The 72,089-nt window shown below is 41.9% G+C and overlaps 2 protein-coding genes across 6 annotated transcripts in view; one reads left to right on the top strand and one right to left on the bottom strand.

Annotated features, from left to right (window-relative positions):
- Positions 1–26,402: 26,402 nt before the first annotated feature.
- On the top strand, positions 26,403–50,716 carry slc25a35 (solute carrier family 25 member 35). Of its 4 annotated transcripts, XM_051925434.1 has the most exons (6): positions 26,403–26,655; positions 36,830–37,036; positions 44,615–44,680; positions 46,885–47,037; positions 49,462–49,596; positions 49,978–50,716. In XM_051925434.1, exons 1-6 carry the CDS (start codon positions 26,527–26,529, stop codon positions 50,167–50,169), a joined length of 882 nt encoding a protein of 293 aa, XP_051781394.1. In that variant the 5' UTR covers positions 26,403–26,526; the 3' UTR covers positions 50,170–50,716. The 4 variants fall into 4 exon arrangements, with proteins under 4 accessions (XP_051781394.1, XP_028654190.1, XP_028654192.1 ...); XM_028798357.2 differs by lacking the exon at positions 36,830–37,036 and having other exon boundaries at positions 26,404–26,862; XM_028798359.2 differs by lacking the exon at positions 26,403–26,655 and having other exon boundaries at positions 36,577–37,036.
- Positions 50,717–68,037: 17,321 nt separating this feature from the next.
- rangrf (RAN guanine nucleotide release factor) overlaps positions 68,038–72,089 on the bottom strand; it is a 37,577-nt gene continuing 33,525 nt past the window's right edge. For both annotated transcript variants that reach the window (XM_051925436.1, XM_028798360.2), the window contains exons 5-6: positions 70,953–71,047; positions 68,038–68,402 (exon numbers count right to left, since the gene is read on the bottom strand). In XM_051925436.1, the coding sequence (XP_051781396.1) occupies positions 68,279–68,402; positions 70,953–71,047 (219 nt within the window). In that variant the 3' untranslated portion in view covers positions 68,038–68,278. The remainder of the gene's footprint in view (positions 68,403–70,952; positions 71,048–72,089) is intronic.

A 72,089-nucleotide genomic window follows, 5' to 3' on the forward strand; every position in this document is an offset into this window, starting at 1 on the left:
TACATCTTCCGTGGATAACATTAGACACCAAAGTAGATCTTGGTATGCCATTCGTATTAAAACGTTTACAGTTTCCTGTTAGAATAGCTTTTGCTGTGACAGTTAACAAATCAAACGGACAAATATTCAAAAAAGTCGGTTTATTTATTAGAGAGAAAGAAACGATATTCACTCACGGGCAGTTATACGTTGCATTGTCATGATGTTTTCAATGTTTTGTTTTGGATGTGCTCTGTCTCTGTCCGAGGACTGAGACTTTGTGAAGTGGGGTCCAGCCTCAAAGTGGGAGGCAAAATGGGGGGGTGGACTATGGGGGAGATTAAGAGAGCAAGCTATATCTAATCTATCCTTTTAATCCTTATAATTATAATTACCAATGTAACAAAAGGCTGCATGGCAAAAACGTGGGAAAATTGGAAATTAAGATTAAAGCTGTCTCACTTCCAGTTAAGACTATAAAATGACATCAAAGATTCAGAATCAATGTCTCCATGACGGGACAGTTAACTTTGTGAGCTGAAATGTTAAAGGCCTGAATCACAAATTAAAGAGAAAGAAAGTATTCTCTCACCTAACAGTATTTTTACAGGAGACCCACTTACTAAGCAAGGATCAGTTCTGGCTGCAAAAAGACAGGGCTGGCCAAATGTTCCATTCCAGCTTTACAAAGAAAACTAGAGCTGTGGGAATTCTTATACATAGAACAGTCTCATTTGTAGTATCAGATGTAGCATCTGATCCTGAAAGGAGATATGTGATTGTCATGGGCAATTTACAGTATTTAACTGTAAAGTGATTTTGATAAATGTTTATGTGGATGATAGGGAATTCATACAAAATGTATTTACATCCATTACCAATGTGAACACTCATAAAATGATAATGGCTGGGAACTTTAATTGTGTTTTAAATCCACTCTTAGGTCTCCTGTCACAGGGGGAAGACATCTAACACTGCAAAGACAATTACACAGTTTGTAAATGATCACAACTTATCAGACCCCTGGAGATTTCTAAACCAAAACTCAAGAACATCTTCCTTCTACTCACCATTGCATCATTGCTACTCAAGAATTGATTATTTCTTTATAGATAATAATTTCTTGCCTACGATTAAATCTTGCAAGTATGACTTTATTGTTATTTCCGACCCCCTTTGATCTTGGAGCTATGAACATGGAGAGAAAGCTAATAAGCTCTTAGCTCAACAAATCCACAAGCAAGACGTTTGCAATGCAATGCCAGCAATCACCAACACAAACGGAGACAAAATCATTGATCATAAAAATATAATGCACACATTTAGAGACTGCTATAAATCCTTATATTTTACTGAGTTTAAAGAAGACAACACACAATCTGACGTATTTGTGGAAGAATTACAGATACCACAAATAGATACTCTTAGTGCAGAGGAATTGGATAAACTGTTGGCGCTATCAGAATTACTAGATGCTATAAAGTCACTTCAGAGTGGGAAAGCTGCAGGCCCCGATGGCTACCCTGTTGAATTTTATAAGAAATTCTCCACTCAGCTAGCTCCCCTCTTATTAGCAACATTTACAGAAGCTAGAGACAATCAAATTCTACCTCAAACTTTTCGCCAAGCATTAATCACCATCTTTCCTTAACAAAATAAGGACTTATTACAATGTGCATCATACCGACCAATTTCACTTCTGAATAATGATGTTAAGATATTCTCCAAAGTCCTAGCTAGAAGGATGGAGAAAGTGCTGCCTTTGGTAATATCACAAGATCAAACTGGATTTATTAAAGGCAGACACTTAGCTTTCAATCTTTGACGCCTGTTTAATGTAATATATTCACCTGCAAAGTCAAACACCCCAGAGATGATATCATCGTTGGATGCAGAAAAAGCATTTGATATGATTGAATGGAACTACCTTTTCACTACAATGGAGAAATTTGGGTTTGGCCCGAACATTTGTGCATGTACTGTATACCAATCCAGAAGCTTCAGTTTGTATTAACAACATTAATTCAGACTACTTTAAACTAGAATGTGGTACCAGACAAGGATGCCCCTTGTCACCACTGCTATTTGAAATCGCCATTAAATCACTGGCGGTTCACTGTCAAAATGCTTATCAGATAAAGGGGATTATCAGAGAAGGACTTGAACAGAAAATTTCTCTATATGCAGATGATATGGTTTTGTATATATCAGAACCCACAAAATACTGTGCCTGCAGTCCTAACAGCACTTAACAGAATTTCAAAAGATCTCTGGTCTCAGAATTAATTTGAATAAAAGTGTACTCTTTCCAGTGAATTCTCAAGCATACAATTTTAGATTGGACACCTTCCCTTTAATCATTGCAGATCAGTTTAAATATCTAGGGGTAAACATCACAAATAGACATAAAGCTCTCTATCAACAAAATTTCGCTGTCTGTATGGAAATAATTAAGCAAGACTTGAATAGATGGTCAACCCTTCATCTCACTTTAGCTGGAAGAATTAACATTTTTAAGATGAATATCCTTCCTAAGCTTCTCTTTTTATTTCAAAACATTACAATATACATCAATTAATCATTTTTTTAGAAATTAGATTCAACCATAACCTCATTTATTTGGAATTCAAAATATCCATTTATCAAAAGAGCGACCCTACATAGACCTAAAGTGGAAGGTGGCGTGGCTCTACCTAACTTTCAATTTTATTACTGGGCAGGAAACATACAAGCTATAAAAAACTGGACACAAATAGATGAACATACAAAGGTCTGGTCCGCAATAGATATAAAATCCTGCAGCACTTCTTTGCATTCCTTGCTTTGTGCCCCAATAAATGCAAGGTATCGCCAATATACTAACACAATTGTGCTTCACTCACTCAGAATATGGAACCAACGTAGGAAGCATTTTAAGATAAAGAAGCTTTTACTTGTGGCACCTCTGCATGAGAACCACCTTTTTCAACCATCGCAAACATATGCAGTTTTTAATGTCTGGAAAGCATTTGGGATTAAATCACTTAGAGATCTGTACATAGACAACGTCTTTGCATCCTACGAACAATTACATTCCAAATTTAACTTTCCAGCAACACATTTCTTTCACTATCTTCAAATCAGAAACTTTGTTAAACAGAATCTCATTTCCTACCTCCCTCTATGCTGGAAAAAAATATTACTCAGTTTTGAGGACAGCATTTCTGCAATATATAAAATTATTTTACAGTCCCTCCCTTTCAAAGATCCCAGAGTACAATGGGAAAAGGATCTCTCACTCAACATCTCAGAAAAGGAGTGGAAGGTAGCAATGCGGAGAATTCACTCGAGCTCCATATGGGCAAATCAAAATTATATAGCACATCTGTCTTTTTAAAATTATCCAAAATGTTTCCAGGGCAAGATCCAACCTGCGAATGCTGCAATCAAGTTCCAGCCTCACTGGGTCACATGTTCTGGACCTGCGCCAAATTAACATCATTCTGGACAAAAATTTTTAAATGCCTTTCAGACAGCTTTGGTGTCACAATCCCTCCTAATCCACTAACAGCTGCGTTTGGTGAACTTCCAGAGGGGCTTAAAGTGGAGGAGGACAAACTGTAATCACCTTTACTTCACTATTGGCACATAGACTTATCTTGCTGAACTGGAAGAATCCTAACTCTCCTCTTTTAAGTCAGTGGGTAACTGATGTTTTATACTATTTGGAATTTGAAAAAATAAATCATATTCTCACTTAGGGTGGCACGGTGACGCAGTGGTAGCGCTGCTGCCTCGCAGTTGGGGGACATGGGTTTGCTTCCCAGGTCCTCCCTGCGTGGAGTTTGCATGTTCTCCCCGTGTCTGCGTGGGTTTCCTCCGGGCGCTCCGGTTTCCTCCCACAGTCCAAAGACATGCAAGTTAGGTGGATTGGTGATTCTAAATTGGCCCTAGTGTGTGCTTGGTGTGTGGGTGTGTTTGTGTGTGTCCTGCGGTGGGTTGGCACCCTGCCCGGGATTGGTTCCTGCCTTGTGCCCTGTGTTGGCTGGGATTGGCTCCAGCAGACCCCCGTGACCCTGTGTTTGGATTTAGCGGGTTAGAAAATGGATGGATGGATGGATATTCTCACTTAGAGGATCTGTACAAAACTTTTTCAAAACCTGGCAGGATCTAATCAATAACATTTTAGAATAAGCTTTTAAACCACTGAGGAAGTAGATTCTCTCCCCCTTTTTTTTCTTCTTCTCCATTTATCTTTATTCACTTATTAATTTACTTATTTTTACTAGCTTTACATTTTACTCTACTGGCTTAGCTCTCATTTCTCAGGGGTGGGGGTTGATTCATTTTCTATCTTATTTTTGTAAAAATTGATTTACTTGTATGGTATGTTGTGTGATTTCAATGAAATCAATAAAATAATTTTAAAAATTCAATGCGGTATTGATGAAAAGTTAATTTAAAATATTGTTTTTAATGAAGTTTTACAGCAAAAAAAAGTTTTAAAAGTATTTGCGTGTTAAATTCAAAGCCAAACAGAACGAAAATGTATAATGCAATGAATACCTCTAACGCAACATGAAACATAATTTTCTTTTAATATGTTACGTGTTACTATTTTTTACTATGGTTAATTACTCGCTGTAATGTAAAATAGTTCGGTCTATTAAGCATTATGCATTATGCATGTTCTATTATTTCCATGAAAATAATAATCTGTTTAAATTGTACATCCGCTTCCACATGCACAAACAGCAGATCCACAAAGTGGCTAGCACATAGCACCTGCCTGGGGGTTGGCGAGCGAAGCGAGGAGGGGGCAGAGTCCCGTAGTTCTTCTAAAATAACATCAAGTCGAGTTTTGAAAGTCCCTGAAATCCTACTGTCTACCACACTACTTGGTAGTTTATTCCAAGTGTCTGTGGTTCCCTCTGTAAAGAAAAACTTCCTAATGTTTGTGTGAAATTTACCCTCAACAAGTTTCCAACTGTGTCCCCGTATTTTTGATAAGCTCATTTTAAAATAACAGTCTCGATCCACTGGACTAGTCCTGTTCTTAATTTAAACACTTCAGTCATGTCTTCTCTTTATCTTCTTTTGCCTAAACTGTAGAGGCTCAGCTCTTTTAATCTTTCCTCATAACTCATCCCCTGTAGCTCTGGAATCAGCCTAGTCGCTCTTCTCTGGACCTTTTCTAGCGCTGCTATGTCCTTCTTTTAACATGGAGACCAAACCTGCACACAGGACTCCAGATGAGGCCTCACCAGTGTGTTATGAAACTTGAGCAAAACCTCCTTGGACTTGTACTCCACATATCAAGGCGCTATATAACCTGACATTCTGTTAGCCTTCTTAATGGCTTCTGAACACTGTCTGGAAGTCGATAGCTTAGAGTCCACTATGACTCCTAAATCCTTCTCATAAGGTGTACTCTCGATTTTCTGACTGCCCATTGTGTATTCAAACCTAACATTTTTATTTCCTCTGTGTAATTACTGACATTAAAATACATCTGCCACAAATCTGCCCAAGCCTCTATGTTGTCCAAGTCTCTCTGGGATGATTTAGTGAATTCCAAATTATCTGCTAATCCACCTATCTTGGTATCATCTGCAAACTTAACCAGCTTGTTACTTATATTCCTATCTAAATCATTTATATATATTAGAAATAGCAGTGTACTGACCCCTGCTGGACACCACTCTTAACATTGGCCAGTTCTGATGAGGTTCCTCAACCATCACCCTCTGCTTCCTGTGTCTGAGCCAATTCTTCACCCATCTAAAAACATCACCCTGCACTCCCACTTCTTTTAGTTTGATGCCCACCCTCTCACGTGGCACCTTATCAAATGCTTTCTGAAAGTCCAGATAAATAATATTATATGCTCCACTTTGATCGTATCTTTTTGCTTCCTTCTCATAGAAGTTCAGTATGTTAGTAAAACACGACTTCCCTCATCTGTACCCACGCTGACTGTTCATTAACGCTGTTTCGTAAATCAGTTGTCCATACAGAGGATTCTGTCTTATGTGACCATTCAGCGGACCTAAAATCCTTAGCCATGCACCTGGAGTCACCTTTCAAATCTGAGCTGTTTCAATTTTCACTCTTTAGGCTCGACAGGCCTGTTCAGGGATCCATCTTTGACTGCGCTTGTCTCTCTGCTATTGGCAATAAGCAACTTGATTGTTAAAAACTGTTGTGAAGATCCAATTGACTTGAAAGTCTGACAGCAGCATTTCAAAAAACAACCATATAAATGATGAGCGTGCAACCAGCAACGTATCTGCTGCTACCACAAAGCTCCGATGTTTAGGAATCTGTGGTGGAGTGGAGTCTTTTTTTTCAGATGAACAGGTACTGTAAAGATGGAAGCAACTGTCGTAAAGACGGTGCTAGGGGGTTGGATGCTGGATTTACAAGAAGCAGTAGTCGGATGGCAATAAAGAAAGACGTGTTAACTAAATCAGAGTGCTTTTGTATTGTTGGACTTCTATTACAAGTACAAAACTGGAGATTTTGTTTTTTTGTTAAGAAGACGACTAACAAATTTAAATGATTCACAACCCGGCGCTTGTGGCTCATTCTTGTAAATGAAGGGTCTCCTGCAGGCCTTTCGTTCTCAGCTGTCATTCATTCTGTTATTGTTTTCCTGTTTATTACCCAAAATTGTGATCTTGCATCAAGTAACTGCCTGGGTGGGCTCAGACTCCCCACAACCCTGAACTGGTTGAAGTTGTGTAGCTGTGTTTGTCCAGGGTTATAAAAATTCCGAAGTTTCAGCTTCATAGAGAGGTTCGGCATTGAGTGTGTCTCATATACAAATAAAGCCACAGCCCATCCATCCATCCATCCATCCATCCATCCATCCATTATCTCCCGCTTATCCGAGGTCGGGTCGCGGGGGCAGCAGCTTGAGCAGAGATGCCCAGACTTCCCTCTCCCCGGCCACTTCTTCTAGCTCTTCCGGGAGAATCCCAAGGCGTTCCCAGGCCAGCCGAGAGACATAGTCCCTCCAGCGTGTCCTGGGTCTTCCCCGGGGCCTCCTCCCGGTTAGACGTGCCCGGAACACCTCACCAGGGAGGCGTCCAGGAGGCATCCTGATCAGATGCCCGAGCCACCTCATCTGACTCCTCTCGATGCGGAGGAGCAGCGGCTCTACTCTGAGCCCCTCCTGGATGACTGAGCTTCTCACCCTATCTTTAAGGGAAAGCCCAGACACCCTGCGGAGGAAACTCATTTCAGCTGCTTGTATTCGCGATCTCGTTCTTTCGGTCACTACCAATAGCTCATGACCATAGGTGAGGGTAGGAACATAGATCGACTGGTAAATTGAGAGCTTCGCCTTGCGGCTCAGCTCCTTTTTCACCACGACAGACCGATGCAACGCCCGCATTACTGCGGACGCCGCACCGATCCGCCTGTCAATCTCACGCTCCATTCTTCCCTCACTCGTGAACAAGACCCCGAGATACTTGAACTCCTCCACTTGGGGCAGGATCTCGCTACCAACCCTGAGAGGGCACTCCACCCTTTTCCGGCTGAGGACCATGGTCTCGGATTTGGAGGTGCTGATTCTCATCCCAGCCGCTTCACACTCCCGTCATTTTAAAAGTTTTAGTGAATTTCAAAGCAGAAACAGTTCAACACAAAATAAGGAGAAAAACTGACATAAAGAAAAGAAAACATCTCGTCAGCGGTGGTTCTGTTCAAGACCTACTGTACATATCTTGGGTTTGTTTCTTTAAGTTTCTTTAAGTTATCAGAAATCTGTATGCCATTTTATATGTCTCTCTATTATGAAAAAAAATCTTGGAAGGAGACAAGGCAAGATTGTCAGAGACACTTTCACGTCCCACGAGACGAGTCTTCGTGCCAATCGATGTAACCATGCCCAGGGCCGGAAGCCCCACGAGGCAAGAGCTTAGGCAAAGAGATTTGGAAAAGTCCTGCGTGGTTATGTCAGACCCATTTCTTGTAGAGAGAAAGAAACGATATTCACTCGGGCAGTTATACGTTGCGTTGTCATGATGTAATTCCAAACATGGAATCAAAATTCAATGTGATATTGATGAAAAGGTAAAAGCGAAAAGAGATTGAATATATGAACATAGGTGATATGACAGAAGTGCGCTGTGCGAGATGCAGATCACGCGGCACGTCAGCAGCAACAAGCCAGCAGCTGATCGAGCAAAGAGGAGGTAAAAAAAAAAACGGTATGTGTTTCCCATTGTATCACCGTACAAGAGGGGGTTTTGGAGGAGCGACCGCGTCTCCTTGGGGTGCGTTCAGCCCCCCTTTTCACAACGCGAGCAGCACAGACGCGAAGTGGTTGGCACGTAGTGCAGGCAAGTTAGGTGAGCAAAGCGAGCAGGGGGCGAACCTCCTAGTTTTTATCAATAAGCAAACACTCCATCTAATGGTTCTTGTTTCTATTGAATTAACAAACTGACCGCCATTCTGTTTTTACCTTACAAAAACGGCTGAGCAGTCAGGACGTTCCGTTGCATGTTAGCTTTACGGCAAAAAGAAGCGTCCATTAACTCTGCAGTGACTCTCTTCCAACGCAATAAACACTTCAGTGAATGCACTTCTAGTGTTGGCTTGCTGAGATCAGCCCTTTCAAGCTGGTTTGGAGATGTTATATAATGTTAGCCTGCGGCAGCCAGACTTTCATTGGATATAAAAAGTCTCTGCCAAAATCGCAGATTTTGTGTGATAACAAAAATTAACCCAAGACAAATCCTGTCAGAACGTATTCCACCTTTTCTGCAAAAGTGCAATTTAAATAAAGAAGGTGAAAACAAATCAGAAAATGTTTAGTGAAAAAAGGAAAAAAATAATTATCCAAAAACCTGGCTGCATTAGTCTGCTCACCCCCTAAACCAAGACTTAGACGAAGCACCTTTTGATTTAATTACAGCACTCGGTCTTTTTGGATAAGAGTCTATCAGTTAGTCACATCTGGACTTGTGATTTTTGCCCACAAAATGTCCTGATCTGTCAGAGTACGAGGTCATCTCCTGTGCACTGCTCTCTTCAAGTCCCCCCCACAGAATTTCAATTGGATTAAGGTCTGGGCTCTGGCTGGGCCATTCCAGGACACTAATCCTCCTTTGATGAAGCCATTGCTTTGTTAATTTTGATGTATACTTTGGGTTGTTGTCATGCTGAAATTTAAAGTTCCTCTTCCTCTTCAACTTCTTAGCAGATGCTTGTAGGTTTTGTGCCAAAATAGACTGATAATTTGAGCTCTTCATGGTTCCATCCACCTTGACTAAAGCCCCAGTTTTAACTAAAGAAAAGCAGACCCAAGCATGATGCTGCCTCCACCACCGCTCACTGCGGCTATGGTGTTCTTTTGATGACGTGCTGTGTTATTTTTGCACCAGACATACCTTTTGGAATTGTGACCAGATAGTTCAACCTTGGTCTCCTCAGACCATAATACATTTTTCCCATGTAGTTGTGGAATACTGGGCTTACCTTTTGGAAAGTTTAGCCAGACTTGGATGTTTTTCTTTGTAAGAAGAGACTTTCGTCTTGCTGTACCCCACAATATAAAGAATCCGACTGATTGATGTCACATGTAGGGAACAACCAGCACTTGCCAGGAAGTTCTGCAGCTCCTTTAATGTTGCTGTAGGCCTCTTGGTGGCCTTCCTGACCAGTTTTCTCCGTTTGTTTTTTATTTCCCCCGTCTACTGTATATGTAAAGCAACCTTGGGTTTGTGAAAGGCACTCTATAAATGCAACTTACTACTATTATTATTACTTTGTCTTCTCGTCTGTCTTGGTGGGACGTCCTGATCTTGGTAGAGTCACCGTTGAGCCATATTTTCAACCCATGTTGATGACGAAATTCACCGTGCTCCATGGGAGGTTGAATGCTTTGGTATGTTTTTCGTACCCTTGTCCTGACTCATACCTTTCAATGATGAGATCCTGTTCATGTTTTGAAAGCTCTTTGCACACCATGACTTTTGGAGTGGCTTACAACCAAGAGGATAATCAGAATAATCCTACAGGAACAGCCAAACGTTATCTGGGCCCAATCAGAGCCGCTTTAATTGATGTCAGGTGTATACTAACTGCTATTTGAGATGAGACGCATTGTGATTGGTTGATTCTGAACACAGCCACACCCTTGATTATTAAAGGGTGGGTGGGCTCACTAATGCAACCAAGCTTTTGTATGATTTCTGTTTCCTTTTTTTCAATAAACTGTGTTGCCCTTTTTTCTACAGATTGCAGCTTTGAAAAGAATACGTTCTGACAGGATTTATCTTGGTTTCATTTTCTTATTACACAAAATCTGCGACTTTGGAAGGGGTGTGTAGACTTTTGATATTCACTGTAAGCCAGAAAATTATCAGAAGTATCCAGGGTGGCCCGGGGATATTTCTTTAATGGGTTAAGGTAAGAAAATAAATATTTGTGTGTTTTTTAAATGTTGATCCTTTTGTTATTGCTGGCTGTCCCATCCGTCATCTCCGCCACCCCTCTATCATTTGTCTGCTCTCTCGAGTCAAAAATGTGTTCTTGTTGTGTATGACTGGATTCCATAATTGTGGTTAACTCCTTGCTGGGTTGGCACCATGAATGCTACTCCTTTGTATTTCTGTCCTTTCATGAGCAGATGTTTAACTACAAATTAATAAACTGAACGGTTTGTGGAGTAATCAACACTGATTCAGCGTGGAAGCTGCACAAAGCTACCCGTTTTTGGCTTGTCCTCGCTATTGAGCTACTTGTCATGCTGAGACCTTTGAAAGTCCATAAGCTCTGTGTGTTAAGATGGGTTACCTGCCCTACACAGACCGCGTCTCGTGAACTTCCTCCTCAGCTGCTTTGGAGTCATGCAGGGGTTTTGTGGTCTTAGCCCTCCACTCACCAGTGAAATCAAACCTAAAGTAAATATGACATTTTGTAAAGCAGACTTAGCTATTTTGGAGTGATGTGAGATGTTTGCTTTGCTCCCCATCCCAGTACTATTTCCAGTAAATCCCTGGTGTGAAATGCAGTCTTCATTTTAAGCAACACTCCAAACTCATTACTGAAGCCATTTGCCGTTTTGAGTACCCCCCCCCCCCCCCAATCATTACAACTCCATTTCATGATAGAATTTTAAAAAGGCCTTAAATTTGTATCAACATTAATACACATTCAGATTTTATGAATTTGAAACGCCATGTAGTTTGGATTTTAACTTGTTTCGGCTTCGTCATATATGCAAAATGTTATTTATGAGTGGCTTGTTATGGAATAAAGCAAAGTTTTTGGGGGTGTCTCTCCACAGAAACGTTTGAAACGGCTTAACACCTGTATTTTACTGTGGACCAGTGTCCACTTATAGACAAAATTGTGTGAAAATTAGTTCAGCCACTTTTGTGTGATTGGCGAACAGATAAATTGTGGTCTTTGGGTTGAAATGAAGCCCTCAGTCATCAAAATGGACAAATAACATCAAACTAACTTGAAAAATTCAAAACAGAGGCAGATGGGGGGGATTGCAATTTTATTCATGAAGATATAATCCGGGCAGCACGGTGGCGCAGTGGGTAGCACTGCTGCCTCGGATTAAGGAGACCCTCCCTGTTTGGACTTTGCATGTTCTCCCCGTGTCTGCGTGGGTTTCCTCCCACAGTCCAAAGACATGCAGGTTAGGTGGATTGGCGATTCTAAATTGTCCCTAGTGTGTGTGGTGTGTGGGTGTGTTTGTGTGTGTCCTGCGGTGGGTTGGCACCCTGCCCGGGATTGGTTCCTGCCTTGTGCCCTGTGTTGGCTGGGATTGGCTCCAGCAGACCCCCGTGACCCTGTGTTCGGATTCAGCGGGTTGGAAAATGGATGGATGGATGGATGTTCTCCCCGTGTCTGCGTGGGTTTGCTCCCACAGTCCAAAGACATGCAGGTTAGGTGCATTGCCGATCCTAAAATTGTCCCTAGTGTGTGCTTGGTGTGTGGGTGTGCCCTGTGGTGGGCTGGCGCCCTACCCGGGGTTTGTTTCCTGCCTTGCGCCCTGTGTTGGCTGGGATTGGATCCAGCAGACCCCCTGACCCTGTAGTTAGGATATAGCGGGTTGGATAATGGATGGATGGATATAATCCACCATAATAAAAGGATAAGTAGCTGTGTGTCAGTATGGTTGCTATGTCTCTGTCATTCCAACAGATGGCACATCACAAACCTTTGTAGTAATAAAATACATTTCATTTGTCATTCCAACAGATGGTGCATCACAAACATTAACACTACTTTTACCAATCCCATATCAAAATGGCCTATAACAGATACAAAAGCATTGAATGTGTCATTTCAACAGATAGCACATCACAAACATTAACACTGCTTTTACAAATCCCATGCCAAATGGCATATAAAAGACACATGTGCATTGCATTTACCATTCCAACAGATGGCACATCACAAAAATTTATTATTACAAATGTCTGTGATACATCATCTGTTGAAATGGCAAATGCAACACATTTTTTTCCTACATTGCAAAATATATTCCAATAGGTGGTGCCGTGCAAATGTTAACGCTGAGGTCTGTGTTGACTATTCAGATTTCACCCTGTCTTAGCAGGTAGCACAGCTAGCTTTGTCTAAAATGACAAAAAAATGTAAGGATGGCAAAAAATACATTTTCAGAATAAAAGACTGTTCTAAAATAAGTGCTCAGTTCTCGTTCCTTTTCATGTCTTCATGCACATGCGTGTTTGAGGGCCTCGTGCAGACGTACTGCAATTGGGTTGCAGTTTGGCTCGAAGTGCTCATTAGGATTTTATTCATTCTCATTTTTTTTTTTTAAATGCTGCTCTTGTTTATATTTTTGATTGAATTTTATTTAAAATATTGAAATCTGATCTCTGATAAGCTCAATAAACAAAGCATACTGGGCCAAAAATAACAGGCAGCCTTAAGCAGGCCACTGCGAACAGACCTGTTGAATCTGCCCACGTGAATTTCCATTATGGTGACTGCTTATGTTTGGAGATGTAACAGCTGTGTTGTGCTTATTATCTTCAGTGAAGGACGTTCTGCAAGAATTAGTTGGCCTGACTGATGTAAAGGCCACATCTTCTCTTTCTTTAACGGTTTGGAAGGTGGTGCCCCAGGAGTGCAAGTGTTGGGCCCATAGTCAGGTAATCGCAGTGCTCCAGTCCTAAAGCTTCAGCTGCCTCCGTCTGTTTATTTTATTATCGGTTTAGTTGTGGTCATTTTCTGCCATCATCTAAAAACCTCGTCTCATATGCAGTGGGACATTTCATCTCTAGAGGTCCATGCGCTAGTCTTTCATATTGAGCTGCAGCTTTTTGTTCAAAGACAGTCCCAGACTGAGGGTTCCTCTCGTGTACTGAGGAATAACAAACTCTGAGAATGGCCGTCAAGGAGGACCCAAAGGCCTAGTCTGTGTAATGGCCAACTGGAGTTTGTTGGCTCTCTCACCGCCTTGTCACTTGGACTGTCGGTATGGACAGATTGTCCAAAGCCTCTGGCAAAGTGTTTCAACACGTACACCACAAGCCCGTAAGAGAGACAGATACAAATCCAGCATGGCAAGTGCTCTGACATGTTGTAGGGTTCAGAAGCCCAGTGGCCAGCTGGACATTTACTTTGGCTATCACTTCCAACAATCAAAAACAGTGGATGACATCGAGGAGCAAATTGTGAAAAAGAAGACGTTCTAGTGTGAACAAATACAGTAAATAAGCCAGGAAACTGTGTGAGTTAAGACGGGATATTTACACCAGCTCATTTTCTAAGCCTGTTTAATCCCGAGCAGGGCTACAGAGGACTGGAGTCCATCCCTGCAAGGGTGACAGTCGATCACAGGGTGAACATGCAGACACACACATCGGGGGGCCAGTCCACCTAACCTGCAGGAGGAAACCCCCCACAGACACAGGGAGTACGTGAACCCTGGCCAGCTTACTACGCGACAGCAGCGCCGCCACTGCACCAACACGCCGAGCACACCCCATCATTTATAAACACATACATGTTATACAGTGCCCGCCATAATGTCTGGGACAAAGACACGTTTGTCCTTGGTTTAACCCTCTGCTCCCCAGTTTAAAACTACAAAAAACACAATTCAGACGTAATTAAAGTGCACATTGCAGACTTCAAGGATATTTGCTTTCATTTTGGTCACACCATGTTGAAATGCCAGGACTTTTTCTACACGGTATGCCCATTTCAGGGCACCATAATATTGGGGACAGTTGGCGTCAGAGGTGTTTGTCGTTCCTCTGGTGGGTTTCATTAGTGCAGCCATAAGATACCTTGACTTGCTTCTACCCTTTGGAGTCTGTAGTTGCCATTACTCAACATGAGGACAAGGGCTGTGCCAAAGAATGTCAAACAAGCCATTGTGAGGCTTAAAAATAAGAATAAGACCATTTGAGACATCGTAAAAACCTTAGAATTATCTAAAACAACTATCTGAAATATCATTAAGATTAAAGAACGCACTGGGGAGCTCAGTAATCACAAGGGGACTGGAAGGCCAAGGAAGACCACCACTGGTGATGACAGAGGAATCCTCACTATGGTAAAGAAAAAGCCCCAAACGCCAGTCCGACAGATCGGAAGCAGCCTTCAGGAGGCCGATGTGTTTGTGTCAGAGACGACTATCCGCAGAAGACTTCATGAACAGAAATCCAGAGGCCACACTGCCAGAGGTGGCAAAAGTACACGAGTTCTTTACTCGAGTAAAAGTACAGATACTTGCATAAAAAAAGACTCTGGTAAAAGTAGAAGTACTCATTCCACTTTTTACTTAAGTAAAAATAAAAAAGTACAGGCTTGGAAATATACTCAAAATATAAAAGTAAATAGTAGCCTCTTCAATAACGACTGTACAAGCAGTTTCTGTTCAATGCTGACTGAAAACTCACAGTGTATTAATACAGCTTGAAAAATATCAAATCACTGTAACTTCAAATAACAACAACAACAACATTTATTTATATAGCACATTTTCATACAAAAAGTAGCTCAAAGTGCTTTACATAATGAAGAAAAGAAAAATAACAGACAAAATTAAAATAAGACAACATTAGTTAACATAGAAAAGGAGTAAGGTCCGATGGCCAGGGTGGACAGAAAAAACAAAAAAAAACTCCAGAAGGCTGGAGAAAAAAAAATAAAATCTGTAGGGGTTCCAGGCCACGAGACCGCCCAGTCCCCTCTGGGCATTCTACCTAACATAAATGAAATAGTCCTCTTTGTAGGTAGGGTTCTCACGGAGTCACTTGATGCTGATGGTCATACAGACTTCTGGCTTTTAATCCATCCATCATTGTTGGAACATCATGGTGCTTTGGGTAGATGGTGGTGGCGCACGCCACCACCAACAGGACACCGGAAAAGGAAACAGAAGAGAGAGTAGGGGTTAGTACAGATTTTGAATGAATAGTTATTATAATGAATTGGATATACAGAGTGTCAGGATTAAATTACAGTGAAGTTATGAGAAGGCCATGTTAAAGTAATGTGTTTCCAGCAGTTTTTTGAAGTCCTCCACTGTATTAGCCTGGCGAATTCCTACTGGCAGGCTATTCCAGATTTTAGGTGCATAACAGCAGAAGGCCGCCTCACCACTTCTTTTAAGTTTTGCTCTTGGAATTCTAAGGAGACACTCAGTTGAGGATCTGAGGTTACGATTTGGAATATAAGGTGTCAGACATTCCGATATATAAGATGGAGCGAGATTATTTAAAGCTTTATAAACCATAAGCAGAATTTTAAAGTCAATTCTGAATGACACAGGTAACCAGTGTAGTGACATCAGAACTGGAGAAATGTGTTCGGATTTTCTTTTCCTGGTAAGGATTCTAGCAGCTGCATTCTGCACTAGTTGCAAACGATTGATGTCTTTTTTGGGTAGTCCTGAGAGGAGTGCGTTACAGTAATCTAGCCGACTGAAAACAAACGCATGAACTAATTTCTCTGCATCTTTCGATGATATAAGAGGTCTAACTTTTGCTATGTTTCTTAGGTGAAAAAATGCTGTCCTAGTGATCTGATTAATATGCGATTTAAAATTCAGATTACAATCAACGGTTACCCCTAAGCTTTTTACCTCCGATTTGACTTTTAATCCTAATGCATCCAATTTATTTCTAATAGCCTCATTGTATCCATTATTGCCAATCACTAAGATTTCGGTTTTTTCTTTATTTAATTTGAGAAAGTTACTATTCATCCATTCTGAGATACAAGTTAGACATTGTGTTAGCGAATCAAGAGATTTGGGGTCATCAGGTGCTATTGATAAATACAGCTGTGTGTCATCAGCATAGCTGTGGTAGCTCACGTTGTGCCCTGAGATAATCTTACCTAAATTACCAACAAAGCAAAAACAGTATACTGAGAGTGAACATTCAGATTGCTCCAGTGCTCACTTTTAACATCGGCATGCCAATTTTGTCAGAAATTCCTTTATTTTTACAAAACTACCAAAGTCTTTTATTCAACTTCGGCAGAAGCTGGTTCTCAAAGTTCTCTGAATCAAGGCCTGCCCTTTTGGGTGTAAAAGTCAGTCCTGCAATGCCACAAAGCCTCTCGCAGGAAGCCGAGGCAGGTAATGGGTGTTGAGCTTCAGAGACAACTTGCATATTGCTGGGAATGGGAATCACTTTTTATAGACACGTGCCCACCTTGTTTTCACAGTCGAGTCCCCGCTCCGTTCTTCTTTATTATTACGTCCGTCATGCAGGATTCGCGCTGATTGATACTCTATCGGGATTGTCTTTCCTATATACCACTGGCCCATTCATTTAGGTTGAAATCGGCCTTTACGCTGAGAACGTGAAAGGATGAAAAATAGAAAAATACTTAATTCCCCACAAATGCATTAAAACTAAAGTAACGGGCTTGTATTTAAAATGTAAGGAGTAAAAAGTACAAATATCTGTGTTAAAATGTAAAGCGTAAAAGTAAAAAGTCGTCTGAAAAATAAATACTCAAGTAAAGTACAGATACCTCAAAATTCTACTTAAGAATTAATGAATTCTTAATAATAATTAATAATTAATTAAGATCGCCCTCTTCTATGCGGTGGTGTGCTGGGGAGGCAGCATTAAGAAGAAGGACGCCTCACGCCTGGACAAACTGGTGAGGAAGGCAGGCTCTGTTGTAGGCACGGAGCTGGACAGTTTGACATCTGTGGCAGAGCGACGGGTGCTGAGCAGGCTCCTGTCAATCATGGAGAATCCACTGCATCCACTGAACAGTGTCATCTGCAGACAGAGGAGCAGCTTCAGTGACAGACTGCTGTCACTGTCCTGCTCCACTGACAGACTGAGGAGATCGTTCCTCCCCCAAACTATGCGACTCTTCAGTTCCACCCGGGAGGGTAAACGTTAACATTATACAAAGGTATTGTCTGTTTTACCTGCATTTTTATTACTCTTTAATTTAATATTGTTTTTTTGTATCAGTATGCTGCTAATGGAATATGTGAATTTCCCCCTTGGGATTAATAAAGTATCTATCTATCTATCTATCTATCTATCTATCTATCTATCTATCTATCTATCTATCTATCTATCTATCTATCTATCTATCTATCTATCTATTGTGGCGGATGGCGGGCTAAATATTCCGGACCTCACCCCCAGGCCGCCAGGTGGAGCTCTCCCGACAGCATGGACGTTCCCCGAATTCCAGCAGGGCCTCATGGACCTTGTAGTTTGTATGCGCAGCCCTGCTGGATACCATGGGGGCCACCAGGAGTTGCTGTAGGGAGGCTGTCAGACTGTTATGTGCCCTATAACCTGGAAGTATGCCCTGGTCACATGAACAGGAGAAACGATGTGCTTCCAGGTTGAAGAGAAGGACTTTTACCCTGACCCGGAAGTAATGAGGACTTGTGGATTGTTGGACAGGAACACCTCCGGGTCAGGGGGTATAAAAGGACGCTGGGAAAGCCCAGACACTGAGCTGAGCTGGGAGGAAGGGTGGTGAAGTATCTGGGAGAGGAGGATTGGTATCTGTAGAGTGATTATTAATTATAATATGTGTAGTGTGGAGTGGAGGGTGCTTTGTGCACATTATTATTATAAAATAAAGAAGTCTTGGACTTTTACCTGGTGTTTGGCGTGGTACCTGAGGGTTCAAGAGGTCGATAAAAGCCTCTACTGCTACACTATCTATCTATCTATCTATCTATCTATCTATCTATCTATCTATCTATCTATCTATCTATCTATCTATCTATCTATCTATCTATCTATCTATCTATCTATCTATCTATCTATCTATCTATCTATCTATCTATCTGTAATTCATTACTTCCCACCTCTGCACACTGCATAATGCAAACCACTAGTCAGCCACAGAACAGGATGGCCAGATTACAGTGTGTGAAAAAGGACTTTAGAGAGCCTGGAGAATTCTGGAAAAAGGCCTTGTGGACAGACGAGACAAAGATGAAGCTGATCAGAGTGATGGCAAGAGCAAAGTGTGGAGACACGAAGGAGCTGCCCAAGATCCAAAGTGACCACCTCATCTGTTAAACATCATGGTGGGGGTGTTGTGGATTGGGCATGTATGGCTGCCACAGATCCTGGCACACGTCTCTTCATTGATAATGGAACTTCTGACGGCAGCTGAACAATGACTTCTGATCTACTCAAGTGCAGTAAATGTCTTCAAACTCACTGGACGGCGCTTCATCCTACAACTAGATAACGATCTCAAACATACTGCTAAGGCGACACAACAAATCTAAACAATGGAAAATTCTTGAATGGCCGAGCCAGTCACCCGATTTAAATCCAATTGAGTAGAACGTCCATATGCTGAAGTGAAAACCTAAGGGGACAAACCCCCAAAACAAGCAGGAGCTGATGATGGCTGCATTAGACGCTTGGCAGAGCTTCGCCAGAGAACACCCTCAGCACTAATTGCAGACTTCAAGCAGTCATTGTATGCAAAGGATATGTGACAAAGTGCTAAATATGACTACTTTAATAGACCCACCTTTGCTGTGTCCCACACATTATGGTGCCCTAAAATGGGGGGACCATGTAGAAAAGGTGCTGTCAGTTCTTCATGGTGTGACCGAAATGTATGCAAATCCCCTTTAATGAAAGTCTGCAATGTGCACCATAATCACGTCCAAATTGTTTGATTTGTAATTTTAAACTGTGGAGCAGAGGGGGAACTGAAGAAAAATGTGTCTTTGTCCCAAACATTATGGAGGACACTGTATATTAATGCGTCAGTGGGGGATTATGGCGTGATTTGCAGGGAGGGACAGTTTATTGCGGCTTGTGTCTTTTCAGATAGAACGTTATTAATTTTTTAGTAATAATAGTTTTATCTACTGATCAGGTGGGATCAGAGTCAAAAATGATAATAATAACACGGCTGTGCGAGGCCGGACATTTGTAAAAATCAGAGGTTTACGTCGAGTTTTATGTTGTTGCAAATTGTTTCATGTGAGGTAGGAGCCAATTAATAGACATGGAAGTGAGGTGTCGGCTTGTTACTTCTAATTGTGTGACTTTTGAACTTTTTAAGTGTTATTTTGTGGTTAGAATATTCTGATCGATGGGCATCAACTTTCATTCAGTTTTTTTCTTTTTTTATGTCGATGAATGGAACGTTTTCATGAAGCCCGGTCACGTAACTTTCGTCCATTTGCTGCAGACTTCTGGGCAGTGTTTCAATACCAAAGTACTAGAAAGGTTTCAAAGTGTTTTCGAATCCCCAATACAAATTTGCCATCACTGATACGATACTTCATCCTAACACATACAAAAACGTGAGGGCCGAATGCGTTCACTTACAGAAGGAAACGTGTCACAAGAAAAGCGGAGATCAACAGGCTCCAACTGCAGACCTCATCTGCTAAAGCTGTCTGCATTTTAATGGATCAGACGCTTTTCTTGGGTGCTACAAACAACGCCACCTAGCGTTCAGGCAGGAGCCTGCTGAGCGACACAACAGTATAAATCAGCCTTTAATTAAATCAGCTTCCAGAAGACGTTCTAATTATGACTGAATATTCTCAATCAACTTTAAGATATATGTGATCTAAACAAGTAAATATTAGAATGAGCTCCAGGTTTATCAGATCCATTTCAATCAGCCTGCCAGTCTAATAGACAAACAGAAGACGTCATTGTCACTTTGCTTAATTCATTAAGGAGTCACTTGGAGGACACCAAGACTCATGCGAGCTCCTGTTTGAAGACTACTCCTCAGCTTTTAATACCATTCAGTCCCACATCCTTGCAGAGGGGATGATAAAAGATTTTAATCTAGATGTCCATTTGATGACTGATTGACTTAACACAAAGGATTCAAAGCATGACAGCAAATGGCTGTCTGTCTGACACATTGTCCTCCTCCACAGGTTCCCATCAGGGCTGTGTCCTTTGTCCTCTTTTGAACATTCTTATCTCTAATTAATTATTATCAAAGAAAGTTTGAAAAAGGTTCATGTGAAAGTGTGCTGATGACTCAGTGATTGTGAATGCGCTGAATGGAACCGAAACCAGTCCTGGTCCAGTGGTGGATGATTTTGTTGTCTGGTATGATGAGTTCCATCTACACCTAAACGTTACAAACATTAAGGCACATATCATCAGTTTCAGAAGAAACCCTATTCACCCTCAGGAAACAATCAACAAAGACCAAGCAGATTGTTGACAGCTATAAATATCTAGGGACAAAAGACTCCGCACTGACTTTTAACCCAGAAAACTCAACAGTGGTGCTTCTACTGTTTAAGGAATCCGAGTGTTTTTAGTGTGAGTCCTAATATTATGGCCCACTTTTATAAACTTGTATGGAGTCCATCTTTACTTACAGTACGTTCAGCAGGCCTGGCATGGATGCCTTAATGTCGGCAACAAAAACATAATGAATGAAAATGGAGCAGTAAAATAACAAGGTCTCCACAGTTCAGTCTGACAGCCCTGTTTAACAAGCCAGTATTGCAGAGAGGGTCCATTCTGTCAGACAGGACTAACCCACCACAGTCTCAATTCCAGTTGTTGCCATCAGCTTAAAGGTTGCAAGGATAAAAAGCAACCAGTTCAAATACTCCAACATCCCACCTGCTAGTAATACAGTAATCTAAATTCATTCAACTTTAATAAACACCCATAAACAGACACTTGGTTAACAGGGAACTCCACAGAAGCAGGAGGTGATGGCATAAGAAGAGTCTCCTGGTGGGAGACAAGAGCTGGATGAAGAAGCATGTAGCAGGAGTCAGGAGCCCTGATGATCCGTGTATAGGAAAAGGCCTAGAGGTGACCACATGTCGGCAAATGTGTGACAATGTCAGGTGAGGTGCACCTTGTCCCCGTGTTTAGTACATGTTTTGTTTTTTAGGGGGAATTCTCTGTGGCCCCTTACAGTAGGGAAGTTTGTGTTCTGCTGCTGGTTCTGATCAAGGCTGAAATCTTACATAAGGAAGATGGAATTTCACAAACCCACTTCAGACTTTTGTGATTAGAGTTGTGTTACTGGGTTCATTCAAGGGGGGAGTTTTACATGGGGGAAAACAAAACCAAAAGCAATTACTGCACTTGTCGTGTATACGTTCAGGGGACTGGATTAGCCGTATTGCTTACACTGCTAGTTCTCCTGGTGCTTGGCTATCTTCTAAACAACATTATGACTTACTGTATATTGGAAGGGTTTGATGATTTATGTGGTCTTTCTTGTAACAGACTTGTGGAGGTTGGGGGTCTGTTTGGCATTTTGTTTCAGCCAACCCCTAACAGCTGGGGTTCAGATTCATGTTTTATGTCTGTTTTGTTCATTTGTGATTCTTATATTTGTGTTAATGTTACTTTTGTTGATTATGTGCATTAGTATTTGTTTTTTGATTCTGTTGATGTATGTAAGCTGTGTTATGTTCGTTGTGTTTTATGGATGCCCCCCCCCCAAGAACTGCCAATTAATCAGTAAATCCAGAGGGTCTTCCACAGTTCCAGGTGGTTTGTTTTGAATGCGCTAGGAAGTGGGGAGTTGCTTGTGCCTTTACTTGTAACTCCAGTTCTCAGGTCCTTGCACTTGTTCACAGTTTAATTTAGGGCAGATTTCAGAATCCTGTGTGATAATAACTGAGACCAGACATTGTGAAAAAGGTTTGGGGCAGCCACCCGTATAATTTCCTTGGCTGCAAAAGGCTTTTAGAGTAGAACAGAGTTGTTCCTTCGACTGAGTCAAAGATAGAACTGAATCATTGATGTTAAGATGGCGGTTTTAAAGACCCATATGGGAAGTGACATCATCTTAGGGGCCGGAACCGGAAGTGACATCTTCTGTATGGGAAGTGACGTCATCGAAGGTCCCCAGAACTGGAAGTGACATCTTCTGTATGGGAAGTGACGTCATCGAAGGGCCCCAGAACCGGAAGTGATGTCTTCTGAGGCACCGGAACCTGGCAGAATTTCTTGGGAAAGGTCTGCAGGGAACTGAGAAAGACATTCAGTGCACCCTGCCGCTCCCTGGTCAGATATGGTATTACTGTTACTTAAGCCCTTTAGCTGTGTCCTAATCACACGTGTGTGACACCTGCTTTGAATGAATAAAGCCTTAAATGGCCAAGTCCCTGATTACCTATCAGAACTTATCATTACTTATAAACCAGAGTGCATATTTAAGATCTCAAGATGTCAGCCTACATAACATTCCAAAGATTAATAAAATAAAAGTGGGAGGTCAAGCTTTTAGTTATAGGGGCCTGAAGCTGTGTAACAATCTGGCTGCTAATATAAGAGATGAATCTTTAGTCTCAGCATTTAAATCTCAACTGAAGACTAGCATACCCTGACTAGAGCTGCTCATTAGCTGTGCATACTGCATCTCTTTTGTTAGTTATTAGTACTAAAATATAAGTAATACGATATTTATAAGCTGTTACTAACCCTCTCTTATTATATTTCTCTTCTCGGTATCTGGATGTAGATGAATGCTCTCTGATGTATGGAAAAGTCATCTTGGAAAAAGCAGCATGGGAATCATTGGATGGAAAGGTTCCACTATAGAAATGCCAGGAGTGGGAAGGTGGCCAGTTGGCCGAGGTCTCCAGGACTGTGACTTTGTTTTGACTTTCGATTTTAATCTCCTCCATTCTCAACTGACCACAGTTCATCAACTGATTAATAGACAGACATGGTTGGTTTCTTTTATATTTAATCAGTGTCAACATTGTTCTCCATGTGTTTTAACAAATCTGTATTTATATGTGTGTATCAATTCTGTATTTAGTAAGTAGTATAATCTATACAGTACTTGTATTTAACTCAGAATTGTTCACAGCGTTTTGCACTTGCACTCAGTGAAGAGTGTTATACAAGAAAAAAGTTGTGATTGTATGTATCGGTCTTTGTGATTATTGGATTTGTTTGACTTCATGCTCTCTTTTTGAGCTCGTTTCAGGATTCTGGGACTTTGTTTGTTTGGATTACTTTCCTTCAGGCAACTCCTCTTTGACTTTTTGTGCGCCATTGAGCTGGCTTTTTGTTCAGAGCATTTTTGTATCCATCTTTTTATTTTAGAAAGATCTTATGTGGCCTTCTGTGCCCAGCCAGGGTTCTTTTCATTTATATAGTGCCTTTCTCATTACTCAAAGTGCTTCATATAGAGAGTGGGGAGACAGTTCAACCACCACCCATGTGTAGCACCTTCCAGGATGATGCGACGGCAGCCATTTTTGCACCAGTCTGCTCACCACACATGAGTTGTTAGGTGGTGAAGTGGTGAGAGAGACACTTAGCCAACTAGAGACAGGAGATGATTAGGGGGCCTGAATGACTAGGCTGAGGTGGACAATTTAGTCCTCACTAGGTATGACAAGGACACAAAGATGTCACCATACCAGTGGTCCAGTCGTAATATCCCATAAGGACTCAGCGCAAACGATAACTTATATAATTTTTCTCTGAGTGTGCAGAGTGTAAAGAGGACAGAGAACAGGCTGGTCGAGGTTCCCGGGTGCATCCAAGTGATGCTGGCATGCAGAAGGACGGAGATCTTTCTTGTTTAGCTTGCTAAGGGGAAGAAAAGACTTAGATGTGTGAAACTGTAACACATCTTTAAACGTTTATGAGGAAACACTGCCGGAAAACACTGCAGACAACTTGAATAGAATTCACAATCGAATTTATTATACAATTAATCCTTAGAACGCCTTGTGATTTGCAAAGCTGTGACCAGAATATAATCATGTTTTTGTATTTAAAGCATCAAGTAGTTTGGAGACATTTTAAGTGCTAGCCAGTGCCTGATTGTATTTAATGTTCATTGTAACAGTTATTGTTGAATAATGATAATCCTGTGACTGTGCACAGAGGAGTTGTGTCTGAGAGGTTGGGGGATCGAGAACATCCCTACAGGATACAACCTGCATTGTCAGTCTGACATATTTACAGTAAGTTAGGTAGCCGACTTGGGAATACTAACAGTAGAAAAAGCAGACGAGAAATATGATGAAAATGGAGATAAAACAGGTCAGGCTTGTAAAACACGATCTCTTCCTGGCTAGGAAAATAAATGCTTTTTATATGACTTTTAAAGGAAAAGTTGACAGTTCCAGGATGACACTGTGGTCGATGTGCTGGCACTGATCCAAAGCTGGCATCTAAGTGTGTGAAACAACACTGGAGATTACAAACCAACCAGGACAGGAAGCTCACTTTCCTGAATATGGCTGTCTCAATAGAGTCTCATGGCTCCCTGTACTTTGTGGACTTAGCTCATGAGAGAAGGGGCTTCAGGGGAAAGAGCTGGAGAACTTTGTTTTTCCCAAAAGAAGCTAGATGTAGGGGGTGGCAGATGGCTGGGGGTCCTACCCAGCCGGGTTGCCTGGAGGAACTGGGAGAGGAGCAATACCTTCCCCGGGCTACGAGAGGGCAGCCGCCCTGGTCTGCGTGGGGACCACGGGAGCAGAGCTTGGAAGCTCATCCCTGTTGGGGCCCGTGGTCACCGCTGGGGGGAGCGCCCGTACAATTATGGAGCCCTGGAAGGCAGCACTTCCGCCACACCAGGAAGTGCTGCCAGGAGAAGATCAGGAAGCAGCTGGAGGGAGCACATCCGGGTGACGTATAAAAGAGGCCACCAAGAGGACGGAGCTTGCCTGGGAGGAGTTGGAGGTGGTAGAGAGGACTGTTTTGATGGTGATTAGTGCACTGTGTTATTGTGTGGTGTGTGTTTTGGGACATTCTGTGTCTGCCTGTTTGTGTCCGGATCCGAACTTTCCACAAGGGACTTAGTATCAATCAATATGTGGAAGATGGTAGGTAGCCTTGGTGCTGCTGGAAAAGGGAAAGTGAGTGGGAAATTACGGAAGGCGGGTGACTAATGGCAAGACGTGGCACTGGCATGGAAAGTCAGCACCACTGCGGTTCTCCACCCAGAGGATGTGTTAGGAAAGCCCACACAATCATGCCAGCATCACAGACAGAAAGCGGAGATTTGAATTGAGTCTGTGGGAGCTGTGGGACAAAACTGCTAGCCATTGCACCATATTTAAAAAAGTCTTTTTTTGATTTTTAGTGATGGTGTTGATAAAACATCCAAAGCAGCTTCTTACCACACACCCGTGGTGTTTGATTGGGCTATAATATGTAGCCATTAAGAATAACTGAGCATTAGGCTGCATTATCCAAAATTAGGAGGCCTGACAATTTATTATGTTACAAAGCAACATTACCGCATCGAAGTGAACAGTCCTCCAGTGTTCTCTTTCCATTCATCCCTCGGATTGTTGTGCAGGTCGCTGTCCTGATTTGCCTCACAGCCCACTAAATCTCCACCTTTGACCATTCGACAGCCTTTCAGAATTTCACCTCCCTCCGTACACGAGACAATACACTGAAATCTGAATTTCAAACCCGATCATCGACGACCCGTCGCCGCCTACTTTTTAAATCGCCTTGTCTTCCATGGAGTCACTGAACGGATGGCAGGTTAGTGCTCTTCCGATGGAGGACTCCGTGCCTTCACCAGATATGTTCACTGGCCATGTCTGAAATGCATTTGCAGCTAATGTGAGGGGCACCACCATAAAAAGGAGATTCGTTTAAGCGCCCTTCAAATCAAATTGCCCCCTTGCTGCGAAAGAAAGAATACAAGGCAGAGCTGGAAACGGTCTGACAACGAGTGCTTCGCGATGTCAGGTGACTCTGTCTGCACAAAAGAGCCGGCAACACCTGAGCTGGATATCTAGCAGCGGTGAGCGTACACTGGCAGCTCAGTTAAAACCTGAAGGTCATCAAAGAGTTTTCTTCGACTGCTATCCTTTCTGTGCCGATTCGTTTTAGCCCTGATTTGTCTCTTCACAGTGGTTACTATTGAATGAGCCTCGCCCAGTTCCGGGGGCGCGACAGAGGCTGGCCCAGCTCTTAGGATTCTGATTGGTCCCAGTGGCACTGGGACCCCGCCCGCTGACTGTCGTCTCCTTTCCAGTCGCCGGCTCCCCAGCTGCTGTACTTATTCGCGAGACGCCCGTAGTTGCTGGGGTGCTTGTCACGAATTGCGGCTTCCCGCTTCTCCTTTCTCACGCACACTCCTGCTCCGCCAGCTATGGATTTCGTGTTGAGCGGAGTGGCCGCCTGCTGCGCCTGCCTTTTTACGAACCCGTTGGAAGTGGTGAAAACGCGAATGCAGATCCACTACCGCAATGTCTTCCATGCTTTCTACACCATTGGCAAGGTGGATGGGCTAGCCGGACTTCAGAAGGGGCTCGTGCCAGGACTCAATTACCAGTTTGTAGTGAACGGGGTGCGACTGGGCTCCTACGCCATCCTCGAGTCGGGGGGCTACATTCATTCGGACGGCAGAGTGAGCCCCGTGAAGAGCGTGGCGGCCGGAGCAGTGGCCGGAATGCTGGGAGCCGTGATTGGGAGTCCCATGTACCTGGTAAGTCACGCAAAGTGAGTGGTTTTGAACTGTGGGGTATGGAGCACCGCACGCAAATTCAAATTGTTTTTAGGGATGACAATAATTCGTAAGCCCAAGGAGCGGACGACACCCTAGTATTGCCCTCAAGAGGAACAGCTTAAAATGTACACTTTACACCTGTACCCACAAGAATACCCTCGTCTACCAGGATACTTGTAAAGTGCCCTCAATGGTGTGCCTCGCGACTGGAACAGCTGTAAATGCTGCGAAATGCCACGCGATCTTTAACAAACTTGACAAGGAGATGATGGGGGTTACTGCTGCTGCCTCGGCGATCTAAAGACCTGGGTTCGCATCGCTTGACAGAGTCGTGTGGAGTTTGCAGGTTCTCCCGGTGTTTCACAATGCCGATTTTCCGTTTGTGTGGCAGTTTTGTAATGCCACCATTGTCTCGGTGCGTCATCCCTAAGAGACACACTTGTCTTCAGTATTACAAATATAATTATTTTGTTTCATAGACTGTTTACAAATAAGTTTTGGTGGCGTTTTCCATAAGATGGAAACGCATGGCTTTGTGTATTTCTCGTTTGCTAATTTGTTTCACTGAGTGGGCAGGATAACATAAATTGCCTCTTAGTACCTCCTGAAAGCCACTTCCAAAACAGAATCCCAGTGTGTTTAGTGGGCTGTTAGACGCCAGATCGTCTTTAGTCATCGGGCTCAAGTCTTAACAAGTTAGAGACGTGAACGGTAATTGACGGCGGCGCGAGCCTTCAATCCGGAGACGACAGGCGTGCCGTTTATCGACTTCAGGAAACGCGGAGGTGTCGCAAATGCAGCAAACGGGAAAGGCTCCTGCTGCTCACCCACAAGTAACGAACTGACTGGCACGGTGGTTGCAATAAGGCTGGCATTCTGTGCATAGGCTAGCCAGGGAAGGGTCTAGGGCGTCATCTCATTGTCAAGACGCATTACTGCAGCGCTCTGTAGAGATTCACATCTTTATTTTCTTTAGAAAAATGTATCCGGACCAGACCAGAGCACAGAGAAAGGTTTATGCTGTGCACCCCAGCAGCGTCTGCACTACGCACAATACAATCGGTGTGCTGTTGCATACACTAGTGCAGGCAGCGTACCGGGCATGCCGTGCGGCTTCTTCGTTACCTGGGCACCGTGCGCGTGACAGGGAGGCAGAGCCGCTTCAACTTCGGCAGTTAGCGGCTGCCAGGACCAGGAGTCAGAACTCCCCTCCCCCCCCTCCTAATCTCCAGGTCTTCCAACGTGACGTACAGACGGACACACCGCTGGGTCCCAGTCCCATCGTCTTCCTCCTCCTGTTCAAGCGTGCGCCTAAGATTAAGTGATGGCCAACCCGGGTGCAGTCCAGACTCAATTGAGTGACAGAGTCCAGGCAGCAGCCCCCCCCAGTCATGCCTGTTTCGCTTGTTACTTGGGTTAGCCCCCCACCCCTACCCTGTAGTTTTGTCCAGCAGCAGGTTGAAGAGTCGAACGCCACGCCTTTCTGGCCTTCGTCGCCACGCCCCCTGTGCGCAACGTCCGCCTTTTGTCGCACTTGTTTCATTGATAAACTTGTAACGTTGATTAACCCTGTAAGTGACATCGCTGTTAATATACCTTTCCCCGATCATGAGGCGGGACTCAGAGTTTCTGGTTATATTATTATCGTCGTAGCTCTTTTTAGAAACAAAAAAAAAAACAAAACAGTCAGTCAGTCAGTCATTATCCAACCCGCTATAGCCTAACTACAGGGTCACGGGGGTCTGCTGGAGCCAATCCCAGCCAACACAGGGCGCAAGGCAGGAAACAAACCCCGGGCAGGGTGCCAGCCCACCGCAGGGCACACACACACACACACATACACAGGATTCGATAATTAAAAGAAAGAGGACATAACATTGTTTAGATTAAGGAAACACCATACTGAACATGCATGTGGTTACTTTTATTTCTATTATAGTGAATTCAATCATTCGAAATATTTGAAAGTATTTTACATTATTTCTGGAACCTTATTCAGTAAAAGGGAAAGTCCCATTGATGACATTAATTTATTTTGTTGCAAAATGAGTGATGATCAACAAAAAATGAAAATGAAGATCTAAACATTGGAGTTCTCAGTAAAAGAAAAAAAAAACACTTTTAAAATGGTTTGTATTGAACAATCTTTGAAATGTTGCAGCATGCATGGTGACCTTCCTCCTCCATTGTCTGTCTTGATTTGTGTTTTCTTAATTTGTTCTACACTGCAATTATAACTTAAAAATAAATGTCAAGTAGAGTTAATAAACTTTCTAAAGGTTTTCCTGGTTTTTAATGTTCATCCATAATTGTACTCCCTGTGAATATTACAGGAGCAATAGAGACATATTACATAAAAATAAATGAGTGTTTTGGTAAATGTTTTTAAAATTATATTGCATGAGTATGGTGTTTAATACTTGAAGTACCAATCCTTAGTAAGTGATTCTGTATTTTGTATACTGTTGGTATCTTGGTGGTGCCACGGTGGCAGCACTGCTGACTTGCAGTAAGGAGACCAGGTTTGCGTCTCTGATCCTCCCTGTGTAGAGCTGGCATGTTCTCCCCGTGTCTGCATGGGATTCCTCCTGGTGCTCTGGTCTCCTGACGCACTCCAAAGATATGTAGGTTAGGTGCACTGGCATTGCTAAACTTTGGCTCTGGTGTTTGTGTGTGTGTTTGCCCTGCAATGGATTGGCGCCCTGTCCTGGGTTTGTTCCTGCCTTGTGCCCTATGCTGGCTGGGATGGGCTCCAGTACCCCTGCAACCCTGTTCAGGACTAAGCAGGTTAGACAATAAATGAATGAATGGTATCTTGGTTACCCCTAAACATTTTATTAGGGTTATATATGAAATTTTACCCAGGATAAAAATATATGTTTCAGATTTTTGGTTAGGGTGCCTCCATTCAGATACACGAGATAAGAGTGAATATTTACACTTCTGTGTTTCTAGTAAATGTCCTTTTGGAGTAAGTGAGACTTCAGGTTTATTTGTCATATTTAGTCCAGACACGTATAACATGTAGTGAAGTGTAACTGTTTAAAAGGACGAAAGACTGGGACCCTCGCTTATTAATATGTACTTCTCAAAAAAGTGAGGCAAATCTCTTAAATATCCTCATAGATATCATCAAATGTTTTTCTAAACAAATGTAAAAATTTGCATTACTAAAAGTTACACTCTTACTTCGACAGACTGTCTTTTATTTATTTTGGAGCGGAACTAACTGATTCAGATTTTCAGCTCAACTTTATAAATGTTTTGTTTGGGTGGATACAATAATTACACATCTGATAAATGGAAGGTGTACTCTTTTGTGTAAATAAGATTAACAATCCAAAAGACATTCTTGTACTTTTTCTAACCCATTCTTTCCTTGGTGGCTTTATGTAAAACTTATTTATTTTTTTCATGTTAATTTTGACTTTATTTGGTTATGATTAACCATAGTAATGCATCCCATGATGCACTGGGGCTGAGCGACAATGACATCATCATCTCAAACATATAAAGGTCACCTCACACCACGATTTGGATAAACTAAAGAAGATTACGTCTGACGTCTTATCTCTGGTCATTCTGATAAAATCCATAACAACTTCTCCTGTTCAGTTAGCAAAACCAGCTGACCTTCCTGGTCCCTTTCTCATGCATCTTATAGTCCAGATTTAAACAATAAAGCAGCTTTCAATTGGAAACAAAACCCAAAAGACACAGAAATAACAAAAAAACATTAATGATAAGACAGTTAATAAAAATATGATGCATGGTAATCGCTTGTCTGCAAGTCCCAGCTGGTCGGTCATTTCTGTGTATACTTCATCTGATCTGTTCTACCACAGCGTCAGTGTATCTTTGTCCTTTATCGGAAACTCAGGTATGAGGTCAGCGTGGCAGTCAAGGTGTGAGTTGTTGCTGCCCCTTCAATCCATATTACTAACCGAGAATGGTAAACCGGATGGCATGGACGCAGGTACACGGCGATGGGACCATGAGACGTACAGCGCGCGTCTCATAGACCGCACGCAAAGTCGTATCCACCGCGAACGAAGGAGTCACGGCCCAAAAACGAAAGAGCTCAACTGACGTGAATGAGAAATGAAGCAACAACGCGCCCATAGCTAACGACTAACGACACAGCCATACAAAACGTCTCCGCCATATTGTGAGTGGCACTACTGCGGGGTGAAGTTAGGAATAATGTGCTGCTTGGGATTGTACAAACCGCCGAGCGCTTTACACCGAATTCAAACACAATACAGCTCAACGATACAAACACGAGCCCACTTAGATAAGATCAATGAACGCAGGCGCCTACAACGCGCGTCTGAAATGCCGCAAGCAGAGCGGGCACGGCTCCAAGACGAACGAGCTCGACTAATGTATTTCAGGATACCCAACGCCAGGGGTAGGTGAGCGAAGCGAGCAGGGGGCGGAGCCCCCCTTGTAATAATAATAATAATAATTCTTTACATTTATGTTGGGCCTTTCTCACAACTCAAAGGGCTTTACATGGAGAGCAGGGAGTCACTTCAGTCACCACTAATGGTAGCACCCACCTGGATGATGCAACAGCAGCCATTTTTGTGCCAGTATGTTCATCACACATGAGAGATTAGGTAGTGAAGGGGTGAGAGAGCCATTTAGAGACAGGGGATGATTAGGGGGCCACAATGACCAGGCTGTGGTGGGCAATTTAGTCCTCACTAAGTATAACAAGGACACAAATATGTCACCATACCAGTGGTCCAGTCGTCATATCCCATGAGGACTCAGCACAAACGATAACTTATAGAATTTTTCTCTGAGCGTGCAGAGTGTAAAGAGGACAGAGAACAGGCTGGTCGAGGGTCCCCGGGTGCATCCGAGTGATGCCGGCATGCAGAAGGACGGGGACCATTCCTGTTTAGCTTGTAAAAAAAGAAGAACAGCCTAAGATGTGAGAAACTGTAACACATCTTTCAACTTTTATGGGAGAACACTGCTGGAAAACACCGCAGACATCTTGGAACAGAATTCACAATGGAGTTATTACACAATTAATACTTGGAATGACTGCTAATTTGTGAGCAGAATGCCATCATGTTGTTATATTTAAAGCACCAAGCAGTTTGGAGACTTCTAACGTACTTGCTGGTGCCTGATTGTATTTAATGTACATGGTAACAGTTATTAGTGAATGAAATTACAATGATCCATAAGACACTTGATTTCAAACTTCTGTCTGGTAGTGGAAATGCAAGCCCACCCAAGCTAATAAGCACTAACATCTTCAACAGAACATCATTGTGCGCAGCGTCTTCCTTAAACTGGAAGTGCAGTGTGGTATTACATTAACCTGCAGAAGCTGCTGAACAAAAGTGATGAGGTAAAAGTAGTCATCATCATCATCATTATTATTATATCTGCATCAGTAGTTAAAAATAATATTTTAGGTTTTAGTTGTCATGTCCATGCAGCAAATGGTGAATCTTTAATCCATTGTGTTCGTGGAAACACTTGTACAAACATCAATATATTTCTATTTATACTTTGTAAAGGAAGGCAGGGACAGACTGGCCCCTTGTCTACCTGAAGGATCCTTATCATGGATGGAGGACACGGATGGACAGATGTCCCAACCAGGATGGTTTGTGTTCCCTTTCCCAGAGGGGACTCTGTAATGGAAGGACAGGGGCAGACTGCCTAGCATGGCTCGATACTCCCCCAAGCTGCTAGGTGGCTGAATACCCCATTCACACACATGCAGGGTCACACTGGGGCCTGGTTGGGAATTATAATCCCACCAGTAACGGCACATACACTTGACCTGAGCATTCCTAGTATTCATCCTCTGTCTCTGTACGTTTACCATTCGTTTGCTCAGAGGTTGATGTGCCTGAGCAGCTCTTCTTTATATTTCCCTAGCGGCCTGCTGCTTCTCTTTCGTCGCCATCTTTTCACGTTAAAACTGATTAATTTAGTTTTTGTGTTGCAATTACTTAGTACGTTTTCTTTAACCTTTCACTTAATCTGGCACTAAAGTCTTCAATCTGCCTCAAGAATGATTAGCGAAGGTGGTAGGGAATGAGAACGGCGCCTGTACACATGCACCACACGGCTGACCCTGCTGAGAGTTGATTCTACAATAAAATAAAAATAAAAAGAGTAATAAAATCATCACCCCGAAAGCGGATAGTAGACGTTATGTAGTATATGTGTACCAAATTTCAAGTCAATAGGTGAAACGGTTTGCGAGCTACAGGTGATTTAAAATCCTGGACAGACAAACGTACTGCCACGGTAGCGTATTGTAGAAGATTGGACAGTCCTGTTAGGTGCGGTCGGTGCCACCAGGGGGCGCTCCTGAGAGTGGGGAGGTTCTGCCTGTCACAGGAGTACTTCTGGTGCCTCCACATTAAAGTACTTGTGAGTCCAGCATAAATGGAGGACAAGGACGATGACCTGAGGAGCAGGAGGAGGAAGGAAAAGAAAGAAGAAAAACAAGTGTAGTTGTTCTGATGGTGTGCAAGATAAAGCAGCCTGTTTGAAAAGGTACTTAAAATACAATATAAAATACAAACCAAATATAAGGAGTTGTGTCTGAGCTTGGGGAATCTGGAACATTCCTACAGGACACAACCTGCATTTTCAGTCTGACATATTTATGTTAGGTAGCTAACTGGGGAATACAGGCATTGGAAAAAGCAAACTAGAAATAAGGTGAAAATGTGGATAGAACAGGTCAGGCTTGTAAAACGCGATCCTTTCCTGGCTAGGAACAGAAATGCTTTCTATATGAGTGACAGCTTCAAGATGACACTGTGGTCGATGTGCTGGCACCGAAGCAAAGGTGGCGTCTAAGTGTGTAAAACTACACTGGAGATTATAAACCAGCCAGGACAGGAAGCTCATTTTACTGAATATGGCTGTCTCAATAGTCAAGCAAACCCCCACCCAACAAAACGTTGTACCATTTGAGCTCGTGAGAGAAGTAGGCCAAGTACTTGGAGCTTCGGGAGGGGAGCTGGAGAACTTGGTTCTTCCCAGAAGAAGAGGAAGCGTATTAGGGCCACGGTGAAGAAAGAAAAAAACTAAATGTCGAGAATAAAGTCGACATGTTATAAGTTAATGTAGCACATTAAATGCTTTGTGTTAAATGTTCCCTGACCCAGTTGTTAATCGCTATGCGCTTCTTAAACTGACTTCCTCTTGCATTGAGGAGGCGCAGGCAGCGATCGCCGCACATTCACTGTATGATATTCCTGCTCTCTGAACATTTAGAATGCTAAGATAAATACTTGATGTCATTTTCATGATGTAATGCATTAAAGCAGGTATTAAACATGCACGGTAGTGTGGCGGTAGTGCTGCTCCCTCGCAGTAAGGGGTCCCCAGGTGTACGTTCAGTGTAGAGAACTTTATGTCAGGCGTGACGAGGCTCCAAAAAACTGGATGTATGAATGGGTATCGCACAGGTTTAACTTAAATATTGCGTAAATGTTGGGTTCATGATCTGGTGGTCGGAGACACGAACACAGAATTCAATGGCTGTTCTTCTGAGCGGGCTTTCTTTTTTGCATGCGTGCCGTCTCTGTCTGACATGTCAAACCCCCAGTTCCTATATTTCCTTTTTCTTTCTCCACATAACCAATCACCACACGATAAACGTCTTTGTGAAATTAAAACTAGTTATAAACTTAGACCACGGAGTGTTCAGAACTTTAAAAAAAATCTTCGTTATACATTTTTGAATATGCCGCCCATCCCAGCAAGCATCGTGTGGCCAGGCAGGAACAAGTCCTGAAGGGGGCGCCAGCTCATTGCATGGTGAATACGAGCACACACCTGCCTCAGGGTCAGTATAGCAGAACAAAACCTCACTGCCTACATGACTTTGAAAGGCAACTGAAGCACGCGAGTAAACCCACCAGAAAAACATGCAAACTCAAGGCAGGGTACACTTGGGACCCTCTTGCTGCCAGGCAGTAGCGCAACCTCTACGGCACCATGCCCCCACATGATAAATACCTGCTTTAATGCATTTCATCATAAAAATGATATCAAGTATTTATCTTAGCATTGTAAATGTTCAGGGCGCAGGAATATCATGAAATTAATGTATTCTGTGTGGTGATCGCTGCTTGCGCCTCCTCTTAGTGCAGAGGAAGTCAGTTTAAGAAGCACGTAGTGATTAATATGACTCGGGGAACGCTTAACACAACGCATTTCATGCGCTACATAATTTATGTCGGGGTTTGGGAAGATCTACTAAATTAAATATTCATTTTAAGATGAAGTTTAGTTTACAATGTTCTACTTTAATGACAAACTACGAGAATAAAGTCAACATGTCGACTTTGTTCTCGTCATAAGTGTCGAGATTAAAGTGGAAATATCGACAATAAAGTCAACATGTCGACTTTAATCTCGACCTTTAGTTTTTTTTCTTCACTGTCTCCGTATTTTTTTTCACCGTGGCCCTAATACGCTTCCGTACGGTATCAACCTATAAGTGAAAGATACGCAGTAACATTGGTGGTGCTGGAAAAAGGAAAGTGAGTGGGAAATTACGGTAGGCGGGTGACAAATGGCAAAACGGGCTCTGGCATGGAAAGTCAGCCTGAAAGTCGACTTCCAACACACAGTGGCTGACCACCCAGAGGATGTTTTAAGAAACCCCACAGGTGTCAACTGCACAAACGGTACCCAAGATGAGATTTGAATGGAATCGGTGGCAGCTGTGGGACAAGCCTGCTAACCACTGCGCCACAATGAAAAAAATCCCTTTTTTTAGTTAGCAATGGTGTTGATGAAACATCCAAAGCAGCTTCTTACCACACACCCGTGGTGTTTGATTGGGCAATAATATGTAGCCATTAAGAATAACTGAGCATTAGGCTGCATTATCCAAAATTTAGAGGCCTGACAATTTATGTTCCAAAGCAACATTTTGGCATCGAAATTAACAGTCCTTCGCTGTCCTGATTTGCCTCACAGCCCACTAAATCCCCGCCTTTGCCCATTCCATTGCCTTTCAGAATTTCACCGCTTTCCGTAACACGAGACAATACACTGAAATCTGCATTTCTAATCCGAGGACCCGTCACCGCCTACTTTTTAAATCGCCTTGTCTGCGTGGCAATTCGATTGGGTCATTGAATGGGTGGCAAGTTATTGTTCTTCCGATGGAGGATTCCGAGCCATCGCCAAATATGTTCACAGGGCACGACTCAAATGCATTTAACACGCAGCTGATGTGTGGGGCACCATTATACACTGGAGAGTCGTTAAAGCGCCCTTAAGAACAAACTGTCCCCTTGTTGCGGAAGAAATGCAGGGCACAGCCGGAAACGGTCTGGCATCGTGTGCTTCGTAATATCAGGTGACTCTGTCCGCACAAAAGAGCCGTCAATACTGGAACTGGTTACCTAGCAGCGGTGATCGTACACTGGCAGCTCACCTAAAACGTCCAAAGAAACCTGAAGGTCATCGAAGAGTTTTCTTTGACTGCTTTGTCTTCCGCGCCGTTTCGTTTTAGCCCTGATTTGTCTCCTCACGGTGGTTGCTACTGAATGAGCCTCGCCCAGTTCTGGGGGCACGACAGAGGCTGGCCCAGCGCTTAAGATTCTAATTGGTCCAAGTGGCACTGAGACTCCGCCCACTGGCTGTTGTTTCCTACCCAGTCACCGGCTCCCCAGACGCCGGTCAGTTAGAAAAGCGGCAGTCGCGTGGCTGCCTGTCACGAGTCTCGGCTTTCCGATTCTCCTTTCCTAAGGACGCTCGCGCTCCACCAAAGATGGACTTCGTGTTAAGCGGCGTATCCGCCTGCTGCGCCTGCCTTTTTACGAACCCGTTGGAAGTGGTGAAAACGCGAATGCAGCTGCAGGGTGAAATGATGACACCCGGCTCCTACAAGATCCACTACCGCAATGTCCTCCATGCTTTCTACACCATTGGCAAGGTGGACGGGCTAGCTGGACTTCAGAAAGGGCTCGTGCCAGCACTCAATTACCAGCTCGTAATGAACGGGGTGCGACTGGGCTCCTACGCCATCCTCGAGACGGGGGGCTACATTCATTCGGGGGGTAGAGTGAGCCCCGTGAAGAGCGTGGCGGCCGGAGCAGTGGCCGGAGTGCTGGGAGCCATCATTGGGAGTCCCATGTACCTGGTAAGTCACTCTGGGGCGTCACGCAAAGTGAGTGGTTTTGAATTGTGGGGTACCGAGCACCGCACGCGTATTCAGCGTGTTATAGGGATGATAATAATTCGTAAGCCCAAGGCGTGGACGGCACCCTAGTATTGCCCTCATGACGAACAAATTAAAACTTTCTCCACAAGAAAACCTTCGTCTGTTGGGATACCTGTAAAGTGCTCTTGATGGTGTGCCTCACTACTGGCACCATATAACAGCCGTAAATGCTGTGAAATGCCATTAGTGCTTTAGAAACTTGATAAGGAGATGATGGGGGTTGCTGATGCTGCCTCGGCGATCCACAGTCCTGGGTTCGCATCCCGTAACAGAGCCATGTGGAGTTTCTGCCAACAAACAAGTCGGCTGAAGAAGCCGTTTTTATGGCAGGTCTTTAATGGTATCATTGTCTCGGTTCGTTATCCCTAAGAGACACACTTGTCTTCAGTATTAGAAACTGAAGTATGAGAAACTGCTCGCTTCGCTCGCCAATCCCCGTTTTTGTTTTTCCGGATACACACTTTTAAGATTTTTTTTTCTTTGAATTGTTGCTATTTCATTAGTTTCACTTTTATTTCAGGTCTTCCGTAAAACAATGTTTGTAAATCTTGCGAGTCCCAATATGCTGAATCTTTTTAATGAGGTCCGTGAGATGTGTTTAATGACTTTGTACCATAATTCAGGATAGATTTCTCTGTTTAGAATTTCAGCACAGACAAAGCAATCTACATCATCAGCAGTTAATAATTTTTTTTACAAAGTAACCAATAAATGCATGTGCGGTAAACTCCGTTTTTGAAATTCTAAAGATTCTTTATTTGTCACATGCATAGTTATACAGGACAACACGCAGTGAAATACATCCGCATCCGCTTATCAAAAACTGTGCAAAGTTAGAATATCAGTTAGATTAACAAAAAGTCATAGATTGAAAGATAACAGTATAGTAGAACATAATAAATAAGTAAAATTATGTGAATAAAGTAGAATTAAGTGTTAAGGTGCAATAGTGTAGTAATTACTGTGCAAAACCAAAGTTAGACTGGTGCATAGTTAAATGAGGCAGTTTGTTTGTTTGCGCAACTGCGATCTTTACTTTCTTTTTTTCTATTTTCTAATATTCCTATTTTCATATCCTTTAACTTTCTCCTCATGTGTATAGCGCCAAGGTTTTTTTTTTTAGCCTTTCTAATTTCACTGGTTTCATAATCATTAACCTGCTCTGCATGTGTTTAGCGCCAACGTTTGTAAACGTCTCTGAAGTTCTACTTTCTTTTACTCTGTCTTTTAATTCTGAGCCGGATTGGATGTGCTTTTTTCAATTCCACTTGTTCCGGGCTGATAATTACTTTCGTTATTTTCTGAATTTGTATCTCGATTATTCTTTTTTGCTCTTTTTTCTCTCAAACGCTTTTGAGTCTCCTCTCCGCGCTGTTTTCTTCTTCGCTTAGATGTCGACATTTAATTTATAACGTACTGTCCTTATACGCTTTATATGCGCTGAGAGCCCTGGTTCTGTGTGTGCTCAAATCCTTTAGACGACTGAATGTTCTGCTGCCTCTTGGCTTATTTGATATTGATTGTAAGTTGGGCGCGTCTTGCATGAATCTCATGTTTTACGTCATCACTAGATGGTCCTGCGTCAAGCTCTGTGGCCATCTCGCGGTTTCTTTTAAATGTCTTCCGTGATCTTAACATGAAGATCACGTCTCGACGCCCTTCTGTTTCTCTCCAGGATTTTTTTTTTTTTTTATAACAGAGAGATATTATTTTGTTTCATAGATTACAGGTGCTGGTCATAAAATTAGAATATCATGACAAAGTTGATTTATTTCAGTAATTCCATTCAAAAAGTGAAACTTGTATATTAGATTCATTCATTACACACAGACTGATGTATTTCAAATATTTATTTCTTTTAATATTGATGATTATAACTGACAACTAATGAAAGTCCCAAATTCAGTATCTCGGAAAATTAGAATATTGTGAAAAGGTTCAATATTGAAGACACCTGGTGCCACACTCTAATCAGCTAATTAACTCAAAACACCTGCAAAAGCCTTTAAATGGTCTCTCTGTCTAGTTCTGTAGGCTACACTATCATGGGGAAGACTGCTGACTTGACAGTTGTCCAAAAGACGACCATTGACACCTTGCACAAGGAGGGCAAGACACAAATGGTCATTGCTAAATAGGCTGGCTGTTCACAGAGCTCTGTGTCCAAGCACATTAATAGAGAGGCGAAGGGAAGGACAAGATGTGGTAGAAAAAAGCAATAGGGATAACCGCACCCTGGAGAGGATTGTGAAACAAAACCCATTCAAAAATGTGGGGGAGATTCACAAAGAGTGGACTGCAGCTGGAGTCAGTGCTTCAAGATCCACCACACACAGACGTATGCAAGACATGGGTTTCAGCTGTCACATTCCTTGTGTCAAGCCACTCTTGAACAAGAGACCGCGTCAGAAGCGTCTCGCCTGGGCTAAAGACAAAAAGGACTGGACTGCTGCTGAGTGGTCCAAAGTTATGTTCTCTGATGAAAGTAAATTTTGAATTTCCTTTGGAAATCAAGGTCCCAGAGTCTGGAGGAAGAGAGGAGAGGCACAGAATCCACGTTGCGTGAGGTCCATTGTAGTTTCCACAGTCAGTGATGGTGCCATGTCATCTGCTGACGAACTTTATGGAGATGCAGATTTCATTTTCCAACAGGACCTGGCACCTGCACACAGTGCCAAAGCTACCAGTACCTGGTTTAAGGACCATGGTATCCCTGTTCTTGATTGGCCAGCAAACTCGCCTGACCTTAACCCCATAGAAAATCTAATGGGTATTGTGAAGAGGAAGATGCAATACGCCAGACCCAACAATTCAGAAGAGCTGAAGGCCACTATCAGCAACATGGGCTCTCATAACACCTGAGCAGTGCCACAGACTGATCGACTCCATGCCACGCCACATTGCTGCAGTAATCCAGGCCAAAAGAGCCCCAACTAAATATTGAGTGCTGTACATGCTCATACTTTTCATGTTCATACCTTTCAGTTGGCCAACATTTCTAAAAATCCTTTTTTTGCATTGGTCTTAATTGATGTTCTAATTTTCCGAGATACTGAATTTGGGACTTTCATTAGTTGTCAGTTATAATCATCATCATTAAAAGAAATAAACATTTGAAATACATCAGTCTGTGTGTAATGAATGAATCTAATATACAAGTTTCACTTTTTGAATGGAATTACTGAAATAAATCAACTTTGTCATGATATTCTAATTTTATGACCAGCACCTGTATTTACAAATACATTTGGGTGGCGTTTTCTATAAGATGCAAACTCATAGCTTTGTTCGTTTCTCTGTTTACTGATTTGTTTCGCTGAGCGGACAGGAAAACATAAGTCACCTCATAGTGCCTCCTGAAGCCACTTCTAGAACAGAATCCCAGCGTGTTTGGCGGACTGTTAGGCGGCAGATAGCCTTTGATCATCGGGTTGAAGTTCGAACGAGTTAGTGACGTGAACAGTAACTGATGGTGGTGCGAGCCTTTAATCTGGACATGGCAGGCATGTCGTTTATCGACGTCAGGGTATGGGAAAGGCTCCAGCCGCTCACCCACAAGTAACTGACTGACTGGCAAGGTGATCGCAGGCGGAAATGCCAGACCATATGGGAGTCTCCTTGGGGGCCACTGCCAGGAAAAACCCAACAGGGCTGCCTTCCTGAACTAGAAGTCAAAAGGATGCAGCCCTGTGGGTGTCCAAACTGGAGCCAGACCAGCATAGCACAGCCACCTATTGCACTGGGTAACAACTCTTCCTGGCAGTGTCTCCCAGTTCATCCGTTTTTCTTTCTCATTGACTGGGAAAAAGATTGGAACCCATCTGTGCTGTCATTCTATAATGGTCTCCAGGCCAGGTAAAAGAACTACCCTTGATCCCAAATGGGACATCAGTCAATCTGTTATATTAAATGTTGAGAGTATGTAATAGCCATTTCATGTATTTGTTCTTTACTTTCAGTAAATAAACACCATATCACCTTCAAGACACCAAGTCAGTGTTAATACTAATTTCTAAGTAAATTGTTGGGCTGCAAAACAGCCCTCCATCACTACTCTGCTGATGAACTGCTTTTTATGTTCGCATGTACAAAGCATGCAGGCAGGTATAGCTTGACATGGTGACTAAGGCACTGGCAAACAGTTCAATACCTTCACGGGCTCTCAGTCACATCATGAAAATCCTATGTAAACAACCGCAAAGCACGCTGATCTGCTGAATCACCTCGGGCAAAGGCGGCCGGTAATGAAAACCAGCAAACGTCATCACAGAGAGCTGAATGAGGCGGAGAAGATTACAAGTCTGACTCTTTGTGGGCATCCTTTGATGAGAACAGGGTCCACCTTGGTGTCCTGGCTAAATTGCCCACCTCAGCCTGGTCATTCAGGCCCCCTAATCATCCCGTCTCTTATTGGCTCTTTTTCTCACCACTTAATAGCTAAAGTGTGGCGAGCCTACTAGCACTATAAATGGCTAAAATCGGACCATTTGTGTGGATACTGCACATTGGTGGTGGTTGAAGTGGCTCCCCATTGTCTGAGTAAAGTGCTTTGAATAGCTAGAAAAGCACTATATACATGTAATTATTAAGTGCAACAAAAATCAAAAATGGTTAAATCCCAACATCAGGGTACTGAGGTTATTCCTAAAGCAAACTTTAACTGCAAGAACCCTCATTACGAGATTTAGAAATTGGGCATAGTTATGTTATGAATTTGGCAGACCAATGTGGTTTTATTTTAGCAGTGCTGTTGAAGGCACATTGTGGTCAAGTGGACGTTTAAACAACAAGACGGGAACAGCTCAAAGGTCTGGGTGGCCAGGAGGACCTTCAATGTGGATGTGTATGGATCCTCAAGGTCAGAAATGGAAGGAAATCCAAATGAGTCACCAAAGAATTCATTTAATTATAGCCCACCACAGTGTATTTGGATGTCCCTGGGGTATTTAAGATTTGGTAAACATGGAGACAGTTGCACAGTGTTTGTATTCCTTTTATATCAATTAAAAGGTAAGTCACCATGTTAAGCCCTGCAAAGGACCCACTATGTATGGCATTGACTCATTTTGGTTATCTTCAACTGCTTTGTCCACAAGTCCTCCAAAAGAGGAAAGGCGGAATGTAGGACAGTCCTCATACCCGGCAGGACCAGACTGGGCATTGATCCCGGGTCACTGTAGTGCAGGGATCTCAAACTCCAGTCCTGGAGGGTCCCAGTGGTTGCAGGCTTTCATTCTAACCCTTTTCTTAATTAGTGACCTGTTTTTGGACCTAATTAACAAGTTACAATTCCAAAGTTAGAAAACCTAACAGCTTAGTCATAAATTCACCAAATAAGAGCCACCATATACTTCTTAAACACACGGAGTTGGAGGTTCAGATGAAGGTGGGCAGCTCATTCCATCAGCTAGGTCTAGATTTGAGATTTTATGGCATACACTGGTGGCATCACCAGATGGCTTTCATCGGCAGAACTGAGTAGTCAAGAAGGAGCAGAGAACCTCACAAGTGTCTCCATATTCCGCAGATGCTGACCTGTTGACTAGTCTGTAGGTGAGCATCAAGTCTTTGAAGGTAATACTTGCTGGCACAGGGAGGCATTGCAGTGATCTGAAAAGAGGAGTGACATGTGCCTCACCAGAGGTGTCCCTGCAATTAGAATCATGTGTACCGGCTTGGTGACAGAAGCGTGTACACCAGCCAGCAGAGAGCTGCATTAGTCCAGACGAGACAAAACGTGACTTGTGCTGAATACTCCTGCTTATCGGCATACCCGGCTGATTCCAGTTTCTGGCAAATTTGGAAAACTGATGAACGCCTATAATGATCTTAATAACTTAAATAGCAATAGCTGTGTGGTCATCGTTTTAACAGAACGGGCAGCCCTGGACTTTTACACTCATAGCGTGCTGCTGGTGGGTGAACTCAAAGTGGCTGGCATTGTTAATATCCTTCCATCTACTCATTGATTCCGCTTAGCTCAGATAAACAGACGAGAGACATCTATCTACCCTCCCTGGCAGGCCTCTGATATCCACAAAGTATGTGAATTTTACAGAACTGGTGTTGCACATCACAAGTTTCCTAACGAAACTGCTGAAGTCTGGCCTCCTTAACCTCAGATGACACATACAACTTCCTAAATGAGCCACCGAAGTCAGGGTTAAAATTGTGAAATCGCACGAGCTGTGCATGCTTTCAAAACCAGTCCGGCTAGTTTTTAGCGCAAGTCCTTAGACGAGTGCAGGTTGTACTCTGTCCACGTTCAGACCACATGATGTTTGTCTCTCTCTGTCCACTCATATTGTACAAGGCGGTCTATTTGTTTTTCGTATAGTGTATGTCTACTTTGGAGTGCACTTTTACAATCATGGTGGTTACTCACAACTGACCAGTTACAGGCAGTTGTGAAACTGTCACAGTCCCAGCTCTGCCTGCAAGTTGGTCACCTCAGCTGGTCTAAACTGGGATGCGCAGATCCGCTCCTGCTGGAGACAGCGACAGGCGTCACTTACTGGTATTGAGCGAGTGAGCCTCTTGTAAAGTGCAGTCAGTTTAATGAATGGTCAGTTTCATGTTAAACGAATCTTCAGATCAATGCAACTTCAGCTGACCTGCCTTCATTTCACAACGATGAGCCGCCATCGGCCACCTTTGGCAGGAGTGCTCATTCGATTCAGAGAGGACCCCGATAAGCACGACCGGTGTGTCTGAACTATTGCTCAAATGATATTTTATGTTGAAAAAAGTATGTTGTGTGATTAGAACACACATCTAGGAGTGTAAAGTGAGTGGAGAATGAAATTTGAACCCATGACCAAAGGTCAGGAGAAGTCACTCAGAGTCACCTACAGTAGTTAGGTAGGAATGCTTGGCCTGCCAAAATGGCTACTGTAAATGAGGACCTGTTGTCCATCCATTGTCTGAGCCGACCATCTTCAAGAATGTGTCATCCCAGAAAAGCCGACCCTAAATGGGCCACGAGAGTGCCGCAGAAATCCCAATCCGCCATTAGTCCTTCTGTTTCATGCTTAACTTGCATTCTGAGAGGAGAGGACAGCAAGTTTCCACACAAGTCCTGGTACATCTCCTTTGGTAAAATGTTGGTGATTTGTGCATCACAAGCCTGTAAACGGACCGCGGACGTGTGGATGTTGACACCTGATCGGTATTTCTCTCCACCGTCCTCAATGTCTGAGTATTTAACACACCTTTAGGTAAATAAAGAAGAAAAAGATGGCCATTCCAGCCCACCCCTGGCAGCAGTGGATGCAAGGCAGACTCTAAACCCAGACAGGGTGCCACTTGCACTCACACGTTTAGGGGTCAATTTAAAAAGACCAAACACAGTAACTCACACACATCTTTCTGTATGAGGAAGAAAAACTGCCCCACCATTAAGAAATGATCTGAATGGCTTTTTGATTTTTTATGTTGGGAATAAACACTAAAAGATGCCATTTAAAACAAATAATTTTTTGATATTCCAACTTTCAGGTGAAGACGCACCTACAGAGCCAGTCGACTGCTTCAATTGCAGTGGGGCACCAATATCAACACCAGGTAAATAGAGGGGGGCAGCCTGGGGGGGGTACACATGATGTATGGCTCTTAATTTGTGTGCATGTTGGGCAGACAGAAGTGCTTTCTCTTTAAAGTGGCCTGGGGGGTCGCCAGAGCCAGTACTATGGGTTCATCTTCACTGTGTCCAGTAATATTTTTTTATTATTGACCTCAAAGTACAAAGGTGTTGTTTATCAGCTTTTATCTGAAATTATAAAAAACTGAGCACCAGGAGCCACAGTGCAGAGGTGCCCACCCAGTGCAGCTCGCCCGTTTGTGTGCCGGACATTGTGTTCATTTCTTTTGGTGGGTTTTTCACGAGACACCAAGTAAGTTTGAGTGTGTGCGGACAACCTTTTACTCTCGATGTGTTTTCATGAGATTGTGGACCTATTCTGGTGAGCGTCAAAGGGTCCTCAACCTGACTGTGATCAGGGCCGGACTGGGAAGCGTATTCAGAGATGACGAAGCAGACCTGAAGTCTACCCCAGGCCAGGCCACACAATATTCATCAGTTTCCTTGTACAGGCACAGACTCAAAAAACCAACAAACATCATTTTGTCTTGGAGGTTTTGATGAATGAGGAGACAGTACATATTAGTCTCAAGACAACTACTGATAAAGTGTGGAACAACACTTCATAAATAAAAAAGCCATGAGGTTCTATAATATTTATATGAAAACAAATGTGCAAAAAGCACTGAAAAACAAAAAGTGGAATCCCCAGTGCAAAGATTACGTTTGCAGTTTCAACTGGGAGTCTGGAATCTCCCCAGCCGAGCCGCGGTCCATGTCTGGATAGTAACGCTGAATACTCTTCTACAAAGTTTTGGTCAAAAAAGACCACTCTGAATTTCTTCAAAAGACAAAAGACTCAAAAAAATGTCTCGGTGCCACAAAATTTTGTCAAGCATTTGTTAAAGAATGCACTTAGTAAACAAAAAAACTATGAAACACTTCGTGTGGCCTCTTCAGTCACTCTCTCTCATCATAGTGCTAAGGTTTAACTGTCGGGTGCGCAAAAGACGCACTTTACAAATATTAAAATGAAGTAAAAACAAGACACATTCATTTACAAACTTATCACGAAATAAAGAACAACAGGTACATTTAAAAACACAAATCATTCCACTCACATTTGTGTTTCATTAATAAATAAAACGTGTAGCCTATTCAGTCACTCTGAGGGAAAACGGGGAAAAAATAAAAATATAACCATACGCTACACTTCATTAAAATTTGAAACAGAAATAAAACAAAATAAATACACAGTAGCAAATACCAAAACCCATACAACATCCAAATGTAATTCAAAGTATATTATAAACTTTTAAACGATCTGCATATATAACTTTAATGTCAAAAGCACCAGACGTACGCACCTCTCATCATGGCACTCCTGTTTAACTGTCAGAGTGCGAGACGCACACAAAATCAAAACTTGACTTTAACAAAAACAAGAAACCCTCCAACCAGAAGCCAGAAAAGAAACCCATCAACGTTAAACCGAAAGGATTTGAGCCCACTACAGAGCACTAACGCCTGCTCGCTTTCCAGTATCATAACATTATATCATTTCACCATTAGTTTATTTCACTAGGGCGGAGTGGTGGCTCTGAGGTAGGGATTTGCACTGGTAATTGGAAGGTTGCTGGTTCAAATCCCGTAAACGCCCAAAATGAATCCACTCCATTGGGCCCCTAAGCAAGGCCCTCAACCTGCAATTGCTCCGTCCCGGGTGTGACGTTAATCTGCAACCAGCCCTGAATGAAGGCCCTCCAATCTGCAGGGAAAACTTGGGGGTTGGTGGCAGGATTGGCACTGCAGCCACTGTAAAAAAACTCATATTGGTTCCATTCCATCTGAGCTAGTGTGGTGGTGAGGTGTCACCCGTTGCAAGGCTACACTCGAGTCCTAATCTGGGATCCTGAGTTGGTTTGTCATGTGGCGGGTGAGGTAATGTGCTGCTCCTAACCTCCTCTTTATTTCACTGGTTGCTCTGAATGGCAGGCCACTGGGAAAGCCCCTGCTGATTGTAAATGTCAGTCCGGCTCTGACTGTGATCTTCATCAAAACTCGAATCTCCACCTGTCAGTTTTGAATTGAAAGGTCAAGGGTGGCAGTGTGTGTTGGTGGGCTGTGGAAGTTCAGACTCCTTTACTGCCCGTTCTCTCTGGTTACTCACACCTCTCTTGTTCTTTAGGGCATGTTGCATGCGCTGGTGTGTATCCGCAAGGAGCATGGCATTCTGGGCCTGTGGCGAGGAGCAAGTGCAGCTGTGCCCAGGGTCATGGTGGGGTCTGCTTGCCAGCTCTCTACCTTCTCAGCGGCTAAGGAGTTTGTCAGTGACTTGCAGGTAAGAAGGGTAGGACAAAAACCCAGTGAGACTTCCAGAAATGGAAACCAACCTCTGAGCGCGCTGGAAGACTAAAATGGCCGTTAGCACCCCAGCCAAATGGCGATGGAGCAACCCAAGGGTGCAGTTCATCTGTACTTCAGGTGTGAGTTTATCAGTTTGATGTATTGTATCGCCATGTGAATTTGTATGTTTCCATCGCTTCACTAATAGTCAATGTGCTTAAGATTATTTTTATATTTATTATTTCATATTTTGCTGACATCTTTATTCAAGGCAATTTAGAACATGTGAGATACTTTTGTGTTTGGAAATGAAGCACAGGCAGGTCAGGTTAGTTGCTCAGGGTCACCGGTGTCAGTAGTGGGATTTTAAACTCACAACCTCCAGGTCTGAAGTCCTATGCTGTAACCACTCCACCACACTGCCTACCGTAGGCATGACACAAAACAACAACAACAAATTGTCATCAGTTTTGAGTTTTTGATGCCCCTGCAAGAGACAAATTCTGATTCTGAAGGAATCTGCATTAGGGGGCAAGGTTTGTAGTTTGGTACTCCATATTAGCAGAAAGCAGCACTTGAGAAGAAAATGTAAAGACAACTCAATCTTGATTTAAAGTTGCTACAGATCACAGCACTGTATACCAAAGCCTACAATTATAACTACATCATCATACAGTGGACTTGAATAAATGTCTACCATCAAAAAATAGTAATCGTTAGTAATGCCATCCTCCCATCTTCTTTCTACCATATTCTGAACAACAGCATGTGCTAAACATTTATCCTGAGAGGCGATTTGGAGTTCCTAACAGATAACATCAGTTAGACAGAAATTCACAAAACGAAACTCTTTGTACGCTTCTTAAACACATTGAGGGTGTCAGAAATCATAAATCGAGGTGGGCAGCTCGTTCCACCAGCCAGGAGAGTCTGGACTGAATGAAATTTGATGTCATGCAGAGGTGGCATGACCAGACACCATTCACGATCAGACCCAAGTGGTCGAGAAGAACCACAGAACCTCATATGTGTCTCCATATATTTAGATGCTGACTCATTGACTACTCTGTAGGTGAACATCAAGGATATGAACTTCATACATGTAATTACAGAAAGCCAATGTAGTGATCTGAAGAGAGGAGTGACAAGTGCCAGCCTCGGCTGATTGAACACCAGATGTGCCACTGCAGTTCGAGTCATCTGCAGCAGCTCGGTGACAAAAGCCGGTACTCCTGTCAGCTGGGAGATGTGACAAGCCCAAAGCCTGGACCAGGAGTGTTGCAGCACATTCTATCAGCCATGGTCTGATCAGTCGTGTTTTATTCTGTTTCATTGTGCTTTAGCTTTTCATGATATGCAGCTATATAAACAGCATAGGCATGTATCATCTGTTCAGTTATTGTCATTTGTTCAGAGTACAGTGAAGTTCTCACCACTGTCCAGCATGATGATCAGGGACTACTGTATAATACTGCGTTCCATTTACTTTGGAAGTCACAGCCAGGAATGACATCACACTAAGTTTATTGCATTTCAGTAAAACATTTGGAAAGCCAATATGGACGTGTCTAGAAGTTGGACAGTGCCGTGTGTACAGCTGATTTAATGAGACACACATAGACAGAAGTGTTCATAAATAGTGTAACACTACAGCACTTTCACTACCCTCAATGGGGTACAATGCAGTTTTTGATTGGTGTCATGATCTGAAGTCGGGTAAACTCGGACTTGACAAAGCAGACCCGAGTTTCACATTTGGACGTCTGACTTAAGGAGGCTTTTCTGTTGAAAATTCCGACTTCCCACTTAAAAATGGAGTGCAGTGTGTATACCTTAACTCAAAATTTCTGTTTTCCTTATCTGAAATACCTAACTGGGTGAACTCAAAGGCCGCTTATCACAGTGGCACAAACAAATTTCCAGTAGACTGGTTCAGTGCATTTGTGATGGAAGTAGAATGCCCCCCAAAACTACCTGAGCTCATGCAGAACATGTAAATCCCATGCAGACGTCGACTGAGCTGAAACTGAACCCGGGTCCCTGGAGCTAAATACTGTACCACCATGTCATCCCAGCATAAACATCACATATTGTATATCTTGTAAGATGCACAAAATAAGGGGAAGACAAGGCCGCTGTGAGTTAGCAAATGATTGCTGAACTTGAAGCGATTACAGGACTTTCTGGGGTGGAAGTGGCAAAGTTGTTTCCTGAAGGTTTGTTACGATAAAAAAAACACCAAGGCTGTGCAAGTTTAAGTAGTGTAAGTCTTGTAAATCAAATATACTGTTATTATTATTAAGTCTTAGACGATGAGCAGGTGTTAAGCCATGGCCACATTTAGTTACTTGGACCTCCTGCACTTTGTCTACATCAACCCTGTAATGTGTCTTTATTTTTTTTTTATCTCGTTCCTCAGGTTTTCCCACTTAACAGCTGGCTGGTGTCGCTGTCTGCCGGAATGATCAGCAGTGTGTTTGTAGTTCTGGGCATGACGCCATTTGATGTGATCAGCACCCGCCTGTACAACCAGCCAATTGACAGCCGAGGAAAAGTAAGCCATTTGTGGGGGCCTTGCAGTCGCCTCCTTGTCTCAGTTTCCATCTCCTAAACTGGTCAGCCACACAGTATTTATAATTTTAGTTTTATTGGTGGTTATTTAGTTATTTTTTCATTTCACGTTTCTGCTTCAAGGATCCAGCGTCCTTGCTTTGAATCCTTCACACAGTCACCACCACTGTGGAGTTTGCACATCAGCTGTGTGTCCGAGTGGGCTTTCCTCCCAAAGGCAGCACTGATGAAACACAACACTCAGTGGTGTTGTGGAATTGGGCACACTAATGAGTTTAAAATATCTGGATGGTGCTCTTGGAATAAAATAGTTATTGGCTAAAAAAAAATACTGATGTGTCATCTTTTTCTGTTCCTGACACAGGGCCTGCTGTATAGTGGATTCATCAGCTGTTTTTCTCAGACTATCCGTAAGGAAGGGATTTTCGGCCTCTACAAGGGCATCGGTGCATCATACTTCCGTCTCGGCCCACACACCATCCTGTCCCTGCTCTTCTGGAATGAACTTCGAAAGGTGTACTACAAGGACAGACAGCTGGCCAGCAGACCAAGATGATACACCGGTGAAGGAGGGGTGAATCTTCAGTGAGGGCTGAATGCCTCAATCTGACTAGTAAGACTTCCACCACTGACTACCCTGAACAGGATGAGGAGCTGCTCACAGACTCTAACAATATGCGAGTGAGCGCAAGACTAAACAACTAATACTTGAGGAGCATCTCACACGTAAGACACGTCTCCTGGCACATTTTTATAGTTTAGTTAAGTGCTGGAACCACCAAAGCGGGGAGCCATTGGTGACAATGAAACAGGTCATGGTATAGGCAGTTGAGGAGCCGAAGGGTTTTGCTGCATCCTTTTGAGGATTTTTTATAGCAGAAGCTCTGCTGCCATTAGTTTGATGTGATGTTGCTTTTAAATAATACATAAGCAGCGACACATGCACATTTTAGATTTTAAACTACATTTTTATACACAAGTTAAAAGTGTACTGTTCTTTATTTTGGTACTTATGGCTGTATGGAGGCTCAGACAGTTTGCTAGTGGGCCACTATAAGCATCTGCTGACTAAACAAACTGCATCATTTTGAAATGCCTTGTAACTCAACTTGACTGGTCTTTCATTACTGTTCGCCCTTTATAGGCAGTCCGTCCCATCCTAATGTGCCAGTCCAACTCCATCTGCACTTACTAGTAAGCTTGGGCCCACCCAGTCAAGTTCTGAATGAACACTGACTAGACCCAAAGAAGGCTGTAAGCTTTCATAGTGCAGAATGACTGGGGTACAGCAACACTCATATTTAGTATGGCAATTAGCTGACTGAAAGAAGCAGTGTTGTGAATGCAGAGTTCCAACTGCACACGCTATAGCTGCTAATTTTGTAAGAGCTGACTAGAAGACAAACACAAGCAAGTCCTCCTGGATTTCTCTCCTGCCTGCTCCAGTGCATGATGCTATAGCTGCTAATTTTGTAAGAGCTGACTAGAAGACAAACACAAGCAAGTCCTCCTGGATTTCTCTCCTGCCCGCTCCAGTGCATCTTTAGCTCATAAACACCAACTGATGGAGGAAACCGTTTGCACGCAGAGGTGACGAAGCAAACCTGCATTTGATTGTCAACAGGGGACTTAAACTTTTCAATTCCCACTGCTGTTAGGCTGCATGCAGAAATTAAAAATAAAAAAATCTTTGGAAAAAAAATCAGCTGTTGGGCAGCCTTGCAGAAGCAGGCAGATGTGTGATATACAGGTTTGGAGACCACCACGAGTGAATCTGACTTCAAAAAGAGGGAGAAACAAATAGACGATTCACTGATGTGATGTTTCTAAACCAATCTAACTCATGAAGGTGAAGCAGAAAGTAGAGGTGAGCATTTAGATGGCAAAGAGCAATGGTGTTCTTGTTAACAACAGCCAACCGATTGCAAGCTTGTGATCACGATGGATGGACCTACTATTGCTAAATGTTTCCCGAAAAGACCTCCATTAAACATATAAATATGTGTGGTGTGTGCAGAGAGCACATGCAAACGAAAACCTGTGTGTAAAATCAGATTAGACTTTGGCCTACAAAGAACTAACTGGGCTAGCAGTAAACGTGAATGATGCATTCCCCGCCGCTGTATGTGGCGTCTGTTGCTCAACATTATGACTCTAGAGAAACCAAAGGAAGTTTACAAGAAACTGATGTTCACTGCTGGTACCATTCATATTTTTTTACATTGTGGGTTTTTAAATACCAGTAAACTGTGTAACCCTAGTGAACAAGCAGCTCTGGTGTAAATTTGATGTGTGCATGGTGTGTGATATCCCATCCATGGCTTGTTGGTAACTTGTACACAGTGGTGGCTGGGATAAGCTTCCTGTTATAGACTGAAATAAGAAGTGCTCTTCACATATCTCGCCAAAATCTGTTCTGCACTGTGAGCCCTCTGCCACCTTCACACACATCTCTTAACTCCACAATGTGAACAGCTACGCGTTCTGACTTGAAGGATACCAAAGTATAGTGATGGGAAACCAACCTGGCTTCAGGTCAGATGCATCCATGTAGGTCCTAGGCAGAAGAGTTTAAAATACTCCATAAATGAGTTTAACACAATTACACCAAGAAAAATACAAACCCAATCCTGAACTCTACTTGCTACCACCTTGCTGCTGCACTGCACTGCAACCACATGCATCCCAGGATTAAAAAAACATGCCCTCCTCTGACAGGCTCCAGGTTTGTCAGGTCCTCAACAAGCAAACTCAACACACTAACCTGGCTAGAAATGGATCCCTGTCTTGCCATCAAAACATCCATTCATTTATTCTTTTAACTGAACTTTACTCCAATTTTAGGAACACAGTGCCTCGCCAAATTACAAAACCTCATATGTGCTTTATTTGATTCAGTGTCATGCAGACAAGAGTGTTATGAATACACTGGATTCAAGGTAGGAATTAGCCCTTGACAGGATACCAGTCCTGAGTCACCCATTAACCTGCATGTTGAAAGAATGCTGCATGGCGGCCTAATCCAAACCTTCAAAATTCTCAAGGCATTGACAAAATAAGTTGAGTTGACTGGTGAATTGTATACTAAAGAGTGCCTAGTGGAAGCTATGACACAATTTCACCCCAAGAGTTGTTGGAATCTGGAACAAGCTACCAAACAGACACTCTAGCAAGTTTTATGAAGTATCGGGATGAGAAATTGTGACAACTGAGCTATTAAACAAACTTGAGGGTATGAATGCTCTCTGCTCGTTAACTTTTGGTGTTCTGTCTTCTTATTTGATGTTCCGAGATACATCATCACAAGGAGAGCCCTGGCAAACCTACACATTTATTGTTTAGCTGGGCAAAGCACCTCATGTCCATGTAACTTGTATATTTAGTGAGGGGCTGCCACCTTAAAGAAAGTGCAGCCATTGATCCACTTCTGAATGTTTAACTAAAATCAGACAGATACAATGGTACTGGTCTGCTTCTAGAGTAGCAATACCATTAGGAGAGCCTGCAAAATGCCAACTACTACCAATGATAAGGTACTGACATGTTTTTATTTATTTTTTTCTAATAGTGGGTAAACATATTTAACAAATTATTTTATTAGGTGGAAAATGTGTAAATTTGATGATTGCAGACTTAAAAGGCCACCAGCCCAGCCAATAACAATGTTTACTGTGTGAAAACCATCATATAGTGCCTTGTAATCTGGATCTAAAATCAACAGTTGACAGTTAAACTGGAGTTATCTAGTTATTCTAGTTGTTGATTACATATGTAAAGAGTCAGTTCCATATCTTCAATGGACTACACCAAAGGTTTACTTAAGTGTATTCACCTGTGATTTTAATAAATGGGACGCTTGCTACAAACTTTTTTTTTTTTTCTCAATTCTTTTCTTAAACTGGGTGGCATAGTAACTAAGGCCCTGGAATTTGATCACCAAAAGTGCTGGTTCAAGTCCTGCCTCTGTCTCATCTTACTGTGTGACCCTGAGAAAGTCACTTAACCTGCCGTATACTTCATCTAGAAAAAATACCAGTTAATGGTTATACAGTATCCTGAACTTGTAACGTGCCTTGGCTAAAGGTGACAGGCAGATGTAAAATAATCATCATACCAACAGAGAAACATTAATAAGATACACCCTGAACTCTCTCCACACCAACCTTTTCAACAGCAGTGCCCACCCTCACACTCCTAAAAACTCACCAAATGACCACAACAGTCCTTGTAAATCAATAGCCAGCAAGCTTTTACACACCTTACTTCAGTGACTCCCAAGTGGATTAACGGGTGATTCAGTAACTTGAGTCATGCCAAATAGTTTTAAAAGAGTTTGACTAAAAGCTGGCATGATGGATTTTGCTAATATGACTTTGTCCTCTTTATTCACACTTTAAAAAGGATACATCAACATTTGAAACAACAACAAGGCAACCTTGAACTTCCACTTTTCAACAGTACAGATCTTTTTGATGCTAATAGAGAAGTGAATTGAAGTTTTAGTACATTTCAGGTTAGTGCATACATTTACACTTTGAAAGTAAAACAAAAAAATCAAGCTGCACACATATGAACACAATTTGGAGTATGGACACAAGTCACAATTTGCATTGAACTGGACCAGAAGTAGTTTCATGCCAACCCACTGCCTGAATTCAGTTTGTTATTCTATAATTCGTAGATGAGCAGATTCAATGCTCAACATTTGTTTGATTGGAAATTGATAAAATGTAAAATACATTCTTGCATTAAGCTAAGATTTACAGTTATATCTACAGCTACTTCAAAAATGAAGGCCAGAAACCCCATAATGTGACAAGGAATTAAAATCTCCAGCACCATCCATCCATCCTTTCTGGTGTAGAGGGATGCTGGAGCTTATCAGGGTAACAAGAACATGTCCTAGATGGGATGGGACACTGGGCCACCACAAAGCACACTCGCTAGGTTTGTCAGATCCTCAACAAGCAAACTCAACAAAGTAACCTGGCTGGAAACGGATCCCTGTCTTGCCCTCAAAACATCGATTCATTTATTCTTTAACTGAACTTTACTCCAATTTTAGGAACATAGGGACTCGCCAAATTACAAAACCTTCTCAGATGTGCTTTATTTGATTCAGTGTCATGCAAGGCAAGAGTGTTTTGAATACACTGAACACAAGGTAGGAATTAGCCCATGACAGGATACCAGTCTAGAGTCACCCATTAACTTAATCTGCATGTCTCTGGATGACAAAGGAAGAACATCTGCAATAGCATGGACTAGGTGTGGAATTCAAACCCAGAGTGCTCGATTTCTGAGGTAGCAGTGTTAATTGCTGTGCCGCCCGGCAGCCAGGACATGAAAAAAATCACATTTTTACCTAGTGAAACAAACCTAGGCATGACTGACTTATTGGACAGGTTGATGAGTAGTGAGGTGCTTTTGGAAAAGCTTGAACCTTAACCTTTTTAAAAGACTGACAGCTTTGATTTTACTGGTGTGGTTTCCAACTCACTTTCTGCTGCTGGCACAGCAATGGGCACAGTGTGGTACATCACCTAGTGGCAGTACTAGAAACTCTGAAAGATTGTCCTAAGACTCGCCTGCTTCACTGGGAGACTCTTAACTGGTCAACCCCAAATGCAAGGTTTACATTAATATTTTTGAATGAAATGACTGGACTTCTGAAATATGTTAACAATTCTTGACCTGCTACTGAAACAACAATAAAAAAATATTTTTTAGCAACCCTTGATGGAATGGACTTGAAGCAGCTCAGTAGGATGTGGCAGATGCATTGATGAATACTTGTCCCCATGAAACAGGTGTTCCAGACCACTATCTGGGACATCTACCAACAAGTAAAAGGGTAAGTTATGGATGAGACGGGGACAGTCCATGCTCCACCTTAATGTCAGAGGCAATCAGATCAATGTCAGTACAATGCAGTGCCTGAACCTCAAACACTAAATCTGAGTTTACATAAAGGTACAGGAAGTGATACAGGGAAAAATACCCCAAGCCACTAGAGGGTATTCAATTTAGGATAACATGCCCTGTCCAGTAGAACATGACCATGTGCCCATAGGCATTAATATAAACATCCACACAATCTTGGTCATGGGATCACACCCTGTGCCCTATTAATGTGTCCATCATGTTAGCCAAAATTAAATTGTCAGATTTGGGCCTCATATCATTTTAATCTAATGATATGTTACTAAGTGGCTGGTAGGTTACAATCTACCATGAAACTGCTTCTAGAACTCATTTATTTTTAATAAAAGTCAGGTTAAAATCGTCAAAATTCAGCCCTGAGGTCAAAGTAGGAACCATCTCCATAACAGTGCACACTCCCACATCAACAAGAAGCCAGCATGCCACCTTGCAATAATCTTGACATTTTAAAAATGCACAACAGTTTAGACTGCTATGCCTGGTTTTACAGGTTGAACCACAACCTGGCACACAAGAAGGAAAAAGTGTTTTGCTGCAAGAAGTAATGACTGATGGCAAAGCCTCACACTATTTAACTTCTATTGCAGATATGGTGTCAGGCAAAATATGTAAACAAGGAACTCAGTTAAGGGCACAAATTAGAATGCAATCAAACAAGTGGATGTAATTACATGTTTCCAGATTGCAACAAATGGAGAACAAGCAAAGCCCACACAGACACTGTAAAGGTTTCTTATTCCAAGACTTACTTTCAATCACACAGTGGGTCAGAGACAAAAATTAAATTGACAATCTTGAGACTTAACTCAATACCTCATCCACTAAGTCACACTGGTAAAATTCACTTGGAAGGTTTTGAGAGCAAGTGAAGCAAGACTCACAATTTTATCCTCAAGCAGGTTAATGTTTGTGGTGAATCATCTGTTGGAATAAAACAAGCAATACATTTTATTACTAAAATGTTTGTGACGTGCCACCTTTTGGAATGACCGAGACATACACATCCTTTAATTAAGGTGGATGGAGACACAGTAAGGATCAGAACATCTCAGGCTAAACAAAACAGCTCAAACGTAAATCTAATATTAATAAATAATCATAATAAATAACACTAAACACAACATTCCAAACACAAGAATCAGACAGGATGTGGCACTTAGTTGATTACAAATGTTATATTGCAAATGACGAGCAGCCTTATAACCTGCGGGTAGAAACTGCTCCTAAATCTCACACAGTTCAGGTATTAATAGTTTTATAGTGTGACACAAATGACCTCAGTTCCTGGCCATTTCTAAAAAAAAATCCCTGCAGTGGAAAGCACCTGTGTCCCAGCACCAATCTCTCAAAGCACTTCATAGTTCTTGGGGTTAGTGATAGTTATTAAGGCAATTCACACAGTTGTTTTGGGCACTAGAATGGTAGTTGTATTTTTAAAGCAATTTACTAATGTAAAGGTGAAATGTGTGCAGAAAAGCAACATTTAACTGATGACTGCACATTTTTAAAACTCATCTACTAATCTGATAGGGTGCAGCTGCCTTTTTAACATTGATTTTTACAGAATTCTCACCGGAGGCTCTCTGTTGCTGTAATCAAAGCAGGCATAAAATGCATTGAACTTAGTCGGGATGAAAAGTGCCTCCAGCAACAACTGGTATCATAAAATCAGCCTGCGCAGGGATGCTCTTCCACATTCATGAGACATCACAAGTACTACTATACTAATTCTACATGCCTTTCTTAATGCTGTTTTGCCTGTGCAATTGCTTTGTGGAGTTCATACCTGCATCTCTTGTAGGCCTCTGGGTCACCAGACTGGAATGGAATGGTGCAAGCCTTTAGTTTCCAGTGAATTTCACTGTTAACCCATGGCTTCTGGTTTGGAAATGACCACCCTCGACACATTTCTTAATAAAGTCTGTGAAGGCAGTTGCAAATTCCTCCAGTTCAGCAGGGGATTTTTTTTGAACATGTCCAGTCCACAGAGAATGAAAGGATGAACAATAGTAGAATAACAAATACACTTACTAACTTAAATTCTAGCCCAAAATGAAAATGCCAAACTAAAATAAGTAACATCTTAAAATTTATGTGCTTAATAAAACAACTGAGTTGGAGTTGTATTTAGCTGACCATAATTATGATGACATTATCCATATTACTAACCGAGAATGCTAAACCGGATGATGGACGCAGGCACATCCGGCAATGGGCTGTAGCTGCAAAAAGACGTACTGCGCAGGCGCAAAAAGAGTCCGCGAGAGTCGGCTGAGGAGCCGAGAAAGGCGGACAAAAGAGGGCGAGAGAGGCGGATGAGGGGCCGCGAGAGGCGGACAAGACCACAGAAAAAAGGAGTGAGCACAGGAAAAATGGAGAAATGAGGCGCAAAGAGCACCGAAAAAAGGAAAAGGCACATAAAAAAGTATTCAAACGCAAGCAAAGCACGAAACACATTGCACACGAAACTAGACCCAAAAAAAAAAAAAAGAGGCTCGCGCACAACAGCAAGGCACCCCCCCCCCCCCCCCCCCCCTACAGGCACCGGACGGGACACACACCAAGAGGGGGATTCAACAAGCCCATGGAACACAAAAAAAAGAACACAAAACCACCCCACAGACCCTACAAGCAAGGGACGGGACACACACAAAGAGGGGGATTCAACAAGACACAGGAACACAAAAAGAAAGAAGACGCTCGCGCAACAACAATCCTCATCACCCCCCCCCCCCCCACACACACACATATCCATAAGAAGTGACACCCAAAGCCACATATTCTAAAGTGAACGTCAACACCTTCACACTAGACAGCATAGGTGTCAGCATAGGTGGATCTCCTTACAATAAAGCACTATTAACCGTTCAACTGCAGAAAAGGAAACATATTAACAGTGACTGTGATCCTCCTTATTACTTTGGAACAGTACACCCTGAAACAAATCAACAACGCAAATATGCACAAATCTACATCCTAGATCCACATGACGCAATCTATCAATCAAAGTGCTGCATCGCAACAGGCACGGATTCAAAACGAAACACCTCCCGTCTCAGACATACGTTAATGGCAGCGAAGGCTACAACGGGCTTCTCACACAGCACAGGCAAATCGATTACAGCTCCAAAACAACACGTCCCAAATACTACACATGCAACAACGCGCCTCTCAAACAGCACAAGGAAAACATACACCAGGAAAATTCATTCGGATTAATGAATGTCATTTGCAATCATTGTCATTCAGTTCACTTCCCTGAAGAAACAACTGGCAATACAAGTTATACATTTACACGTTGTTGTCAAAAGGGTCAAATTAGACTGCCTTCTTTACATTCATATACTGAATGTCTACAGAAGCTTATAACTGACGATGTACCTGAAAGTTAAATCTTTATCAACTGCATTAGATCCTACAAATCGGTATCCACTATGAACATTAACGGTGGCACTGCACGTGACATCCGTCTTGAAAAAATGTTGTTTATTGATGAATGTTCAATGGCATGAAGTCACTTACTCAACACCATTCATAAACTTCTACAAACGTTTATGAATAATAATATTCGATTTGGAGGAAAGGTACTTTTATGAGGAGGAGATTTTAGACAGTGATTAGCTATTCTTCCAGATGCCATGCACTCAGCTATTGTTCAGTGCACCTTAAAATACGCAGACAATTGGCATTACTTTCAAAAGATACAGTTAGTAAAAAAGATACGATGTCCAGAACCAGATCATAACAATTGCTTATTACAACTGAGAGATGGTACACTCACCAATACAGATGGACTTCAGCCACATATTATTACAATTCCTCAAGCCTTTATCTGCGACGACTTAGTTACAGAGACATTTGGAACAGCAATCTCATTAGACCAAATGCCCCTTTAACACAACGCACTATATTATGTCCAAAAAATATTAATGTGGAAAACATAAATACCCAAGTCATTCCATTACTTCCTGGAGAGACACAACTCTTTCTAAGCTCTAACAAACTTGACTCTGATCACAACAATAACCATCTTAAATGACCTTACTAATTCTGAGCTGGAATTACCTTTTACACTTAAACGGCGTGTACAAAGACATTTTCAAATAAACCTTTACACTGTGCCACACACTTTATTGTTTGCTTTCTATTTGCATCATCTACACCGTCACACTATTCTATATCTCATTCATACATCACGCTCTTTGTCATTCCCGACACCAGGGGTTGGCGAGCGAAGCGAGCAGGGGGCAGAGCCCCCTAGTCCTTTCTAAAAACATGCAAGCATCTATCTTATTTTTGTCACCAACCTGTTATTTAGCCAGCTGCTGATATTGTTACTAGGGGGCTTCGCTCGCCAACCCCTGGTGTCGGGAATGACAAAGAGCGTGATGTATGAATGAGATATAGAATAGTGTGACGGTGTAGATGATGCAAATAGAAAGCAAACAATAAAGTGTGTGGCACAGTGTAAAGGTTTATTTGAAAATGTCTTTGTACACGCCGTTTAAGTGTAAAAGGTAATTCCAGCTCAGAATTAGTAAGGTCATTTAAGATGGTTATTGTTGTGATCAGAGTCAAGTTTGTTAGAGCTTAGAAAGAGTTGTGTCTCTCCAGGAAGTAATGGAATGACTTGGGTATTTATGTTTTCCACATTAATATTTTTTGGACATAATATAGTGCGTTGTGTTAAAAGGGGCATTTGGTCTAATGAGATTGCTGTTCCAAATGTCTCTGTAACTAAGTCGTCGCAAATAAAGGCTTGAGGAATTGTAATAATATGTGGCTGAAGTCCATCTGTATTGGTGAGTGTACCATCTCTCAGTTGTAATAAGCAATTGTTATGATCTGGTTCTGGACATCGTATCTTTTTTACTAACTGTATCTTTTGAAAGTAATGCCAATTGTCTGCATATTTTAAGGTGCACTGAACAATAGCTGAGTGCATGGCATTTGGAAGAATAGCTAATCACTGTCTAAAATCTCCTCCTCATAAAAGTACCTTTCCTCCAAATCGAATATTATTATTCATAAACGTTTGTAGAAGTTTATGAATGGTGTTGAGTAAGTGACTTCATGCCATTGAACATTCATCAATAAACAACATTTTTTCAAGACGGATGTCACGTGCAGTGCTACTGTTAATGTTCATAGTGGATACCGATTTGTAGGATCTAATGTAGTTGATAAAGATTTAACTTTCAGGTACATCGTCAGTTATAAGCTTCTGTAGACATTCAGTATATGAATGTAAAGAAGGCAGTCTAATTTGACCCTTTTGACAACAACGTGTAAATGTATAACTTGTATTGCCAGTTGTTTCTTCAGGGAAGTGAACTGAATGACAATGATTGCAAATGACATTCATTAATCCGAATGAATTTTCCTGGTGTATGTTTTCCTTGTGCTTTTTGAGAGGCGCGTTGTTGCATGTGTAGTATTTGGGACGTGTTGTTTTGGAGCTGTAATCGATTTGCCTGTGCTGTGTGAGAAGCCCGTTGTAGCCTTCGCTGCCATTAACGTATGTCTGAGACGGGAGGTGTTTCGTTTTGAATCCGTGCCTGTTGCGATGCAGCACTTTGATTGATAGATTGCGTCATGTGGATCTAGGATGTAGATTTGTGCATATTTGCGTTGTTGATTTGTTTCAGGGTGCACTGTTCCAAAGTAATAAGGAGGATCGCAGTCACTGTTAATATGTTTCCTTTTCTGCAGTTGAACGGTTAATAGTGCTTTATTGTAAGGAGATCCACCTATGCTGACACCTATGCTGTCTAGTGTGAAGGTGTTGACGTTCACTTTAGAATATGTGGCTTTGGGTGTCACTTCTTATGGATATGTGTGTGTGTGTGGGGGGGGGGGGGTGATGAGGATTGTTGTTGCGCGAGCGTCTTCTTTCTTTTTGTGTTCCTGTGTCTTGTTGAATCCCCCTCTTTGTGTGTGTCCCGTCCCTTGCTTGTAGGGTCTGTGGGGTGGTTTTGTGTTCTTTTTTTTGTGTTCCATGGGCTTGTTGAATCCCCCTCTTGGTGTGTGTCCCGTCCGGTGCCTGTAGGGGGGGGGGGGTGCCTTGCTGTTGTGCGCGAGCCTCTTTTTTTTTTTTTGGGTCTAGTTTCGTGTGCAATGTGTTTCGTGCTTTGCTTGCGTTTGAATACTTTTTTATGTGCCTTTTCCTTTTTTCGGTGCTCTTTGCGCCTCATTTCTCCATTTTTCCTGTGCTCACTCCTTTTTTCTGTGGTCTTGTCCGCCTCTCGCGGCCCCTCATCCGCCTCTCTCGCCCTCTTTTGTCCGCCTTTCTCGGCTCCTCAGCCGACTCTCGCGGACTCTTTTTGCGCCTGCGCAGTACGTCTTTTTGCAGCTACGGCCCATTGCCGGATGTGCCTGCGTCCATCATCCGGTTTAGCATTCTCGGTTAGTAATATGGATAGGCAAAAAAGAAGGTGGGGGGGGGAATATGCCATTTATGTCAAACATTAAGAAACCTTAAGATTCAACTAGAATGTATTAAGGAAAGAGGCCTTATTTTAGGTGTGTGTTATAGACTTCCCCCCCAAAAAGAGTACTTTCTATGAACAACTTTTTAATATCATTAAAAAGGCAAATTAAGAGGGGATATTACAGTCATGGGGGACTTTATCGATCAAAAAATTAACTGGGCCAGCTTTGCAAAATGTCAGAGTCTGAGAGCAAAAGTTTTTAGATGTAATGATGGACTGTTGAACACAATATGTTGAAGCACCAATGTGACCAACAGCCTGTCTAAACTTAGTATTTTGTAATAACTAGGATAAACTTCAGGGTGTAAAGGTGATTGAACCACTAGGGCCAAGTGACCAAAATATAATACACTTACCCTAAGTTCTTGTCAATAAGCCGCGGCTTATCTAAGGAAAAAAGTTGTGAAAATGAAAAAATAGAATATCGGCTTATACATAAGTCCGGCTTATACATCCATCGCGGGGGTTGCGTTCCAGAGCCACCCGCGAAATAAGAATATCCGCGAAGTAGAAACCATATGTTTATATGGTTATTTTTATATTGTCATGCTTGGGTCACAGATTTGCGCAGAAACACAGGAGGTTGTAGAGAGACAGGAACGTTATTCAAACACTGCAAACAAACATTTGTCTCTTTCAAAAGTTTAAACTGTGCTCCATGACAAGACAGATGACAGTTCAGTCTCACAATTAAAAGAATGCAAACATATCTTCCTCTTCAAAGGAAGAAACAAATCAATATGTCTGTTTGGCTTTTAAGTATGCGAAGCACCGCGGCACAAAGCTGTTGAAGGCGGCAGCTCACACCCCCTCCGTCAGGAGCAGACAAAGAGAGGGAGAGGGAGAGTTTGTTTTTCAGTCAAAAATCAATACGTGCCCTTCGAGCTTTTAAGTATGCGAAGCACTGTGCAGCATGTCTTTTCAGGAATCAGCTTTACAAAAGATAGCAACGTGAAGATAATCTTTCAGCATTTTTAGACGAGCGTCTGTATCGTCTAGGTGTGCAAACAGCCCCCCTGCTCAATCCCCATACGTCAGGATCACAGATAGTCAGCGCAAGATTGACAGAAAAGTAAGCAATCTAGCTTCTCAGCCATCTGCCAATAGCGTCCCTTGTATGAAATCAACTGGGCAAACCAACTGAGGAAGCATGTACCAGAAATTAAAAGACCCATTGTCCGCAGAAATCCGCGATATATATTTAAATATGCTTACATATAAAATCACAATTTAAATGACCGCTACGCGCTCGTGTTGACCTCGGCGACGCCCAGAGCAGAAAGAACGCGCTCCGGCCGCTCCAATCGCGCCATGCGGGGAGTGAGAGAGACGGCAATATCTCACACTCTCTCCCCCCTTAAAGACATTAAATGGGCGCGAGTGAGACCACTGACCTCCCTCCCTTCTATTAGTTATAGGTTATAGTATGTTCGGCTTATCCATGAGTCCGGCTTATCTATGATACGATTTTATTTTAAAAATTCGTATGATTTTTGGTCTCCGGCTAATACATGAGTCCGGCTTATAGACAAGAACTTAGGGTAATAGTATATTGTAAGAGAACAGACACAACAACTAAAACTGTTAAGTTTAACTTTAGCAGAGTAAATTTTGAACTGATGCAGAAATGTCTGAAAGGAATATACTGGGAGAAACTTTAAAAGTGGTTTACAAATAATGCAGGATAAGTTTATTCTAAAATTTGGAATTAGCATAAAAAAACAAAAACAAAACAAAAGTTATTATTGTGGGAAAATAAGAAGTTGAAAAAGAAACTGCAAAGGAAAAAGGCAGAATAAGGTGTGCAAAAATGATAATTCCAATGCTAACAACAGGGTATATGAGAACATCAAAGCAATAATTAAGTAGGATTTTAGGGAAGCTAAAAAGCAGTTAAAGAATTATCGTTAACACAGTGAAGGATAACCCAAATAGATTTGTTCAGCATTTTAGTAGTAAAGGATCAGTCTAGCAGGAGGTGAAGTGCATCAGGAATTGTAAGAGGGAATTAAAAAATACAGTGAAATAGCAAATGCTTTAAACTTGCGTTTTTCTTAAGTTTTCACATGTGAAGAACTGAATAATCTCGCAGCAGTAACAGGGACTACTAAAAATACACTGAGTGATTTAGAAATTGTAGAGGGAGAAGTACTGCTTAGATTAAAAAGGCTGAAATCAAACAAATCACCAGGACCAGATAACAGGTTAGTGAGTGTACGTATAAACCCTTGACACATTTTTTGAAATTCACTGCACTCTGGGGAAACGTTGGAAAACAGTAAATATTAAACCGTTATGTAAAATGGTGGCTGAGCAGATCCAAGTAACTCTAGGCCAGTAAGCTTAACATGCATTACACATAAACACGGAAAGAGCAGCACATGGCCATGAGTGTTAAGTAAACAGTCAAAACGGGTTCAGGTGGTGAAGGTCTTGTTTTACTAATATGCTGAAATTCTGTGAGGAAGCAACAAAATGATATGATCAGGGTGGTAATATTATTTATCATGATTTCCAAAAAGAACTTAATAATGTCCTGAATGAGAGGTTGGGGATCAAACTAAAAGAAGTGGGCATTTATGGAGAGGTGTAGTGTGTAGAAGGGTGAAGAACTGGCTAAAACACAGTAAGCAATATTATGGAACAAGAAACCATATCAGAACTGAGTGATGTTAAGAGAGGTGTCCTTTAAGGATCAGTGCTAGCACTGCTGCTATTTGGATAGGAAAATAAACAACAAACTGGCTAAATTTGTGGATAATACCAAGCTACAATAGCTTCATTGGCAGATAAGGGACTTGGATAACATTCAAGCTTGTAGCAGATTAAATTTAATTCAAGTAAATGTAAGGTATTACATACAGGAAGTAAAAATATTAAGATTTTAATACACAATAGTAATGTAGGTCTGAAAATTGAAAGTACTACTTAGGAGAAGGAACTATGAGTCACAGTGGACTTGTCAATATGAACTTCTAGACAATGTTCTGAAGTCATTAGCTCTGCTGAGAGAATGTTAGGTTATACAACACAATTTGTTGAGTACAAACCAAAGTTGTGCTTTAGCTTTATAAACACACTATGGAGGCCTCACCTGGGATAATGCATATTTTAGTCTCCAGACTAAAAAAAGATGTAGTTGCACCATACTGCTAGTCCAGAGGAGAACTAGGCTGATTCCAGGACTGCAGTGTACGATTAGATTAGATAAACTTTATTAATCCCATGGGGAAACACAGATGCAGACAGGAGCAGAAATATAAAAAAACAAGAATACCAACTCACAGAACAGATAATACAGCCAATAAAGGATAAATAAAAAAAAACAATGAGTTTAAATTGCCTGATAGCAGTGGGCAGAAAAGACCCCTTGAGGTACTTCTTAGCACATCTTGGTGGAATGAGCCTGTAGCTAAAAGTGCTCCAATAGAGTGGCTCTTAGAGGGGGTTATGACATCCAATTTTGCCATCATCATATCTCATGTACAATGGAAAAAACCTAGTAACTGCCACTTTTTTCAAATTGAGTTTTTTTAGTTTTTGGAGATACTAGGTCTTTCCTGATGTTATAAGGTAGTGATTTAAACGGCAGGTGTTGTTGATTCATTGAAAAAAAAAAAACAAAACAATATTGTGCATATGGATAAATGGAATCTATAGATCATTAATTATAGGGGTGATATAATTTTCTCAATTTGCCAAAAGCTTGAAAGATGCCACATACAGGCAGTCCCCAGGTTACGTACAAGATAGGGACTGTAGGTTTGTACTTAAGTTGAATTTGTATGTAAGTCGGAACAGGTACATTATTTTAATATTGAATTTGTATGTAAGTCGGAACAGGTACATTATTTTAATATTGAATTTGTATGTAAGTCGGCACAGGTACATTATTTTAATAAATGCTATTGTTGACCGACTGTAACCAAGTGCTCTGCCAATGAATGATGGAGTTTCACCTCTCTCTGACCTTTTTTATTATTTCTGCTTTTCAATGGTGATGGTTTTTCTCTTCTTTACTGTATCACCAGCACTTGCATCAGATTTGTGTTTCAGAGACATTCTTGAAGGGTGAAGACAAAAGGTTAAGATGAGCTCTTCTGCACAGCACTGTACATGCTATCAAAGCAGGAAGTCAACACGTCTGATGTACTGACAAGAGACAACTTCCTGCTATGTGCGTAACAGTACAAGCAGGCTTGCCATTGAGAATGAATGGGGGCAGTGAGGGGCGGTTCATCACCAGCCCACCTTGCAGTCACCTTCACTACAGTATGCTACCTGCAGGGGTCCGCCCACTGAGAATGAAGGCGGTTAGTGAATCGCCCAACCCCAATTCAACAGGCAGCCATCCAAGGCACACTACAATGCTACCCCCGCCGCCCCGTTCAGCTACACCCGGGTCACTGCTTGCAGCATTACCAGCCGTGTGTTCTGGGTGGGCAGTGAAACACCCCCCCTCCGTTCCATCCAGCCTGTGTCCAGTCAGGAGCAGTAGCTGCGGCGGCGTAGTGGGTGGGCAGCGAACCATCGTCCTGCACACGAGCGATAGCTGTGTCCCCGGTGACTATGGACCACAGGTCAATGCTTGCCGCTGGGAGCCACCCGAGGGACACTACACTGCACAAGCAGTGAAATCGCCCCCCTCCAGCCACTGCTTGCAGCATCCCCAGGCCGAAGATGACGGAGCGGCAGTTACTGAGGCGCATGTGTCGCAGCTGTGTCCTCGTTCGTAAGTCGTAGGTCGGATGCCCGTAACCTGGAGACTACCTGTACTAGGTTTTTCTATAGTTAGTGAGATCTTTTCCACAACAGCTTCCAGTGTGTCCAGGATTCACTCTGTGATTGAGCAGGCTTTCTTGATATGTTTGTTGTAAGTTTTAAGGAAAGATTAAAGGATATGAACCTTTTCAGTTTAAGCAAATGAAGATTAAGAGGTGACATTATTGAAGTGTTTTAAAATTATGAAATGAATTAGTAGAATGGAGTAAGGCTGTTAATTTAAAATGAGTTCAACAAGAACATGGGGGGCACAATTTGAAACTAGTTATTGGTAAATTTCGTACAAATACTGGAAAGATTTTTTTCACATAGATAACCATAGACACATGGAATAACCCACCCGGTAGTGTGGTAGGACGTTGAAAACATTCAAAACTCAACTTAATGTTATTTTGGAGGAATAAGGTGGATAGGATTGCTGAGCTTTGATGGGATGAATGGTCTGCTCTCATTAAAACTTTTCTAATGTTTTTAATATAAAGTGAATGTACTGCTGTATCTTAACCAACGTTAAATGTCTCAATTCAATATAAAATATACGGCACCACCTAAAAAGTGTTCACCAACAGTCTTTACTTATCATGAGGGCCACTGTGCAAAAACTGAAGTGTCCTCATGTACATTCTTAAGAGTCCTATTGCAAAAGGAAGCATTGTATCCTGTTCATCTAAGGGCTGAAAAGCAATAGAGGTGGTGAAGTTGAGTTAAAACAACATTCTTTCATTCATGACACATATAAAACATCCTCTACCTGAAATAGGGAAAAAGTATATTAGCCATCCAGCACAGTAATATCTCTTTATCCTTCTGATTTGGACCACTAGCATTGGTACCAAAAATCCAAGGACATTTTTTATATTCAGGTCTGTAGCCACTCATGCAGCTGACAGTACTTAATGTGTCTTCTTATATATGTTGTCTGATCTTGTCTCTGGGAGATATCCATTGTACTGTGGGCACCGGACAATAAACCTGAACTTGAAATAAAATGTATTTTCTGCTATAGTTGAAACCACCAAAAATTGGATAAAGTCAGAAAAATTCAAGCAAACTATGCAGACTTTGTTTTCCACTGACACCACATTTTTGTGTCTGTTAAAATATCCTAATTACACACAGAGTTCATTTTGATAGATAATAAAATATGAACAAAACTAAGTGAATGAGGTGTGATGGGCACATTAAATTGAAAAGCCACTTCTTCAAAATGAAAGGTGTACACTCACATTTAACAAGATATTTATTACATATTAAAAGGGGAATCTTTTTGTCAATTTAACAAAATAAAAAACAAATATTGCACAGTCAGGTGTTTTGATATTATTTTTTACCTTTTCTGTTGAAAACAATTCCACATAGATAATATTCATCTTTCTAGGCAAAATTTTTCATGAACAAGTGTAGAACACATATTAGTCTGGTTTGGGATGAGAAGTGTGTTTCAACAGGTTATCCAAACACAGACGAGTTCAGCAGTCTGAATGTCTGCAGAAGCAGTCTGAATTGCTCCACAGTCCATGAGGGTGTGCTGACGTCTAATGCCGTTTCACTGGTGGCACTGCTGCTTAGAGGACTAAGATACACACAGAGAGAAGAGATGATGAAACTAGTACAATGCCATTCTGGCAATTCTCCAAAAACATAGAAATGCAAATATTACTCATTCACAGGAACTGCATTGATGCTTTAAATGATGGAGAAAACATAATTTAGGAAGTACAGTAAATTTACATACATTAAGTCTTCATATTACCTTACTACAAAATAAAAGGGGTGTTGGGATTCTTCATCAGTGAAATTTATATGAGATATTTGACCTAACAGATTAAGAGTTTAGTATAAAAAAAAAATTCTAATGACTTGATTAATGCAATTCAGGGTTGCATAGAGTAGGCAGCACTGGGCTCGATTTAGGAAATTGCCCTGGGCAGGGTGCGCGTGCGCACACACACACACTCAGTCACACAAAAACCAACCAATTCTGAATCAAAAATCAACTGGAAAAGGCTATCTTTGTGGGATTGAGAAGACAACCTGAATAGCTGAAGAAAAACTTGTGCTGCTGTAGACACTGACCAGGTGCAACGGCAATTTCAACAAAAAAACTTTTGCATATTACACAGACAAGTTCACAATTTTGACAATTTGAATAGTTGCAGGATGCTAGTAGTGATGGCTTATATTTTCTTTTTCTAAATAACACAGTTTGTCACAAACACGATACACAGATAATTATTGTATTGTCTTAATTGACAAACATGTATGTTGCCCCACACTTAAATGAAATAACTCATAATAAAATAATTTTAAATGTTTACTTCAAAAACTAACAAATGACTACTCTTTCAGTTGACATTATGGTGCTGAACACACATGCTTCTAACACTTTCCAGGTGTGTTTCTTCACCAACAGAAACAATTGTAACTCAAGGTGAGTTCTTAATACAGAGGATTGTCCCCATGGAATGTGCATCTGTAAAGCAACAGTGCTAACCCCTGTGCCTTTCTAGTTTAGTTGGAATGTGTAATGTTGGTTGATATAAGCCAGTGAGTCTTCTGTAATATTACAAAGTTATTTAAAAATAGAGGACCAATATGACAAAAGGGTAAAAAAAAGTTTAAAAAAAGAATTGTCTTAAAACTACTGCTGACTGTCTTAGCTCTACCAACTTCATTGACACATTTTCATTTCTGGATTGACAAAATATCTTACTTTTCAAACCAATTAATTTTTCTTCAATAAAGTTAACACCAATTTATTCCAACTATTTTATATTGATCAAATAAAACTACGAACAGATCTTATTTTAGGTAGATTTTGGTTATGTTCTCAAGCATCAAAGGGACAAAACCCAGTTCAGGTTATCTCGAGGATTTTCTTATAGAAGGCTTTTGCAAAGTTGTATAACTAAAATATCTGTTGGGGAAAAAAAAAAGGTGGAAATATTGCAATGGGAGTAAAGGAGCAGGATGTGAATATACTGTGTGACAGATGAGCATTAACTGTTATCTTTATGTTGAGCGCCTATACCATACTGTGATGTTACTACTGATCACTATTGGCAGCTCAGTTTAAACACTGAGGCAACACAATGCTACATTGATCATGTTACCATCTCACAGCTCCAGAAAAACAGATTAAAATCAGGGCTGAGTCATTGAATGCGTGGAGTGTCATGCCCACCCCTATGCCTCTGTGGATTCTTCTGAGCGTCCTCTGGATTTCCTCCCACATTGCAGAGATGTGTTAGACTCAATGTTAACAGTAAGTTAGCCTTACATGAGAAAGTGAAGCTGTGCATGTGGCTGTGCTCTGCAATTGGCTGGTGCCTCATCCAGGGTTGCATCTTGCCATTTACCCAGTGCTGCTGGGAAGAGCTCTGGTTCTCTGTGACCCTAAATTTAGCTGGACAAATGGAGAGAATGGATAAGTGTGATTGGTCACACAATGTCCCTTTTTAATAAAGGTACTAACTTCTCAGTTCACAATTGTTCTGAAATGTATGATAAATCATAATACATATTAAAAAACAACATAACTGTCGCTTTCTTTAAGATTCATTGTTCTTCTTTTGTTGGTGTGAATGTTTCTGCTGATAGTCCAGTTTTTCTCCCATTTCCTGGAATATGTACATAGTAGGTGGATCAGAGGAAATAAATTAACCCTATATGAGTGTAGGTGTGTGTATGCGAGTGCTCTGCGATGGACTGATTGACTGGATCAAGTGCTGCTGGGACAGACTCTGGCTCACTGCAACAGTCTATTAGATTAAACATTTTTGAGAGTGAATTACTGTATTTATTTTACAAATTATTCCCAAAGACAGAAATATTAAAAATATTGATATTAAAAAACCATTAAAAGCAATATGCACTTATATTTAATAAAACATGCAATACATACATAACACCATGGTTGTGCAAAATGTAATAATTTTTATACTTATGTTAATAAATACAGTAACTTATAACTGTTTTTCTATCATCCTAAATAGCATAGGTACTTCTAACCTAAAAAAAACACAATCACAAATACAGAATGGACTAGAAACCCAAAATAATGACAATACAACATCTTTCAGCATAAAGTTAGCTAGACTCTAAAACGCTAGAATTAACTTACTGGATAACAACTGGGTCATTGAAAGAGATCACTATATCCGTTGTATATTGTGGGAGTCGGAAAAGTCCAAGATAGATGTTAACGGTGTTCTTCACCTGGCCAGGAAAGCCAATAAGCACATGAAAATTAGAATAAAGCATGCAGAGCAAAAAAGATGAAACAAAATTTTGTTGTGATTCAGCTGCTTACCAAAGCACAATTTCTTCCAGATGTTTGTTTAGAAAAGTGTTAATACTTGTATAACTTTTCTGACAGACTAGCATACTGACTAAGGCACTGTACTGTAAAGAACAAGCCTGTTACTTCAAACCATACTGACTCACTGTATGACCCTGAAGTAGTCACTCAGCATACCAGTACTCAAGCAATGGAAATATGAAAAATATCTTCCTGTGCTATAACCATTAAACATCCTTGAAATACTGGTCAGTCTAGAAATGCACTAACTACAATTAATTCATTAACAAATTATACTTTACCTATTGCTAGCAAGACACTATCATTAACTGCTCTTGATATTCCTTAACATCAATTTTTAATGCTTTTAACTTGCCTCAGTTAGCACAGATACTTTGAAATGATGTATTTTACACTATAGACTACTATATGTTGTACTCATTTCTACTTTTGGTTTGTTGGTACAGCTGCTTGCAAATTTTTGAATGCAATTACAATTATTGAGGTGTTGCATTATCTAAGATTAACTTTAAAGTGTAACACACCACTTTTTTTATTATTCATACAAACTTTGCCGTGGATACTGTTCCATCTGCATAAATACACTTTTAGAATGGACTATACAGAGCGAGCGATTGTGTCTGAGGGAATTTAGGCATGACTCTCACACTCCACCCTTGGCTATTGTCAGCGTGTTGCCAGTGTTGACTATGTACACAGGCTGTACTGTTTCATTCACTTTCAAATGTACGAGGTATAAACACAAAAATCCTAAGCACTGTGGTGAACTTCAAACATATGCTCTTCTGGCTCAGAGGCAATGTGAGCTTAATGGAGAGCTCCATCTGTCATCCACACAGAGCTTGTCTCTGGAAACTGAGTGGTCCACATCCCAGGTGACATCAGCTGATCTATCTAGGTGTAAGCCACCCAGGTCTGTGGTGCTTCATAAATTCATTC

The sequence above is a fragment of the Erpetoichthys calabaricus genome, chromosome 3 (assembly GCF_900747795.2).
Source record: "Erpetoichthys calabaricus chromosome 3, fErpCal1.3, whole genome shotgun sequence".
In the NCBI taxonomy this organism is placed as follows: Eukaryota; Metazoa; Chordata; class Cladistia; order Polypteriformes; family Polypteridae; genus Erpetoichthys; species Erpetoichthys calabaricus.

Coding starts and splice junctions, on each gene's coding strand:
- slc25a35 (XM_028798359.2), top strand. CDS start 36,665: ATGGACTTCGTGTTAAGCGGCGTATCCGCCTGCTGCGCCTGCCTTTTT. Junction 37,037..44,614: donor TTGGGAGTCCCATGTACCTG/GTAAGTCACTCT, acceptor TCCAACTTTCAG/GTGAAGACGCACCTACAGAG. Junction 49,597..49,977: donor CAATTGACAGCCGAGGAAAA/GTAAGCCATTTG, acceptor TTCCTGACACAG/GGCCTGCTGTATAGTGGATT.